Source organism: Bufo gargarizans, chromosome 10 (assembly GCF_014858855.1).
Source record: "Bufo gargarizans isolate SCDJY-AF-19 chromosome 10, ASM1485885v1, whole genome shotgun sequence".
Taxonomy (NCBI): Eukaryota; Metazoa; Chordata; class Amphibia; order Anura; family Bufonidae; genus Bufo; species Bufo gargarizans.
Window position 1 is genome coordinate 36,069,696 of NC_058089.1, and position 69,067 is coordinate 36,138,762.

The 69,067-nt window shown below is 45.5% G+C and overlaps 1 long non-coding RNA gene and 7 other non-coding genes across 8 annotated transcripts; 5 read left to right on the plus strand and 3 right to left on the minus strand.

Moving 5' to 3' along the window:
* Window positions 1-2,202: 2,202 nt before the first annotated feature.
* TRNAA-CGC lies at window positions 2,203-2,274 on the minus strand. Its single transcript has one exon. It is a non-coding gene; the product is annotated as a tRNA-Ala (tRNA).
* Window positions 2,275-16,737: 14,463 nt separating this feature from the next.
* Window positions 16,738-16,811, plus strand: TRNAT-AGU. The gene has a single exon. It is a non-coding gene; the product is annotated as a tRNA-Thr (tRNA).
* A 10,998-nt stretch (window positions 16,812-27,809) lies between these two features.
* On the plus strand, window positions 27,810-28,697 carry LOC122920473. The gene is made up of 3 exons (XR_006386918.1): window positions 27,810-27,873; window positions 28,249-28,363; window positions 28,561-28,697. It is a non-coding gene; the product is annotated as an uncharacterized LOC122920473 (long non-coding RNA).
* Window positions 28,698-48,335: 19,638 nt separating this feature from the next.
* TRNAT-AGU lies at window positions 48,336-48,409 on the plus strand. The gene has a single exon. It is a non-coding gene; the product is annotated as a tRNA-Thr (tRNA).
* Window positions 48,410-48,701: 292 nt separating this feature from the next.
* Window positions 48,702-48,783, minus strand: TRNAS-UGA. Its single transcript has one exon. It is a non-coding gene; the product is annotated as a tRNA-Ser (tRNA).
* Window positions 48,784-48,880: 97 nt separating this feature from the next.
* On the plus strand, window positions 48,881-48,953 carry TRNAT-UGU. Its single transcript has one exon. It is a non-coding gene; the product is annotated as a tRNA-Thr (tRNA).
* Window positions 48,954-54,446: 5,493 nt separating this feature from the next.
* TRNAV-CAC lies at window positions 54,447-54,519 on the minus strand. The gene has a single exon. It is a non-coding gene; the product is annotated as a tRNA-Val (tRNA).
* A 541-nt stretch (window positions 54,520-55,060) lies between these two features.
* Window positions 55,061-55,132, plus strand: TRNAW-CCA. Its single transcript has one exon. It is a non-coding gene; the product is annotated as a tRNA-Trp (tRNA).
* The last annotated feature ends 13,935 nt before the right edge of the window (window positions 55,133-69,067 follow it).

A 69,067-nucleotide genomic window follows, 5' to 3' on the forward strand; every position in this document is an offset into this window, starting at 1 on the left:
CCACAAATGACCCCATTTCGGAAAGTAGACACCCTAAGGTATTCGCTGATGGGCATAGTGAGTTCATAGAACTTTTTATTTTTTGTCACAAGTTAGCGGAAAATGATGATGATTTTTTTTTTTTTTTTTTTCTTACAAAGTCTCATATTCCACTAACTTGCGACAAAAAATAAAAAATTCTAGGAACTCACCATGCCCCTCACAGAATACCTTGGGGTGTCTTCTTTCCAAAATGGGGTCACTTGTGGGGTAGTTATACTGCCCTGGCAATTTAGGGGCCCAAATGTGTGAGAAGAACTTTGCAATCAAAATGTGTAAAAAATGACCGGTGAAATCCGAAAGGTGCACTTTGGAATATGTGCCCCTTAAGGGTGATCACCCCCCTGTCACTGATCACCCCCCCTGTAAGGCTCCATTCAGACGTCTGCATGTGTTTTGTGGATCCGATCCATGTATCCATGTATCCGTAAAAATCATGCGGACGTCTGAATGGAGCCTTACAGGGGGGTGATCAATGACAGGGGGTGATCAGGGAGTGTATATGGGTGATCACCCGCCTGTCATTGATCACCCCCCTGTAAGGCTCCATTCAGACGTCCGCATGATTTTTACGGATCCATGGATCGGATCCACAAAACACATGCGGACGTCTGAATGGAGCCTTACAGGGGGGTGATCAATGACAGGGGGTGATCAGGGAGTGTATATAGGTGATCACCCGCCTGTCATTGATCACCCCCCTGTAAGGCTCCATTCAGACGTCCGTATGCTTTTTGCGGATCCGATCCATGTATCCGTGGATCCGTAAAAATCATACGGACGTCTGAACGGAGCCTGACAGGGGGGGTGATCAATGACAGGGCGGTGATCAATGACAGGGGGGTGATCAGGGAGTTTATATGGGGTGATCATGGGTGATCAGGGGTTTATAAAGGGTTAATAAGTGACGGGGGGGGGGGGGTGTAGTGTAGTGTAGTGTGGTGTTTGGTGCGACTGTACTGACCTACCTGAGGCCTCTGGTGGTCGATCCTAACAAAAGGGACCACCAGAGGACCAGGTAGGAGGTATATTAGACGCTGTTATGAAAACAGCGTCTAATATACCTGTTAGGGGTTAAAAAATTCGGATCTCCAGCCTGCCAGCGAACGATCGCCGCTGGCAGGCTGGAGATGCACTCGCTTACCTTCCGTTCCTGTGCGCGCGCGTTCACAGGAAATCTCGCGTCTCGCGAGAAGACGCGTATATGCGTCCAGGAGGAATAAAGCAACCACCTCCCGGACGCATATATGCGTACAGCGGTCGGGAGGTGGTTAAAGTTCTGTCATCAGATTTGTGTCCTATAAGCTAAACATATGGCCATGTCGGTGCTAATCACATGAATCCTAAACTGCCCTTATTAAACCTGCTTGTGGCTCTATTAGCCCAAAAAACAGGTTTTTATAAGCTGTCACTCAACTACCTAAGGTACCCAAGGGGTTTTGCGTTAATCCAGGATGCCCGCCTGCACCCCTCGCCGTCTGGTGCCCTGCGCCGCCTCCTCAATCCACCCGTCCCTCTGCCAGATCCTGATCCTGCGCTTGCGCACTAGGCTCAGCTGGATGCGCTGCGGACTCCAGTTTAGGATTCATGTGATTAGCACCGACATGGCCATATGTTTAGCTTATAGGGCACAAATCTGATGACAGAATCCCTTTAATGCTGAAGAAAATGTATCATGATTCTGGAAAGTGTCTAAAAAGAGAAGCAAAAAAAACCTTTGTCATTGTGTCCCAGTGCCACGGCTCTCACCCTGCTTCTGGTGTCCCCCCAGACCCGAAATGGTGACATGTCGAATACAGGAACATGTCTGCTACAGCCAAGCAATGGCCTCAGCAGTGATGAAGGAATTAATAGCACATTAGCGCACAGATCATGTGCTTGAATGTATGGCACATCACCACTTCTGGACTGGCGCAGGCCCGGAAAGCGCCATTGCTTTGCGACGCCAACTCATCCATTTCAAACTAGAGTTGCCAGAGCAAAACTCTGAGCGAGTCTGATTGACACAAACTCTCCGAGCAGTTTATCGCAATCTGTAGCACTGTGCGACAAGCATTTTCTACATGACCACATAAAACAGCATCCTTTGTTTCTATAGAACATTATAAAATCTTAATTGTTTACTGATCAATTTAATGTACAAAATACATAAAAAAACAAACATGGAGATGCCGGGGATTGAACCCGGGGCCTCACACATGCGAAGCGTGCGCTCTACCACTGAGCTACATCCCCTCCCTTGGAAACCACCCTTGTTATGAAAAACTGCACAGTATGTGTCTGAATACTTTCTGCAATACTCATGCAATACTCAGTATACACTTTCTGCCACAAGGAAATCCATGCGGAGCAGAAGCAGCAATGCCTGAAATAAGACAACCTAAAACTACACGACATGCACACCAGGTGGCAGCATTGTGCAACCAAATTCATATCTGTCAAGTAGATTTGCAGCCAGACAACAATTCAGTCATTTCTGATAATGCATTCCGCTCCATTTCATTGCGTTCCCATGACGCAAGCAGCGTTTTTGAGTGTGGTGTCCTGGGCTGCAGAGCAAGACTCACAATGGAAGTCAATGGAGATGGATCCGTTTTCATGATGGATCCAGCAAAAACGCTGGTGTGAAAGTAGCCTTAAAGAGTTTTGCTGAATACTCAAAGGGGTTTGTCTGGTTTCGAAGCCCACAACCCGTGGGGTCCTAAACTGTGCCTAAGGGCTCATGCAGACGAACGTAAGGGTTCCATGCCCGTATTGAGAACTGGCTGTGGGGAGTCACAGAACAGAAGTCCACGGAAGGATTGCTAAGCGTTTGTGGGTTTTTGGGTCCATGCCTCTGCACGGCAAAAGATAAGACATGTGCTATCTTTTTCCATAACTTGCGGATCACGGAACCATTCAAGTCAATGGGTCCGCATCCGCACAATGGAGTGCACACAGCCAGTGCCCATGCTTTTGCTGACCACTATTTGCAATCTGCAGCACAGGCACGGAGAGCTTACATTCGTCTGCATGAACCGTAAATGTGTGTTTCTTTGGTTCAACTAGGAACCATCAACAATAGAGAGGCATAAAGGCTGCTGACACACGTTCTGGCTTTCTAATGTAGTATTTGAGGTAAAAAAAAACGGATGCAAAACGGCCATTAAAGATAGATGGCAGGAAAATGGATGCACACCCTGATGGAAAAATAAAAAGGAATTAATTTAATTATTTTACCTTTTTAATCCCAACCCCTATAGCGCCCTCATAGTATACTACATGCACCCCCATAGTGCTCCCTGGACATTAAATGGCTCCCATAGTGCTCCCCAGTATGATTAATGGCCCTTATTAGTGCCCCCAGTATGATTAATGGCCCTTATTAGTGCCCCCAGTATGATTAATAGCCCTCATTAGTGCCCCCAGTATGATTAATAGCCCTCATTAGTGCCCCCAATATGATTAATAGCCCTCATTAGTGCCCCCAATATGATTAATAGCCCTCATTAGTGCCCACGGTATGTTTAATGGCCCCCTTTGTGCTCACCAGCAGGAATATTTCCCCCTCTTAGTGTTCCCCAATGGAATAAATAGGAATAATCCCCCTATTAGTGCTCCCCAGTTGGAATAATGTCCCCCTTGTAGCGATTCCCATTCTGTTTGTGCGGAAAAAAAAAAAAAAAAAAACTCATCAACTTGCACGCGTGAGGACAATCTGTCTTCACTGGAGACAGCAAGACATGATGCTCCCATCGTGGTGAGATAATTACACTGGGAACGCAGGTCCTACTGCATCCCGTGAGGAGCTAATGTTCCCATGTATGCAAATGGATGAGGTATTATGGTCGTTAAAAATGGTCCCATTGATTTCAATGAAAACAACCAAAAATAGGACATGTCCTATTTTTTGGACGGCCACCAATCACTGGTGATGTGAATAGCTCCACAGACTTGGTTCTAATTGGTTATAAAAATGTAGCCCAAGTCATTCTCCAGTGGGGTGGCTTGGACCATATCTGATGGAAACAGATGATCTCTCAACTCCTAAAGGTTGATTTACACGGGCTGATTGTCGGGAACGAAGGTTCATACAGACCCTCGTTCCTGATAATTGGTCCGTGTAAAGGTGTCACCGATCACCTGACGATTGATTGATCACTCGCTCATCGTGTGAATTCATTATTCGTGCAGCACATTAAATCATTGTTTCTGGGCAGTAAATTGTGCTGTGTAAACAGTGATCTGCCACCCAGAAACAATGAATCTGTATGAGGACGAGTGATTGCAGAAACCATCGCTCATCCCCATACAGTGAAGGTGATTGCTGCATGTAGATACTGCTCTTACCTCCACTGCAAGCAGGCAATTATTGGGAAGGAACAGTTTCTTTCCTGGTAAAGGCCTGCTCAGTCAGCACGTGTAAATGTGCCTTAAAAGGGTTTTCCAAAACTTTATAACTGATGACCAATGTTCAGGATAGGCCTTCTCGCAGCTTACCAAGCTCAGCGCCGTACATTCACTTCAATGGGGCTGAGCTGCGCTTAGGCCAAGTGACCAAAGAATGGGTCATCGTTGGCCTAGGAAAAGCTAAAGAAGGCCGCTGCGCTACTACGAGGAAACATGTCAGACCCCCACCGATCAGATACTGATGACCTATCCTTACGACAGGTCATCAGTGTTAAATTCTCAGGATAAACACCTTTAGGACCTGACACTAGATAACCAGCTTTCTTTACCACATCAGGTAAACAACCAATAAGGTCAGACAAAGGAATCCTCTCTCACTCCTCAGGCAAGCTAAACCTAAATAAAGAAAAAAAAAACAACTCCACTCCCCCACACATACCTCAAAGAAGACACTGACACACATGGAGACTGCACCCTCAGATAAGTCTGATAACAAAGCACTTCTGATGCTAGAAGAATCAGTCTCTTGGTTTCCAGGAGCTTCTCACACCTCTTGCTAGAGATCTGACAAACTAATCAAGCGCTCTCGCTCAGAAAAACGTAAGCATAATAGGATTGCAGTCTTAAGGCCCTTTTACACTGCCCAATTGCTGGGCAGATTATCAGAAACAAATGTTCGTACGAATCGCTTGTTCCCGATAATCTGCCCGTGAAAAGGTGCCGCCAATTACTCGATGAACGAGCGAAACACTTGTTTATTGGGTGAAACAATCGTTCATGCAAACACCTAAATCATCATTTTTGTGCTGTCTAAACAGCACTCTGCTGCTTGGAACAATGGGAGTCATTTACTAAACGCACCCTGCTTCTTTGTTGAATATAATCACGTAACCCCTTTTTGCAACTTTTTTATTACGCCCGGTCTATCAATATTTAGTCACACAGGCACTTTTGGAAAGCAGGGAGTAAAAAAAATAAATAAAAAATAAATATGAAAACAGTTTATAACGGGAAGGGGTTAATTTCCATTTTGTCAGCTGTTGTCTCCCCCTTGTGGGCTGCAAAAAAACAGCTGTTGTGAAGTGCAAACGGGAGACTGACAGATACGGTACGGGACAAAAAACCTTTGTATAGAACCCTGAGCGTGTCACCATACAGCTACTCAGCAGCCGAGGGTGATGACCTCATAAAGGGCCCTGTCTGCTGGACGGCCATTACATGGGTAAACTGGTCAGTCAAGCATACAACCCGTACATACAGACGTGGACAAAATTGTTGGTACCCTTTGGTCAATGAAAGAAAAAGTCACAATGGTCACAGAAATAACTTTAATCTGACAAAAGTAATAATAAATTAAAATTCTATAAATGTTAACCAATGAAAGTCAGACATTGTTTTTCAACCATGCTTCAACAGAATTATGTAAAAAAATAAACTCATGAAACAGGCATGGACAAAAATGATGGTACCCCTAACTTAATATTTTGTTGCGCAACCTTTTGAGGCAATCACTGCAATCAAACGCTTCCTGTAACTGTCAATGAGACATCTGCACCTCTCAGCAGGTATTTTGGCCCACTCCTCATGAGCAAACTGCTCCAGTTGTGTCCGGTTTGAAGGGTGCCTTTTCCAGACTGCATGTTTCAGCTCCTTCCAAAGATGCTCAATAGGATTGAGGTCAGGGCTCATAGAAGGCCACTTTAGAATAGTCCAATTTTTTCCTCTTAGCCATTCTTGGGTGTTTTTAGCGGTGTGTTTTGGGTCATTGTCCTGTTGCAAGACCCATGACCTGCGACTGAGACCAAGCTTTCTGACACTGGCTAGTACATTTCTCTCTAGAATTCCTTGATAGTCTTGAGATTTCATTGTACCCTGCACAGATTCAAGACACCCTGTGCCAGACGCAGCAAAGCAGCCCCAGAACATAACAGAGCCTCCTCCATGTTTCACAGTAGGGACAGTGTTCTTTTCTTGATATGCTTCATTTTTTCGTCTGTGAACATACAGCTGATGTGCCTTGGCAAAAACTTCGATTTTTGTCTCATCTGTCCACAGGACATTCTCCCAGAAGCTTTGTGGCTTGTCAACATGTAGTTTGGCATATTCCAGTCTTGCTTTTTTATGATTCGTTTTCAACAATGGTGTCCTCCTTGGTCGTCTCCCATGTAGTCCACTTTGGCTCAAACAACGACGGATGGTGCGATCTGACACTGATGTTCCTTGAGCATGAAGTTCACCTTGAATCTCTTTAGAAGTCTTTCTAGGCTCTTTTGTTACCATTCGGATTATCCGTCTCTTAGATTTGTCATCAATTTTCCTCCTGCGGCCACGTCCAGGGAGGTTGGCTACAGTCCCATGGATCTTAAACTTATGAATAATATGTGCAACTGTACTCACAGGAACATCTAGTTGCTTGGAGATGGTCTTATAGCCTTTACCTTTAACATGCTTGTCTATAATTTTCTTTCTGATCTCTTGAGACAGCTCTTTCCTTTGCTTCCTCTGGTCCATGTCGAGTGTGGTACACACCATATCACCAAACAACACAGTGATTACCTGGAGCCATATATATAGGCCCAATGGCTGATTACAAGGTTGTAGACACCTGTGATGCTAATTAGTGGACACACCTTGAATTAACATGTCCCTTTGGTCACATTATGTTCTGTGTTTTCTAGGGGTACCATCATTTTTGTCCATGCCTGTTTCATGAGTTTATTTTTTTACATAATTCTGTTGAAGCATGGTTGAAAAACAATGTCTGACTTTCATTGGTTAACATTTATAGAATTTTAATTTATTATTACTTTTGTCAGATTAAAGTTATTTCTGTGACCATTGTGACTTTTTCTTTCATTGACCAAAGGGTACCAACAATTTTGTCCACGTCTGTATGTGACCATGCCACACAGAGTAAGGGCTCATGCACATGACAGTTTTTCTCGGCCTCCGTTCCATTTTTTTTTGCGGCTAGGATGGAGACCCATTCATTTCAATGGGTCAGTAAAAAAAAATGCTGATCGTTTATCCGTTTGTGTTCCGCGTCCGTTGTCTGTGTTTCCCTTCAGCAAAAAAAATAGTGCATTTCCTACTTTTTTGACATTTGCGGACAGGGATAGGCATTTATTACAAGGGATCTGTGGGAAAAAACTGATCCTCCAAAAAAAAAAAAAAACGATGCCGCATCCAGACGCGCAAAAAAACAACTGTCGTGTGCATGTAGCCTAAAGAGGAGGTATCTGTGGGGGACCAGGTGTGAGGTATTGTTTCTTTTAAAATTTTCAACCCATTCTGAGCTCTTTTCAAAATTCTTCCTTGCCGGACAATCCTTTAAAAGGAGAATTTTAATCCACGTACTTCAGAAGCCACTACCGATTTTCCACAAGGGTCCTTATCATCTTGTCCTCCTCTTCCACATCTACACAGCCTATGGGGCTTGGATGCTGAGGGGTCCTACATGCCAGAAGACAGACAAGACATAGACAGAATAGCTTAGATTTTACCTAATGGCTTCTCCTGACAGATATGTTGTTCCTGAGAGGAATCAGGCCTGAGAACCGTTCAAGAATGGTCATTCAGGTGATAGGTATCTCATGTCTATGCCACCTTAAAGATAAAAAAAAAAATTGCATTAAACTGGGTGTGTCTACAGAGCTCAACGAAATCAGACCTATGTTTTAGCCGTTTGCTTCTGCTATTGAGTAGTCCTGGAAATATGCACAGCACAACTTTGTGCACGAGAACTGTTTTAATGAAATAAAGAGCAAGTGCCCATCACAATCAATGCATCCAATGGTTTCACTCAAAACTGGTCTAAAAAATGAAAGCTGAACTTAAAGGGGTTGTCCGGGTTCAGAGCTGAGCCTGGACATACGGTATCCCCTTCTTCACCCAGGCAGCCCCTCTGAGGTGAGCATCAGAGCATTTCATACTCTGAGCATTTCATACACTGATGCTCAATTACACAGGGCAAGGGCTTTTTCTGTAGATCCAGTGACTAGTGTTGAGCGAACTTGTGTTTTAAGTTCTGCGTCCAATGCTCGGGTTTGGGTTATCGAAGAATCCTGTCATGGATTCCAAATTACGTTATGGTCCGTGGTAGCGGAATCCATAACGGGATTCTTCGATAACCCGAACTTTGGACTCAGAACTTAAAACACAAGTTCGCTCGACACTACCAGTGACGTATTGGGTCTCTGCTAGACCGAGGCTTCCGCCTAGCAGTTAGCCCAATGAAGTCACCGGCACTAGTGGACAGCTTTAGTACTGCCCTAACCTGTAAAAAGGCTAGAGCAGCTCTAAATCCCGCCAATTAGTGCCGGTGACATCATCGGCAAAACTGCTAGGCGGAGGCTTAAAAGTGTAAACATAAAAGCCCTTGCTTTGCATGAGCATGAAATGCTTCATCTCAGAAAGGCTGACTGGGTGAAGAAGGGGATATTTCCGGGTTCAGCTCTGAACCCAGACAACCCCTTTGAATGTTACTGTGGGCAACGCTTACTAAAATCAACAGGTTCTTGCTGTACCCCTATGTGTCTCCAATTATACAGAGGTAGGCCACATGCACATGATTAGTGTGTCTCCCGGGCCAAGGGTGGCTCCTCTGATCTGAACTAACTGTAGTGATTTATGATACCGTGAGATCCTATCTGTCCGGAGGTCTATTGTGCTGTCCTCACAAAGAGCAGTCAGTTCAGGTCAGATTCGCTAGGAGGTCACCGACATGTACATGGATGCAACACGGCAACTGGGCGCAGCGGTCGTCTGACGTGTCAGGACTATGTTATAGGCAGTGTGAAATCAGCTAGCTAAGGCTACTTTCACACTTGCGGCCGGATGGACCCGACAGGCTGTTCACCCTGTCGCATCCGTCCTTCCGCTATTCGCTGGCCGCCGCTCCGTCCCCATTGACTCACCAGCGGTTAGGGTAGGGAAAAATTACAGGGCCAGTGCGCAGGTGTGGTGATCGGATGGATGTTCTCAGCTGGACACCGGCCGACACTGCACATGCGCTGGGAGCCTCACCAGCGGTTAGAGTAGGGAAAGAGCACTGGCCCATCATTTTTCCCTACCCTAACCACCTGGTGAGGCTCCCGGCGCATGCAGTGTCGGCTAACTCTGCTGTGGAATTTCCCTACCCCGCCGTTGTGCGCCTGCGCGGCACACCTCCTCATGTCAAGTCCGTGGCAGCCAGAAGTGGCGAGGGTAGGGATATCTCACGAGGTAGGGAAATCTAACGGAACACCAGATCCAACAACGCAAGTGTGAAAGTACCCTAACACACAATCATACCTTACACATATACACAACACAGGACAGGACCTCTCTGCATACTCCTCCCCCCTCCTGTCCCTCTGACAGAGCTGCTGCTGGGACACCCATTATGAACCCTTCCCCCCTGATGTGACCACAGGATGGAGAAGGAAGGGGGATGCCACGATCTCCTGCAGCTCCGCTCCGCCTACACAATACAAGCAGGGTCTGCAGTCAGCTCCGACCTCACTACTGTCCGGGTCGCCCGCCTCCACGTGACCGCTTTGGCGCCCGCGCTATTTTCTGTAACGCCTATTGGTCGTCCTGTCAGCAAATACAAAACGGCTGTGAAAAAAAATAAGGCAGTGATTGGCGGATTGGAGGAGCTTCCTGATTGGTCCCTTGCATTCAGCTGAGCTGACCAATGGTCGACGGTGATTTGCGAGACGAAGGGGTAGACAGACGACTTGTCTGTCTATATCTTTTACCATCGATTCAGCTGAGGACGAGTTTGTGCCTTCTTGCCCCTCCCACTTCTCTTCACCTGGCTGAGACCACAGACATGCCATGGATAAGTTGTATGTGAGCGGTATGAGCACAGCGCTCCCATGTGGTCGAGTTGACCCCGGCATCAGAGAGGATAAATGTCTGTGTTATGGCCAATCTCTAGGGACGCCATTTATCTAACTGCCTAAGAGCATCTCTGTCTTAGTTGCCCATAGCAACCAATCAGAGCTCAGCTTTCATTTTCTCAGGGCCCTTTAGAAAATGAAATGTGAGCTCTGATTGGTTGCTATGGGCAACTAAGACAATTTTACTGTTGGAGACAGTTTTGATAAATGAGGCCCTAGGTGTCTGCTGTGTGATACATCACCTCACGAGCAGGCGCCACCTGGATGTACAGTAAATTCCAGATGCGGGAAAGGGTTAAGGTATGAAGCCTTAAGATGCTATTACATATAGTGGTTGTGGGCCGATAGTGTGCCACATGGCACAGCCGCACATGGCTTTATCATAAATTGCTGCAGTTTTCGGGTGCGTATCTCGTTCAGCTGCAGCCTATCGAGTTGCGTGGCTAAATAAATGCATCATAAAACCCTTCCCCATGACCGCAACGTGTAAAAGCACCCTAAGGACATATTCACACAGTGGATACACTGCAGATTTGCATGTGGCAAATCCACACCATTTTACAGTGGGTGCGATTATAAGAAATCAGCATAAGGCTACATGCACACGACCGTATGTGTTTTGCAGTCCGCAAATTGCTGATCTGCAAAAAAAAGGATGCCTTCCGTTGTTTTTTTTTTTTTTTGCAGGTCCATTGTAACAATGCCTAAAACAAACAAGAACAGGACATGTCCAATTTTTTTGCGAGGCTACGTAACGGACATACTGATGCGGACAGCACACGCTGTCCGCATTTTTTGGGGACCCATTGAAATGAATGGGTCCGCATCCTATCCGCAATAAAAAAAAAAACATACACATACGGATCACACACCCATTCACTTAAATAGTTCTATCTTTTTGCGGAACACCACAGAAGCATTCCGTATTGCTTCCATGGGGTTCCGTTCCACACCGCATCTCTGGATTTGCGGACCCATTCAAGTGAATAGGTCCACATCCGTGATGCAGAATGCACACGGATGGTGACCTGTGTATTGCGGAACTGCCGTATGCGGCCCACAGCACGGGCACAGAGCCCTTCCGTTCGTGTGCATGTAAAAAACGGAACAGACTTGAAAACAAGCAACGTTCGTGTGCATGTAGCTTCAACTGACTTTTGGTGTGGACTGTAAAGAATTTTTCTGAAACTTATATATTGATGACCTCTGGATAGGTCATCAGTATCTGATCGGTGGGGGTCCGACACCAAGAACCCCCACCGTCGGCTATTTGAGAAGGCACCGACACTCAGCTCGCCAAGCACAGCGCGGTACATTGTATAGCGGCTGTACTTAGTATCACAGCTCAGCCCCATTCACTTCAATGGGGCTGAGCTGCCTCTAGGCCATGTGATCGATGAACGTGACATTGTCTAGGCCAGCTATGGCTAACCTCCAGCACTCCAGCTGTGGTGACACTACGACTCCCAGCATACTCCTTTCATTTGTGTGGAGTTCTGAAAACAGCCAAGCAAGTGTACATCTTGGGAGCTGTAGTTTTGCCACAGCTGGAGTGCTGGAGGTTAGCCATCACAGGTCCAGGCTAAGGCTACTTTCACACTTGCGGCAGGACGGATCCGACAGGCTGTTCACCATGTCGGATCCGTCCTGCGGCTATTTCGCCGGACCGCCGCTCCGTCCCCATTGACTATAATGGGGACGGGGGCGGAGCTCCGGCGGTGCACGGAGAAAGGCCGCCGGACTAAGGCTACTTTCACACTAGCGTTCGATCGGATCCGTTCTGAACGGATCCGATCATAATAATGCAGACGGAGGCTCCGTTCAGAACGGATCCGTCTGCATTGTTTTTAGCATATAACAGCTAAGTGTGAAAATAGCCTCGTACGGATCCGTCCAGACTTTCAATGTAAAGTCAATGGGGGACGGATCCGCCTGAAGATTGAGCCATATTGTGGCATCTTCAAACGGATCCGTCCCCATTGACTTACATTGTAAGTCTGGGCGGATCCGCACGGCCAGGCGGACACCCGAACGCTGCAAGCAGCGTTTAGCTGTCCGCCTGTCCGTGCGGAGGCGAGCGGAGCGGAGGCTGAACGCCGCCAGACTGATGCAGTCTGAGCGGATCCGCTCCATTCAGACTGCATCAGGGCTGGACGGCTGCGTTCGGGTCCGCTCGTGAGCTCCTTCAAACGGAGCTCACGAGCGGACCGACGAACGCTAGTGTGAAAGTAGCCTAAAATTACTGCATGTCAGGCTTTTTAGTCCGGCGGCTTTCTCCGTGCACCGCCGTGCTGCGCCGGAGCTCCGCCCCGTCCCCATTATAATCAATGGGGACGGAGCGGCGGTCCGCGGGCACGGCGAAATAGCCGCAGGACGGATCCGACATGGTGAACAGCCTGTCGGATCCGTCCTGCCGCAAGTGTGAAACTATCCTTAGCTGCAAAAAGGCTGATCAACAGGGGTCCTGGACGATAGTCATCAGTATAAAAGTTTTGTAAAAACCCCTTTAAATCTGCAGCATGTCAATTTATACTGCAGATTTCACTCTTTGCAAGGGAGAGGATGAAATCTGAAATAAGGAGTCGGACACAGTCGCTATGGATTTGCTGCATCAGATTTGATTTTAACCCCTTAACCCATAGCACCGTATATATATATAGCGGGCCTGCTCCATACATGGCCGGTGCCGGCTGTATCATATAGCCAGCACCCACCCGCACTGACAGGAAGCGGCGATCGCGCTGCCTATGTCATTTAACACCTCAGGTCCTGCGATCAACGCTGATTGTGGCACCTGTAAGTGAAGGCCGAGGGATGCGGCTCCCTCTTAATTCCGATCAGAGCCCCCGCAGTGAGGGCTCCGATCGGTTGCCATGGCAGCCTGGACGCTGCTGAAGCGATCCAGGCCTGTCATGGCTTTCTCCATACTGAGCTATCCACAAGGCACAGTTCAGAATGGAGAGTGTAAAAATCCTATTCACCCTAATAGATCCCTATTAGGGCTCATTCACACCAACGTAAGGGCTCTATGCCCGCACTGTGGACTGAAAATTGCCACACAAAGATTTTTTTTCCTGTTTTCTAATACAATAAATGCATCTTGTACCGCAAAAAATAAGCCCTCATATAACTATGTGAACGGAAAAATAAAAAAGTTATGGCTATTGGAACGTGGGGAGCGGAAATCCAAAATAGAAATAGGCCCAGTCTGCAAGGGGTTAAATCCACAGTATGTCAGTTTATTTTTCGTATTTTTGTGAAAATTCACAACCTTCTGTGACCCTTTGGACTACCATAAAGGTGCATGAGCCCTCTACTTGTACTTCTATATGTCTCCAGTTTTGTGCAGGAACATACTGAGATTTGGATAGATTTTTTACTGATCTGACCAAAAAAAAATGAGGCGCGCTCTTTCAAAATCTCTATGTATGCCAGTGTTTCCACATATATGGCACTCGGCTTAGCCTGTAGAGCCAGGCGTGTGATGGTGCTTATTGTGGCTGGCAGGGCTCTCTTGAAAAAGACCTGCACCTGAGACACTGGTGCAGCAGGGTGAGCAGCGAACACCAGTTTCATTTATATCCAGGTCCTAAGGGCACAGATGTAGTTGAATACAATGGCACAGGCTCAGACCTAGATTAGGCCATGGAGCAGTGAGTACTTCTGCAACAACTAACTGCTCACCTGCCGTCTTCTGTCACAAGTGCCGCTCGCTGCAATGGGTTCTGATGCTCTCCTGACAGTGTCAGGACCCAATGTGTTGCTTGTGGGACCTGGAGCAAAAGAGGGCCATGGAGTGAACAGAGTCTGACCCAGGGTCTGAATATTTTTTTCATTTCTGGTCTAAGATATGAGAATTTAGGTGTCTGAAGTCTGTTCTAAAGCCTTATTCATATTAGGGTCTAACCTTATGTTTAAGGTCTGATTAATTTAGGTGTCTGGCCTGATTAAAGTGGTATCCCCACAATCCCTATTTATCACCTATGTCTCATTGCAGAGACCCCTACCGATCCCTAGAAGGCAGATGCTAAGCTCCCGATTTCTCCTTACGGCTCAACCACAGTGGGGAGGCATTTGAAAGAAGCAATGGTCGAGCATGCATGCTACTGCTCCATTCAAAGTCTATGGGACTGTTGGAGATCGCCATCTTAGTTTGAATTAATTTAGGGTCTGGTCAGGGGTCTGATTCATTTAGGTTTCTGGTCTGGAGTCTGACTATTTTTGGGGTCTGGATTAAGATTAATTAATCTAGGCGTCTGGGAGTCTGAAATAATTTAGAGGTGTGATCTGTGGTCTTAAAGGGGTTTTCTGAGACTTAAATACTGATGACCTATCCTCTGGATAGGTCATCAATACCTGATCGGTGGGTGTCCGACACCCGGGAACCCCACCAATCTGCTGTTCGAGAAGGCCTTCTCGCAGCTTTCCCTAGGCCTGGTGACGACATGTTAATTAGTTACCTGGCCTAAATGTAGCTCAGCCCCATAGAAGTGAATACAAGCACAGCCACTATACAATGTACGGTGCTGTGCTTGCTGAGCACAGAAAAGGCTGCGTTGCTCACAGTGCCAGTGCCTTCTCAAACAGCTGATCAGCGGGGGCCCGGGATGTCGGACCCACACAGATCAGATACGGCAATCTAACTGTGAAGAAAGGAGGAGATGCGGAGGACGCAGGCGGAGATGCGGAGGACAGGTATATTGTGGACATGCTAGCGGCGATCTAGCCGTGCATGTCCGCATCTCTATACCCTAAAACGAGGTGACAGAATCCTTTTAAGGTCTGGTTCAGGGTCTCATCTTTACCTATCATCATTATGCAGTTTCAATAGTGCAGTATTTAGGGGCATTGAACAGCTTGGTAGGTAAATTAACGCGGGGGCACCTGGGACAGAGCAGATATGCGGTATCAGTAGGATGGCAGCATTAAAGGATGGGAGGCTTGTGCTGTGAATTCAGAAGTCAGGAGCTAAAAGATACCAGAGCAGCAAACTCTGCAGTTGTCAGGAGAAGTTGTAATAGTGGTCTGGGTCAAATTCAGTAGAAAAGGGAAAGTGAATTGGATTTTAATGTACAGTATTGACTTGTATGGTCCCTCCAAGAACTAGTAAAACATAGATATGTGGTACCACTGCAATCATAACGATTGCAGTTTTTTCCCCATGAATCAAACATTAAATTATAACTCATCTCTCAAAAAACACTCTCTTCCAACTTTGTGGAAAAATCAAAAAGTTATAGCTCTTGGAATGTATTTGGGCATCATTAGTAGGCCATGCTAAATGGGAATCAAAGGGGACATTCAAATCAACTAAAAGCCCCTTCCAACTTTAGGATTCCATGCTACACATTTCCTGAGGGACTTCAGGTATACAGTCTTCCTTTGCTCAGACTCATTCAAAAATGAGTACATGTACTAACTCCTCTTTAGCAGGCCATCTTAAAGGGAGTCTGTCACCAACCTGATCGGTTTTAAACCGATCACATAGTTCAGTGGGACACAAGGACATGACACAGATGGTACCTTTGTTTCGTTTTTCAGATCATCCAAATCGGCCAAAAAGTAGTTTGTATCATATGCTAATGAGCCGTCGCAAGTGCCCAGGGGCGGAGAGTTTGCTGAAAGTGCCCAAGTTCCTCCGCCTCATTCGCGCCTGACTCCGCCCCTCAGTAAACTCTGGCCAGCCCTGTGGCTCTGTGACATCATATAGCCCCTATAAGCCATTCGGGCACTTTCAGCAAACTCTCCACCCCTGGGCACTTGCGACGGCTCATTAGCATATCATAACTTTTTGGGCGATTTGGATGATCTGAAAAACAAACAACGGTACCATCTGTGTCATGTCTTTGTGTCCCACTGAACTATGTGATTGGTTTAAAACCAGTCAGGTTGGTGACAGACTCCCTCTGATGTTATGTGTTCCGGCAGAGAACAGCCTGCCGGAGCTCTCTGGATCAGGCATTGCTGGATGTTACTGCAATGCCTGCCGGCACCATTGACTATAATGGGGTCCGGCCGAGAGTTGGCCCCTACCTGGAAAATATGCCGGTATTTGGCCAGTGCGTTTTTGTCCAGCTGAATATTTGCCAGGTAGTGGCCTGCTCTTTGTGGTCCATGGGGCCAGCAGGCATTGTGGTACCATCTGGCAATGCTTGATCCAAACAGCTCATGACGGTAGTGTAAAACTAGCCTTCTAGATACCATAAAACATCGGGGACTATCAGCAGACAGATGCTCTTTAAATTTCATGTTTTCAAGTCGTGAGATGGCTGCTGACAGTATGCCCCTTTTTAGGCCCTAATTTTTTTAGCTGTGTACTGGTTCTGCAGACATGTTGATCCAGACATGTGAAGTAAGCGCTATCAGTAGCACTTGAACAAACTCATTAATATCTGCTGATAGTCTAGGTTGTGCCTATGTGGTTGGTGCTGTGGCTTAGTTGGTTAAAGCGCCTGTCTAGTAAACAGGAGATCCTGAGTTCGAATCTCAGCAGTGCCTTCCCTTTTATTATAGGTAAAATCTTTCTAGATTACGGATTCCAACCTACTACAGAATAAAAAAAAACTCTCACACCCCTCCATAACTGAATGGTAACAAAATAAACCAGAGTCAAGTTACAGTCATATATTGTCCCCTTGATAGTCAGGATTAAAAATGCTAGACACACTGTTAATGACAACTCCACCACTCCTGAAGGCCATGTCCTTTAAAGCTAAGTTGCAGCACCTGTTTGGGTTAGTGCCGTAAAAAAATTATTAAAGGGATGAACCCGGACATATCCCCTTCTTTCCCCACTCAGCCCCTCTGATATGAGCATTGGAGCATTTAATGCTCTGATGCTCTCCTTTGCCCTGCGCTGTATCACGCAGGGCAAGGGCTTTTTCTGGAGATCCAGTGACGTACCGGGCTCTGCATGGGTAAGATAGGCGGAGGCTTCCGCCTAGCAGTGAGCCCGGTGATGTCACCACCACTAATGGGCGGGCTTTAGTACTGTCCTAGCCTGTAGAATGGCTAGGTCAGCGCTAAAGCCTGCCCAGCAGTGCCGATGACCTCACCGGGAACACTGCTAGGTGGAAGCCTCCGCCTAGTGGTGTACAAATGTAAACAAAAAGCCCTTGGCCTGCGCGATACAGTGCAGAGAAAGGGAGAGCATCGGAGCATGAAAAACTTCGATACTCATGTCAGGGGGGCTGAGTGAGGAAATAAGAGGATATGTCCGAGTTCAGCTCTGAAACTAGACAACCCCTTTAAGTAATACAGGAAATTATGGGACCCATGGCAGGTGTATATGCAGACTAGCAATAGTGTGGGGTAAGAGTACAGCTGATACTGAAATGGAGGGTTGATGGTGGGGGGGATGCAAGTATTTGGAATATGTATCCGGTTTACATGTCCTTTTGCATATGTTAAGACCTGCTTCTTGATGTAGCCTTATTGTACAATACTTTTCTTTATGACGTGCATAAAAACCATAAAAATTATCAGATAAAAAAATAATAAAAAAGTGAGTTATTACTGGAAGTAGGTAATTGGTGAGAAAGTAGAATCTGGAATATTAAAGGAGTTGTCTTGCCTCAGCTAAGGCATTTATCATGTAGACAGAGTTAATGCAAGCCACTTACTAATGTATTGTGATTGTCCATATTGCCTCCTTTGCTGGCTTCATTTGTTTTTCTATCACATTATAAACTGCTTGTTTCAAGGGGTTACGACCACTTTGCAATCCAGCAGCGGTGGCCGTGCTTGCACATTATAGGAATAAGTCCCATCACCAGAGAGGCCAACATTTTTTCCGATAGTGTGCAAGCACGGCCACCGCTGCTGGATTTCAGGGAGGTCATAACCCCTGAATACGAGCAGTGTATAATGTGATGGAAAAATGAATGAAGCCAGCAAAGGAGACAATATGGACAATCACAATACATTAGTGAGTGCCTTGTATTAACTTTGTCTACATGATCAATGTCACTTGCTGAAGTGAGACAACCCCTTTAATGATCAGTAAAATGTTCACCATACACTTTCCTCTAACTACTGCCATCACTTGGTGACAAACTCCATGACACCAATAATAAAACGCATGAATTCATACAATACTGCACAATGGCACCCAGGAGACAACACTTTAAATAGCGGATTGTCCTGTAACTCTAAATCCAGAGAATATAGGGACCGTCATATAAATATACAGTATGTATAACTGTCCCTATATACCGTAGAACCATTTCTAATCACCTTCCATACTTCAATGATGAGCACTGACTGCCCTTTCTCCCGAATTTCCCATTATTTGGTGAGCGTGGCGGCCATATAGAGCATTCATTTGAGATCAGCACTTACTACTGACAGTGTAGAGGTCATGCAGACAGGGCAGTATATAAGGTCACTTATATCACCATATAGGAGGGCAGCAGCATGGCGGCACTACATGTTTGCAGGGGTCAGCAACCTTCGGCACTCCAGCTGTTGTGAAACTACAATTCCCAGCATGCTCCATTGATTTCTATGGGAGTTAGGAGAAGAGCAGAGCAAGTGTGCATGCTGGGAGTTGTAGTTTCACAACACCTGGAGTGCCAGAGGTTGCCTACCCCTGTGTTAGAGTGAGCCAGGACGATCTTCAGCCTTCAGTACTGCGCTAAAGACAGATTAGGGACTTCAGAGACAGTTTTATTTTACCTTGTAAAAAGGAACAAAAATCACCTAAAATAGTATATTGCATAAATAATAATGACTTCCCCATCACATAACAAAAAAAGTGCAGTAACTCTTTAAATGTACTGGTATGATGCAACTATGAATGTAGCCTTAGCTATCTATGTATGTGTTATCCAGTGCTGTACCGGCTTCATGGAAATTTGAGCTCAGCAGTGAGATAGGACATCCTGTTTCCAGTGATCAAGTGTTTATTTGCAATGTGATGTCACAGTACAGATAACCTCCTTGCTTCAGTAATAGTTGCCTCTAAAGGTAGAATCCTTTTTTGTTTCTTGCGGAGCAAATTGTATATTTTGGTGACACCATTTTGGGGTACATAAAATGTAATTTGTATTACCTCTTTTAGGGTGGTAGTGGGAAAAAATCAGTTCCACCATTGTTTTAGCACCTTATTTTTACAATGTTCACTGAGTGGCATAACTAGCGTCGGTTATTCTATGGGTCAGTACGCTTGTGGTGTTACCAAACTTGTGTAGTTTCTTTTTTTACTACTTTTTCACAATAATAGCACGTCTCGTTGGGTCGCTGCATTCCAAGAACCAGAACTCCATAATTTTTATGTTGTATGAGGGCATGTTTTCTGTGGAACAAGAATGGAGCTTTCATTGGTATCATTTTTGGGGGTACATGGGGACTTGTTGATTAACATGTATTATTGTTGGGGGTTGAATATTTAAAAGAAAAACATAAAAAAAAATTGCGATTATTTTTTAACCTCTTTAGCAGGCACCTGGGGCCAATTAATCCGAGAGTCCTAGCGAGGATGAGGATGACCCCACTTTCCTGTTGTCATCCGCGTCCTCCTCATCATCCAGGCGGAGCAAGGGGACCGCCATGCTATGGACCCTGTGCGAGTAGCTCTGGGGCTTGTACTAGTTTTCCGGCCCACCAGTTAAATCCACCGGAGCCCCCTGCCGGTGAACTTGTCTGGGGTACCCAAGAGCGATTTGTCATCCACATCCTCCTCATCATCAAGCGATGATGAGCCCCCAAAGCGGCGGACACACCGCCAGGCGGATCGAGGGGACCCCCATGCTAGGGACCCTGTGGCCCAGCCTAGTACGAGCAGCTCTGGGGCTCGTACTAGTTTTCCGGCCCACCTGAGCCCCCTGCAGCTGGACTTGTCTGGTGTACCCCAGAGAACTTTGAGCTCGCAATTCCTGATTTTGTAGGCCAACCAGGAATCCAGATTTCCACAGTGGGCTTCACTGAATATGACTTTTTTAGTCTTTTTTTCAGTGACCAACTGGTAAATCTAATGGTGGAGTTTGTTGCTCAACACTCGGGCTCCTTTTTGGCTAGGCCCGATGACTGGACCCTGGTCAGTGCAGCCGAGATGAGGACATTTTGGGGCCTCGTGCTGCACATGGCCCCAGTCAAGAAACCTAGTGTCAGGCATTACTGGAGTGAGGAGTCAGGCACGTACCCGGTTTGAGGCTGTCCGGAAATGCCTGCATTATTCAAGGTGATCCTGCCTATGACCGCCTGTACAAAATCAGGCCGGTCATCGATCACTTTGGGGCCAAATTTGTACAGGCCTATGTACCTGGAAGAGAGGTCGCGGTTGATGAGTCTCTCATTGAGTTCAAAGAGAGACTCATTTTCCGTCAGTATGTTCCCTCTAAGCGGGCGAGGTATGGCGTGAAGCTGTACAAACTTTGTGAGAGTACCTCAGGGTACACTTACAAGTTTTGTGTGTACGAGGGGCGAGATTCCCGTATTCAACCCCCAGAATGTCCCCCCACTCTGGGTGTTAGCGGGAAACTTGTGTGGGACCTTATGCACCCACTGCTAGATAAAGGTTATCACCTGTACCTGGATAACTTTTATACTAGTATCCCCTTGTTCCAGTCCCTCACCGCCAGATCCACGTCCGCTTGTGGGACAGTGCAGAAAAATCAATGCGGCCTCCCTGCCCACCCCCTCCAGGTACCTATCCCCAGGGGTGAAACCCGTGCCCTTACCAGTGAAAACCTGTTGCTGGTCAGATATAAGGACAAGAGGGATGTCCTTGTACTGTCCACAATTCATGGTAATGGCATCACCCCTGTGTCACGGCTGAGGACGGGGAAAATCCTCAGCCGTGCGATGCCACATGATGTTAGGCTGCTCGGCCAGGACGACAGGATTAGGGAGCAGGTCACCTCCTAAAGCGTCCCAACCTGACCCTAACTCCTAGCTGCATGGGCCGACCTTTAAGGTAGGAGGACCTATGCTCAGGAACCTCGGATCCCTAACTCACCCTCCGACCGGTCCCTGGACTAGGAGTCAGGGTAAGACGGCCTGTTCCTTCTGGACACGGAGGAACAGGGGTCTCACTGGCCAAGCTGCAGGGAAAAGGGGAACATTAAAGGGAACCTGTCACCCAAAAATCGCCTATTAAGCTGTTTACAGTACCTTATAGTGCTGTATAGTCGTTTCCTGATGCACTTTTTGTTAGTTTTGCAGCATGTATGCTCAGTCAGAAATCGATGTTATATTCAGCTGCTGCCCCGTGCTTCAAGTCAGGCTTGAAGTCACGGGGGCAGCGGCCTCGGCGTCTTACATGGCCCTCTCCCCGCCCCCTGCCTCTGTGACTGACAGCCGAAATCCGATTCCGGGACCGCGCTCAACGGCCGCATGCGCAGTAAAGGGCGGCAGGAGCGCGGTCCCGGCTGCCGCGCGTACTACGCGCCGTCTTACTTTCGCCGCACTGCGCATGCGCCCGACATCCTGTATCAAACGCGCCCGCGCCCGGCATCTGGGCGCGGGCGCGTTTGATACAGGATGTCGGGCGCATGCGCAGTGCGGCGAAAGTAAGACGGCGCGTAGTACGCGCGGCAGCCGGGACCGCGCTCCTGCCGCCCTTTACTGCGCATGCGGCCGTTGAGCGCGGTCCCGGAATCGGATTTCGGCTGTCAGTCACAGAGGCAGGGGGCGGGGAGAGGGCCATGTAAGACGCCGAGGCCAATGCCCCCGTGACTTCAAGCCTGACTTGAAGCACGGGGCAGCAGCTGAATATAACATCGATTTCTGACTGAGCATACATGCTGCAAAACTAACAAAAAGTGCATCAGGAAACGACTATACAGCACTATAAGGTACTGTAAACAGCTTAATAGGCGATTTTTGGGTGACAGGTTCCCTTTAACAGTCTTACGGATATGGCAGGTGAACTGTACAAGTTCCACCTACCTGCCACAGCCTTGCTGACTGGATCCCTGTGCTGGCAAGCTGATGTCCACACAACCTGAGATGAACCCAGCAACCACACATCCACGCACAGGAACCCAGATCCATAAGCTGCAATAAAGAAGCATAAAGACAAACACATCTTCAAAACACCAAACGACATTATATTTATGACCAGAAGGGTGGCCCCCACTGGCAGTTGGTAAATAACCAGGAGGATGTCTCCAGAAAGCATGGCTGAAGCACCCTCTCTATGTACTGCCTTCCACTGAGGCTTTATAGGGCCAAGAGGCCACACCCAACAGTCAGACACACCCCGTGACTCACACACACAGAAAGGGAGTTAACCCTTCCAAAACCAGAGAAGGGAAAACACAACTTAAAGGGGAAGTGTCCAAACCAAGAACACACTGTGGCTGTTGCCGCAGGCAACGACATGGGTGGCAACCATGTCCTGGGAGTCAGCCCGAAGGCTGGGAGACTGCCACCACATGTACACATACAACCAAATGTTGCCACGGGCAACCACAGTGAAGGAAAGATGTCAGTGCACGCCAAACATAAAACAGAGTGCACACCAGACATACAAAAGTGCATACATACACGCACACAAACTCCAAGGCAACTGCACACATACCTGTTGTCCGCGGCAACCACACCTGAGGCAAACAGCAAAATGCCTCCAGCTGCGGTTGACACAACAACCCAAACCGCGGGCAACTGTATGCGGCTCCCAAGGAGTCACGGCCATAAACATGGTCGTGACACCCTGTCCCTGTGCGAGGTACTGCGGCAACGGTCCTCAAGCCTGATTGTATCGTCGACTACAATCGGTATATGGGAGAAGTTGATCTCTCTGATCAAGTCCTCAAGCCATATAATGCCATGCGCAAAACCCGAGCATGGTACAAAAAAGTTGCGGTCTACTTGGTGCAGGTTGCCTTGTACAACTCTTTTCTGCTGTCCTGGAGCGCTGGCAACACAGGGACATTCCTTCAGTTCTATGAGGCAGTCCTCAAGGCCCTGATCTTTTCGGATCGGGAAAGAGCAGGCCGGAGTACCTCGGGAACTGGAGGCGCCCGGATCGTCCCTGGCCAACACTTCCATACTGGAAAGAAGGGACGGACCCCCAAAAAGTGCAGAGTATGTCGCAGGAGGGGGATATGGAAGGACACCACTACTCAGTGCGACACATGCCCCGATCATCCGGGCCTCTACATTGACGGTTGCTTTAGGTAGTACCACACTTCCATGGAGTACTAAATTTATATCCCAATTTAGCCACTGACAATTGGATAAAAAACTGGTTCTCAGACTTGAGACACTAAAACAAAACAAAAAAAATTCTAAAATATTATTTAGTAAAACTAAAATAAATAAAAAAAAGTAGACTTATTAGGTATTGCCGCGTCCGTAATAATCTGCTCTATAAAAATACCCCCTCCCTAACCCCTCAGATGAACACCGTTAAAAAAAACGTGCAAAAAAAAGTTTTGCTTTGTCACCTTATATCACAAAAATTGTAATAGCAAGTGATCAAAAAGTCATATGCGCCCCAAAATGGTGCCAATATAACCGTCCTCTCATCCCGCAAAAAATGAGCCCCCAAAATAAGCTAATCGGCTAAAAAAAATATATATATGATTCTTAGACTATGGAGATACTAAAATGTATTTGTTTTCTTTATAAAAAGATAATATAGTGTAAAACATTAAATAAATAAAAAGTAGACATATTAGGTATCGCCGCGTCCGTAAGAATCTGCTCAATAAAAATACCCCCCACTAACCCCTCAGATGAACACGGTAAAAAATAAAAATGGTGCCAAAAAAGCAATTTTCTGGCAAATTTTCCATGTTAATCCGTTTTTTTCCACTAACAAAGCAAGGGTTAACAGCTAAACAAAACTTAATATTTGTTACCATCATACCGCAGTTTACAGAAGCACCCCATATGTGGTCGTAAACTGCTGTATGACCAAACGGCAGGGCGCAGAAGGAAAGGAACGCCAATAACTCTTGTGCAACACCTAAACGGTTAACAAAGTTTTTAAAATCAGTTTTGAATACCTTGAGGGGTGTAGTTTCTTAGATGGTGTCACTTTTATGGAGTTTCTACTCTTGGGGTGCATCAGGGGGGCTTCAAATGCAGTCTATATTTGAAGTGAGGGTAATTCTCATTGGTGGAGCAGCGGCCACAGCAGACACCCACTGCTAATGTCTGTGATCAGTATTAATCCCTTCAGTTACCATGGTCAATTGTGACTACGACATTTGAGAGCTGAAAACCCTGGAAGCGTTCGTTCCCAGGGCTAGACCGCCTTCCCTTCTCTAAAATCGGGGAAGGCGTTCCTTAGTAGTAATAGGCCTAAGCCTGTACAAAGCTTCTAAGCCTATCACTGGTATTTCACACCCTGTAGAATTCTCTTTTATGTAATTAAATAAATTACTGAATGCAAATGGAAATCTGATGATTGTATATTGTTAGGCCCTTGGGGGAGTCTAAAAAAAGGCAAAATAAAAATTTTAATCGCCCATTTATGCTCAAAATTCTAAGAAAAATAAACAAGTAAAAAAAAACATCATAGGTGTCGCCATATCTAAAAACGTCAGTACTAATAAAATATAAAAATATTTATCCCATACAGCAAATGGTGTAATGGAAAAAAAAAATAATGTCTGATTCACTGTTGTTTCATCACCCACAAAAAAACGGAGTAAATAGTGATAAAAAATTCATAAACACTCCAAACGGTATGAATAAAAAGTGCAGATCGCCCTTCAAAAAATGTTTTTTTTTTTTTTTTTTTTAAGTGTTAAAACCCAAGAAGAACTATATAAATGTGGAGTCCTTGTAATCAAACTGACCCACAGAATGAAGGTAATAGATCAGTTTTACCTCAAAGTGAATGTCGTAAAAACAAAACCTATAAAACTTTGGGAGAATAGCATTTTTTTTAAATTCCACCACTTTAGAATTTTTTTCCAGCTTCCCACTACATTGTATGGAATATTATATGGTGCCATTGCAAGGTACAACTTATCCAGCTAAAAAATCAAGTACTCATGCAGCTATGTGAACGGAAAAATATAAAAGTTATAGGTCTGGGAAGGCAAGGAGTGGTTAAAGAGACGTCATCCACCAAATAAGTACAGCGCATGTTGTCAATAAAGTTTAGGGAGCCTTCTCACGCTGCAGATTGTGTTGCTGAAATGTTTGCCACTCAAAATCAGTTCCATTTATCTGAATAGGGTAGTTTTGGCGGGAAGCACATGGATTTCGGCAAGTCCCATTTAGGTGAATGGAGCTGTGTATGAAGGTGCCCTAATAGCTTCGGAATCATAGGAGGAGACCCTTGTGGCAAGTAATTGGCTCCAAAGGCAAGAAAATGTTTTATCTTTTTTTCCCCGGATCTATGGGGCCAGATATGGCATCAGAGCCTGGGACCACTGGAGGATCCTCTGGTGGGCCGGCACCACACTGGCAACATACTATTATATAGTTCTATAAAGTTCTACAGAGTTTACTGCAGAACTGCATCCAGGAAAGAAATTGGTGCATTGCATTTCAATAGGGGTCATGTATAATTCCGATTACCGCTGTACGGCGGGCAGTAATCGGAACCCGGTGCCTGCTCAAATCATTGAGCAGGCACCTTGGCTAAATACGCGGGGGAGTCCTGTCAATAGACCTGCAGTTTCCGGCTTTTACCTGCGGTTGCGGCGGTTATCGGAGATGCCATCGGGTCCCCATGCGGCTGTAGGGGGGACCCGATGGCATGGAAGGCAGCACGATGCCTAAGAAAGGCATCGTGCTGCCTTCCGGTGACGAGCCTGTGAGATCCAACCCCCTGGATCTCACAGGCAGGAAGCTGTATGAGTAATACACACAGTATTACTCATACAGCCAATGCATTCCAATACAGAAGTATTGTAATGCATTGTAAAGGTATTAGACAACCACAAGTTGAAGTCCCAACGTGGGACAAAAAATTAAGTGAAAAAAAAAAGTTGAAAAAATAAAGTTTTCCCCCCAAAAAATTAAGTTTCAAGTAAAAATAAACAAAAACGTCATTTTCCCCGGCTCTATAAACATATCACATGACCTAACCCCTCAGATAAACACCAACAACAGCAAGCGATAAAAAAGGCATTTGCCCACCAAAATAGTACCAATCTAACCGTCACCTCATCCTGCAAAAAATGAGCCCCTACCTGAGACAATCGCCCAAAAAATTAAAACAACTATGGCTCAGAATATGGAGACACTAAAACATCATTTTTTTTGTTTTAAAAAAGATGTTATTGTGTAAAACTTACATAAATAAAACTAAAGTATACATATTCATATATATATGACCTAACCCATTTTTTGTCACCTTACATCACAAAAAGTGTAATTATAGCAAGCGATCAAAAAGTCACACACACCCCAAAATATTGCAAATAAAACCCTCATCTTATTCCGCAGAAATCATACCCTACCTAAGGTAATCGCCCAAAAACTGAAAAAAATTATGTCTCTCAGACTATGGAAACACTAAAACATGATTTTTTTCGTTTAAAAAAAGAAATCATTGTTAACTTACATAAATAAATAAAAGGTATACATATTAGGTATCGCCGCATCCGTGACAACCTGGTCTATAAAAATACCACATGATCTAACCTGTCAGATAAATGTTGTAAATAACAAAAAATAAAAACGGTGCCAAAACAGCTATTTCTTGTTACCTTGCCTCACAAAAAGTGTAATATAGAGCAACCAAAAATCATATGTACCCTAAACTAGTACCAACAAAACTTCCACCCTATCCCATAGTTTCTAAAATGGGGTAACTTTTTGGAGTTTCTACTCTAGGGGTGTGTCAAATGGGACATGGTGTAAAAAAAAAAAACAGTCCAGCAAAATCTGCCTTCCAAAAACCGTATGGCATTCCTTTCCTTCTGCGCCCTGCCGTGTGCCCGTACAGCAGTTTACGACCACATATGGGGTGTTTCTGTAAAGTACAGAATCAGGGCCATAGATATAGAGTTTTGTTTGGCTGTTAACCCTTGCTTTGTTACTGGAAAAAAAAAATTCAAATGGAAAATCTGCCCAAAAATGTTCCATTAAATCTTGTGCAACACCTAAAGGGTTAACGACGTTTATAAAATCTGTTTTGAATACCTTGAGGGGTGTAGTTTCTAGAATGGGGTCATTTTGGGGTGGTTTCTATTATGTAAGCCTCGCAAAGTGACTTCAGACCTGAACTGGTCCCTAAAAACTGGGTTTTTGAAAATTTCTTTATAAAAGTAGAGGAATGGAAATTTGAACATTTTCCCAAATTTTTGGTAAATTTTTTATTTTTTTTATAAATAAAAATTATTATTTTTTACTTCATTTTACCAGTGTCATGAAGTACAATATGTGACGAAAAAACAATCTCAGAATGGCCTGGATAAGTAAAAGTGTTTTAAAGTTATCACCACTTAAAGTGACACTGGTTAGATTTGCAAAAAATGGCCTGGTCCTTAAGGTGAAATAAGGCTGTGTCCTTAAAGAGTTAAGTTTTTAGAGAGCATGCATTTTCTCAGAAAACATTTTTATTCTTCTTTTCTTTCCAGAGTACGAGGTCTGGTCTACAGCATGAAGTCACACAGGAATTGCTGAGACTTGGAAAAGTTTCCTTGTGGTAAGAGAATAGCAGTATTGATTCTGTAGACACAGGAGATGAGGGTCTAACTTATCAGAGACTAGTAGAAGAATAAGGAGAAGTGAGCAGCATGTGTGTTCCTCTGATCCCAAACTCATCTATCAATTCAGCAGACTGCATATGGTGCAAATATAGATTTTGTTACTGCATTACAGCTAGATTTATTATACTTTAAATATGAGGCTCTTTGTGTAGATTTAGTCAAAATTGTATAAGGACATTAGCACGAGGCAACCTCAATAATCTGGGTCCACACACTATATCTATATAGTACAATAGAACACTGGGTCTTTGTGCTTCTTGTTGGTGTCCACTTTTTTAACTCAAGTTCCTGATTTACCTTCTCATCCACAGTCATCCATCTTCCTGCCTATGTGCTGTAGAAAAAAGATCATCTATGGACCTCTAATGAAACCAAGATACTCTGAAGGCATGGACAACTACTGGTGATTCTTCCAATGCCAAGCAGGTAAGGAACTACAAGACTTAACTACAATGTCAACTTCTTTACAAGTTCACAGAACTCATTTTACACAGGAATCTTATTCCAAATCTCAAATTTATAGATCAACCACACAATATTTTCCTATCCCGTTCTAGAACATACTGTATACAGGAATAATTTTAATGCACATTTGGATTGACCAAACATGTTTTATTTTACAGGACTATCCTCCAGCCTCAGATGCCGAATTCCTGTCCACCAGCTGTCAGATCCTCCTCCTCTCCAGGAAGCTGATCGTCATCTATCAGCACTTTTTCTCCTCCAAGATGCTGACCAACATCTCAGCACCCGTCTGTCTTTTCCAGTATGCTGACCAACATCTCAGCACCTACATAGTGCTGATCAACATTATTCTTTAAAATAAATAAATAAAAATTATAATTATACTGAATCTTTATTGATCTCACGTCACAAATGAAAGTTTCCTATAAATGTAAAAAATTGTGAGAAAAAATCTCCAGAGAGGGACAAATGATACCAAATATTCTTCTTTTATCATATATATATATATATATATATATATATACGTGTATATATAACTACATCACTATAATGTAAGAGAGGAGGAGAGACGTGCTTATGGGAAGGACCGCTAGTAGGAGGAGTATAGGGGGCATCGTGAAGGTTTATCTCCAGTGTTTTTGCAGGGATCACAACCCTAGTCTCGGAAGGATACAATACTATAGTTACGGACTTGCTGCCCGTCCTGGTAGGTTCCTGGCCGGGCCAACGATAAAGAGACTGTGGAAGATGATTTTTAATACTGGGAAGGGCGGGGGGGTTGGGGGCGAGGGGCGCACTGCCTACCAATGATTTTTAATACTGGGAAGGGCGGGGGCGCACTGCCCACCAATGATTTTTAATACTGGGAAGGGCGGGGGGGTTGGGGTTCGAGGGGCGCACTGCCCACCAATGATTTTTTTTATATTGGGAAGGGCGGGGGGGGGGGGCGCACTGACCACCAATTATTTTAATACCGGGGAGGGGGGAGGGCGCACTGCCCACCAATGGTTTTAATACCAGGGAGGGGGGGAAGGCGCACTGCCCACCAATGATTTTAATACCGGGGAGGGCGCACTGCCCACCAATGATTTTAATACCAGGTAGAGGGGGGAGGGCGCACTGCCCACCAATGATTTTATTACCAGGGAGGGGGTGGGCGCACTGCCCACCAATGATTTTAATACCGGGAGGGCACACTACCCACCAATGATTTTAATACCGGGGAGGGGGGGCGCACTGCCCACCAATGATTTTAATACCGGGGAGGGGGGGCGCACTGCCCACCAATGATTTTAATACCGGGGGGGGGGGCACACTGCCCACCAATGATTTTAATACCAGGAAGGGCGCACTGGGGGCTGATGGAGAGGAACTGGGGGCAGGTGAGAGGCACTGGGGGTATGTGGATATAGTGAGATAAGTAGAAGCCTGGACAGAGAGGTGGCTGTGGATGTAGCAAGGTAAGTAGAAGCCTGGACAGAGGGGCAGCTGTGGATATAGCAAGGTAAGTAGAAGCCTGGACAGAGGGGCAGCTGTTGATATAGCAAGGTAAGTAGAAGCCTGGACAGAGGGGAAGCTGTGGATATCGTGAGGTAAGTAGAAGCCTGGACAGAGAGGCAGCTGTGCGTATAGCAAGGTAAGTAGAAGCCTGGATAGAGGGGTAGCTGTGGATATAGTGAGGTAAGTAGAAGCCTGGACAGAGGGGTTGCTGTGCATATAGCAAGGTAAGTAGAAACCTGGACAGAGAGGTGGCTTTGGATATAGTTAGGTAAGTAGAAGCCTGGACAGAGGGGCGGCTGTGGATATAGTGAGGTAAGTAGAAGCCTGGACAGAGCGGCAACTGTGGATATAGCGAGGTAAGTAGAAGCCTGGACAGAGAGGTGGCTTTGGATATAGTTAGGTAAGTAGAAGCCTGGACAGAGGGGCGGCTGTGGATATAGTGAGGTAAGTAGAAGCCTGGATAGAGGGGTAGCTGTGGATATAGTGAGGTAAGTAGAAGCCTGGACAGAGAGGTGGCTTTGGATATAGTTAGGTAAGTAGAAGCCTGGACAGAGGGGCGGCTGTGGATATAGTGAGGTAAGTAGAAGCCTGGACAGAGCGGCAACTGTGGATATAGCGAGGTAAGTAGCTATTTTAAATTCCACTAGCCTACAGCTGCAATATGGTTCTGCTGTGGCCTTCTTCACAGTGATTTATGTGGCTGTCTGTTGCTCTACCAAAGCTGCGGAGTACATTCAGTATAACTGTAGCCATTCTTTACAGCTCCAGTAGAATCACAACTGTGAACTTGTGTCATAGGTATTAGATTCCAAGTTACCACTGACTAAAGACTGAACACCAAGGTATCTAATTGTCATCTACAATAGTGGAGATGAATCTTCTGCAGCCATGGGTCTAAACCACTGCAGTATTTGGAATCAGTGGCAGCCTTGTCATCAGTACTTTTTTTTTTTTTTTAAGATTCACTAAATGACTTATAATTGTATCTCACTGACAGCAGCTAGTGATTCAGCTACACTGTCAGGAGGGACTGCGGCCGGAGCATCACAGTAGATACCAAGCCACACACTTTGCATTTCACACCCTGCATCTAATTCCCGTTTTGGCAACAAAGCCCTATAGGAATTGTTGATGGCAGTGTGTCTGCAGTATGTACTGCCATTAGTATGTGTACTGAGAGATATGAATGGAAATAAAAAACAGGATAACTCCCCCAACATATTTTGCCATGAAACTGATGTCATCAGGGGTTAGAAGATGGTAGCAATCAGATTACATACAGTACAGACCAAAAGTTTGGACACACCTTCTCATTCAAAGAGTTTTCTTTATTTTCATGACTATGAAAATTGTAGATTCACACTGAAGGCATCAAAACTATGAATTAACACATGTGGAATTATATACATAACAAAAAAGTGTGAAACAACTGAAAATATGTCATATTCTAGGTTCTTCAAAGTAGCACCTTTCTTCAAAGTAGCCACCTTTTGCTTTGATTACTTCTTTGCACACTCTTGGCATTCTCTTGATGAGCTTCAAGAGGTAGTCACCTGAAATGGTTTTCACTTCATAGATGTGCCCTGTCAGGTTTAATAAGTGGGATTTCTTGCCTTATAAATGGGGTTGGGGCCATCAGTTGCGTTGTGGAGAAGTCAGGTGGATACACTGATAGTCCTACTGAATAGACTGTTAGAATTTGTATTATGGCAAGAAAAAATCAGCTAAGTAAAGAAAAACGAGTGGCCATCATTACTTTAAGAAATGAAGGTCAGTCGGTCCGAAAAATTGGGAAAACTTTGAAAGTGTACCCAAGTGCAGTCACAAAAACCATCAAGCGCTACAAAGAAACTGGCTCACATGCAGACCGCCCCAGGAAAGGAAGACCAAGAGTCACCTCTGCTGCGGAGGATAAGTTCATTCGAGTCACCAGCCTCAGAAATCGCAGGTTAACAGCAGCTCCGATTAGAGACCAGGTCAATGCCACACAGAGTTCTAGCAGCAGACACATCTCTAGAACAACTGTTAAGAGGAGACTGTGTGAATCAGGAGGTGTGATGGTGTGGGGGTGCTTTGCTGGTGACACTGTTGGGGATTTATTAAAAATTGAAGGCATACTGAACCAGCATGGCTACCACAGCATCTTGCAGCAGCATGCTATTCCATCCGGTTTACGTTTAGTTGGACCATCATTTATTTTTCAACAGGACAATGACCCCAAACACACCTATTTGACCATGAAAGAGAGTGATGGGGTGCTGCCCCAGATGACCTGGCCTCCACAGTCCCCGGACCTGAACCCGATCGAGATGGTTTGGGGTGAGCTGGACCGCAGAGTGATGGCAAAAGGGCCAACAAGTGCTAAGCATCTCTGGGAACTCCTTCAAGACTTGTTGGAAGTGTGCAAAGCAGTAATCAAAGCAAAAGGTGGCTACTTTGAAGAACCTAGAATATGACATATTTTCAGTTGTTTCACACTTTTTTGTTATGTATATAATTCCACGTGTTAATTCATAGTTTTGATGCCTTGAGTGTGAATCTACAATTTTCATAGTCATGAAAATAAAGACAACTCTTTGAGTGAGAAGGTGTGTCCAAACTTTTGGTCTGTACTGTATATCATAAGCCTTTTATCCTACAAAGGCATTCAACAATGAGAACATGAATCCAATTAGGAGTGAGCGCTTGCTAAACTGTCGGGGAGACTTACCCATCATCCGAGAAGGGCTCTAGGTCCTCCACAGTTAATTATAGACCAATAAGCTTAACTTCTGTTGTGGGAAAAATGTTTGAAGGACTCTTAGGGACTAAGCTATGTAGTACATAGTGAGACAACCTCTTTAATGCCTATAAAAATGTGTAGAAATCTGGGACTCATTCCCCTTTTTCCTAAAATTCCCATCCCCACCTATTCCTTGGCTGAACTTGATGGACTTATGTCTTTTTTCAACCGTATTAACTATCTAATAAAGAAACTGCCTGTACTATCTTTCCTATAGTTTGGAGACAAGATGGTATCCTAATTAAATCCACATTGAGTAATTGTCACGAGGGTATCGAGAACCACGCCTGACTCCGTTATACCCGGGGTCAGGAAGTCGCAGCGGTTGGCTGCACGCTCTATTTAAGATGGGGCTGTTTTCCTTATGGTAGCTTTCTGGGTTTGCTTTGCAAACCCTTTTGGCTCACTCAGGGATCCGTAGCTCCTTCTCCTCAGCTGTTCCTTGTCCAGCACTCCCAAACCTCCTTATATTCCTCTCTCACACTTCTCTGGTTGCCAGAGATAGAGCTTCCTGCCTGGACATCTATCCTGACCCACTGGAGCTGTGTTGCTGCGTTCTCTGACTGTTGATTCAGAACGCTACCCTCCGGATCCCTGTTGGACCTTTGTGGACAGTTGTTGTCGTCCACCTGGGTGTTTGTGTTTGTCTGTGTTTGTCTGTCCTCTCCCTGGTGTTTCCCTCTTAGTGCAGTGGTGAGGACTAGCGATCCCACCGGCCCGTTCACTATCTAGGGCTCATTTCAGGGAAAGCCAGGGTTTAGGCGCGTGATCGCCGCACGGGTGAGGAACCCGTCTAGGGACGTCAGGGCAGTCAGGTGCCAGCCGCAAGGTGAGTTAGGGGTCACCACCTTTCCCTCTCCCTTAGGCAGGGCTTTCCCTGTTTTCCTCCCTGTGCGTGACACCGGTCATTACATTATGTCTGGCCCTTATTTTGTGTAGGTAAAAAAAATAATATATATATATATTTATATATTTTTTTTTTTACCTACTTAGAATCCAGTATGGATCAAATTGCTGCTCTGTCCAAACAATTTCATGGCCTGTCTTTGGAGGTGGTAGGATTGAAGGCGTCGGTCCTCCAGCAACAGCAGCAATTACAACTGACCGCAAGCCCAGCGGTTGCTACTGGTAACCAGGTTGTTGCGGAACCCAAGGTCCCTCTCCCTGACAGATTTTCTGGGGGAAGGGACAAGTTTTGGGCATTCCGTGAGGCCTGTAAGTTATATTTTAAACTGCGCCCTCACTCCTCTGGTAATGAAGATCAGCGGGTGGGGGTTGTTATTTCCCTGCTGCAGGGGGACCCGCAGTCCTGGGCGTTCTCTTTACCTACTGATTCCCAGGCTCTTCGGTCAGTGGATGAGTTTTTCGGGGCCTTGGGTCTCATATATGACGACCCTGACCGAGTAGCACTGGCTGAATCAAGATTACAGAGACTCTTACAAGGAGAACGGCCGGTAGAGGAGTATTGCTCTGAATTCAGTAGGTGGGCTACGGATACCCAATGGAACGACCCGGCTCTCAGGAGTCAGTTCTGCTCTGGGTTATCCGAAAGGGTTAAGGATGCGCTTGCATTATATGAGACCCCCTTTTCCCTTGATGCGGTTATGTCCCTTTCTATCCGTATAGAGAGACGCCTTAGGGACAGGTTGAAAGAACCGGAGAAATTGGTAACTCCTCTCAAGCAGCAGTTAGTCTGTACGGACTTAGACGAGCCTATGCAGCTAGGAGGAACTACTCGTCAGGTCCGTCCTCCTGAGGCTCGCCGTAGGCGTGGGGTTTGTTTTTTTTGTGGGGAGAGGGGTCATTTCATTAATGTCTGTCCTTCTTTCCTCAGAAACAAAAGACCGTCGGAAAAACTACTAACCCCAGGCTGGGTGGAGGATGTCAGCCGGGGGGTATACGTCTCCTCCATACGTACATCGCAATTTGTGTTGCCAGCGGTTATTGTTTTTGGTGATAAGACGGAGACTATTTCTTTCTTTTTAGACAGTGGAGCAGGGGTAAATTTGATAGATGCCCATTTTGCCCGCACTTTGGGTTTGTCTCTCTGTACGTTACAGAGACCCATTCCCATATTCGCTATTGATTCTGCTCCCCTGTCTCAGAGAAACCTCACCCACATTGTTCATAATATACACCTTCGGGTAGGGGACCACCATAACGAGATGCTTTCAGGTTATGTTCTGGAGGGGCTTCCCACTCCGGTGGTGCTGGGTCTTCCCTGGTTGGTAGCGCACAATCCAGTAGTGGATTGGCAGGCCAGGGAGATATTGGAGTGGAGTGAGCAGTGCAGAGAAAATTGCTTAAATAGCAATTGCTTAGTCGCCTCCTTAACTACCCTACCTACATTTATTTCGGATTTTGAGGATGTTTTTTCTGAAAAGGGTTGTCAGAAGTTACCACCTCATCGTCCTTATGATTGCCCGGTTAACCTTATTCCCGGCGCAAAATTACCCAAGACCAGGTTATATAATCTTTCGGGTCCAGAGAGACAAGCCATGAAAGATTATATCTCCGAGAGCTTGGCTAAGGGACACATCAGGCCCTCTTCTTCACCCGTGGCTGCAGGGTTTTTCTTCGTTAAAAAGAAAGATGGGGGCCTGCGCCCTTGCTTAGATTTTCGCGAATTAAATCGGATAACCATCCGAGACCCATACCCTCTTCCTCTCATTCCTGACCTGTTTAATCAGATTGCGGGTGCTAGGTGGTTCTCCAAACTTGATCTTAGGGGGGCCTACAATCTGATTCGTTTTTAAGGAGGGGGATGAGTGGAACACAGCGTTTAACACCCCTGAGGGGCATTATGAAAATCTAGTTATGCCTTTCGGTCTGACCAATGCTCCTGCCGTCTTTCAACATTTCGTTAATGACATTTTTAGTCATCTAATCGGCAGGTTTGTGGTAATATACCTACTGTAGATGATATTTTAATTTATTCGTCTGATCTGAGAACACATGAGGAGCATGTCAGACAAGTACTGCAGGTCCTACGGACGAATGAATTATATGCTAAGATTGAAAAATGTGTCTTCGCCGTTCAGGAAATACAATTCCTGGGTTATTTTTTATCTGCTTCAGGTTTCCGTATGGATCCTAGTAAGGTCCAGGCAATTTTAGATTGGGATCTTCCTGAGAACCTCAAAGCACTACAACGGTTCTTGGGCTTCGCGAATTTCTATAGGAAATTCATTAAAAATTATTCACTTATTGTAAAACCGCTTACTGACATGACTAGGAAGGGGACTGATTTTTCTAAATGGTCTGACGCCGCTAAAGTTGCTTTTTCCTCTCTAAAAGAGAGGTTCACCTCAGCACCTGTACTAGTCCAACCTGATGTCTCTCAGCCTTTTATTGTTGAAGTCGATGCGTCAGAGGTGGGAGTGCTGTCTCAGGGTCCGTCTCCTGGCAAATGGCGTCCTTGTGCTTTCTTTTCGAAAAGACTATCTGCAGCAGAAAAGAACTACGATATTGGCAATAGGGAACTATTAGCTATTAAACTTGCATTTGAGGAGTGGCGCCACTTCTTAGAGGGGGCAGTCCACCCCGTCACTGTGATTACGGACCACAAAAATCTCCTGTACCTCGAATCAGCTAAGCGTCTCACCCCTAGACAGGCTAGGTGGTCGCTATTTTTTACCAGGTTTAACTTTGTTATTACCTATCGTCCTGGGGCAAAGAACACCAAGGCTGATGCACTATCTCGTTGTTTCCCTGGAGGGGGTAATGTGAGTGATCCAATGCCCATTCTACAAAGAGGAGTGGTTGTCTCTGCGGTACACTCTGTTTTGGAGGGGCCGGTCTCTTGCCCCTCAGAGAAATTGTTTGTACCGTTGAACCTACGTTTCGAATTATTAAAGGAACATCATAATTCAGCACTTTCTGGGCACCCGGGTAGTAAAGCAAACTTGGAGCTATTGTCTCGTCGTTTTTGGTGGCCAAGGTTGCGTCAGGATGTATTGGATTTTGTGTCTTCTTGTTCTACCTGTGCGCGCGCAAAAGTTTCACATACACGTCCTGCAGGGTCTCTATTACCACTCGTCATTCCCAATAGACCGTGGACACATCTGTCAATGGATTTTATCACTGACTTACCTTTGTCTGCGGGTAAAACAGTGATTTTGGTAGTAGTGGACAGGTTTAGCAAAATGGTACACTTCATTGCGTTACCCGCACTACCTAATGCTAAGACTCTTGCTCAGGTATTCGTCAGTGAAATCGTGAAGCTTCACGGGGTCCCCTCCGATGTTGTTTCGGATCAGGGTACCCAGTTTATTTCTAAATTTTGGAAAGCTTTTTGTTCCCGTTTGGGGGTACACTTGTCCTTTTCCTCAGCTTTCCATCCTCAGTCGAATGGACAGACTGAGCAAACCAACCAAAACCTTGAGACATATCTAAGATGTTTTGTGTCTGAAAACCAAGAGTTGTGGTCATCATACTCAGTTAGCTGAGTTTGCCATAAATAATCGTCGTCAGGAATCCACTGGCAAGTCACCATTTCTTGGTGCATATGGTTTTCATCCCCAATTCTGTACTTTCAAAGAGGGGGGGTCTTCTGGGGTTCCCGAAGAGGAACGTTTTTCGTCATCTCTTTCATCGGTATGGCAGAAGGTGCAAGCTAACTTGAAAAATATGGGAGGTAAATACAAATGCATGGCTGATAAGAGACGGTCGCCAGGTCCGGACCTAGGAGTGAATGACTATGTGTGGTTGTCTACTAGGAATATTAAATTGAAGGTTCCCTCTTGGAAACTGGGTCCTAGGTTTATTGGCCCTTACAAAATTGTAGCCATCATCAACCCCGTGGCTTTTCGCCTGGAGTTACCTCAGACTTTTAAAATTCATAATGTTTTTCATAAGTCGTTACTCAAAAAATATGTTCCACCTCTAGAACCATCACCGCTGCCACCCCCTCCTGTTGTCGTGGATGGTAATCTAGAATTTCAGATATCCAAAATTGTTAATTCTCGTCGGGTCCGCCGCTCTCTTCAATATCTGGTGCATTGGAGAGGTTACGGTCCCGAGGAAAGAATGTGGGTTCCTGCGTCTGAGGTAAACGCCGACAGGTTAGTTCGGGTTTTTCATGCCTCTCATCCTGAGAGACCTGGTCCTGAGTGTCTGGAGGCCCCTCGTAGAGAGGGGGGTACTGTCACGAGGGTATCGAGAACCACGCCTGACTCTGTTATACCCGGGGTCAGGAAGTCGCAGCGGTTGGCTGCACGCTCTATTTAAGATGGGGCTGTTTTCCTTATGGTAGCTTTCTGGGTTTGCTTTGCAAACCCTTTTGGCTCACTCAGGGATCCGTAGCTCCTTCTCCTCAGCTGTTCCTTGTCCAGCACTCCCAAACCTCCTTATATTCCTCTCTCACACTTCTCTGGTTGCCAGAGATAGAGCTTCCTGCCTGGACATCTATCCTGACCCACTGGAGCTGTGTTGCTGCGTTCTCTGACTGTTGATTCAGAACGCTACCCTCCGGATCCCTGTTGGACCTTTGTGGACAGTTGTTGTCGTCCACCTGGGTGTTTGTGTTTGTCTGTCCTCTCCCTGGTGTTTCCCTCTTAGTGCAGTGGTGAGGACTAGCGATCCCACCGGCCCGTTCACTATCTAGGGCTCATTTCAGGGAAAGCCAGGGTTTAGGCACGTGATCGCCGCACGGGTGAGGAACCTGTCTAGGGACGTCAGGTGCCAGCCGCAAGGTGAGTTAGGGGTCACCACCTTTCCCTCTCCCTTAGGCAGGGCTTTCCCTGTTTTCCTCCCTGTGCGTGACACCGGTCATTACAGTAATTGCACTAAAAACTGTATTCCTTTAGGTAGGGATACTTTCACACTGGCGTTTTGACTGAGCCAAACAGATCCGTTCTTACACACAATGTAAGTAAATGGGGACAGATCCGTTTTCTGTGACACAATAGAAAACGGATCCATCCTCCATTGACTTTCAGTGGTGTTCAAGACAGATCCATCTATTGTGGCAATGTGAACATTGAGGTGTTGTTTCCCCAGGTTCCAGTCCGAGACTTGAGGCATGCTCATGTCCAGGGATCCTATTTAATCCTGCTGCTGGATCTTGGGTGTGTGAAGTAGAGTCCTGGTGAGGCTCTGTGTGAGTGGTCTCAGCCGGGTGGGCTGAGGGGCCACAAGGCTAGGCGATAGCCTGAACTTTGGGGGACGCGGTGACCCCTGTGAAACTAGGATCACAAGGCCAGAGTTGGGAGGACTACTGGGCCACAATCCCCCAAAAGGTATTGAAGTGTCATAGCCTGGAGGTTGCTGGACTGAATGGCCGAGAAAAGCTGCATTTGTGTTCCATGTGTAAACAGGGCTCGCTAGGTGAGTCAGGGTTACACTTATGTGTTTAGTTAGAGCCTAGTCGGGCAAGGGTTTGTTATTTTGTGTGGATGTCCCACGTGATAAGTTGAAGCTGAGACTTCTTAACATGTGCTTTGCTAAAGTGTCTGAAATAAAGCAAGAGTTTGGACATTATAATCGTGTCTGCGAAGATATCTGTGAGTGTGACCCCCTGAAAGGAGATGATCCCCTACACCAGTGATGGCGAACCTATGGCACGGGTGCCAGAGGCGGCACTCAGATCCCTCTCTGTGGGCACCCACACCCTGGAAAAAGTCTATGGTGTACCAATATGTCGTAGACTTTTCCTGCCATTCAGCAGCGCAGGGCGCACTATGCACAGCACAGGCAGCGCACTGAATGTAGGCAGGCTATTGTAGATAAATGATAAAGTACATGGAAGATATTCTATATTAGACTGTAGTATTCAAGGTAAATTGCTGTGTTGGCACTTTGCGATAAATAAGTGGGTTTATGCTGCAGTTTGGGCACTCGGTCTGTAAATGGTTCGCCATCAATGCCCTACACTATGTTAAAGATTCTGTTCTGAACAGATGCAGACGTTTGTATTATCTGAATGGATCCGTCTGTGCAGATCCATGACGGATCCGCACCAAACGCGAGTGTGACAGTAGCCTTACAAGTATAAACAGCTAAAATTAAACCCCCCAATACTTACAGCTACTGTAAAAATGGCAATAAAAGACCAAAAAAAAGCATTTAAAAAATACAAATCTGAGGGGGCAGCTGTAGCGTTTGAAGATTACAAAGGGCTTAATAAAATCTATAAAAAGGATAAAAAATTAGCAAAAATACAAAATGAACAACAGGTGGCAAAAAAGAGCAGAACAAATCCCCCAAAAATTCTTTAAATTTATACAGTGCCTTGCAAAAGTATTCACCCCCCCCCCTTGACTTTTTTCGTATTTTGGTACATTGCAGCCTTAAGTTCAATGTTTTGTTAATCTGAATTTTATATGATGGATCAGAACACAATAGTCTAAGTTGGTGAAGTGAAATGAGAAAAATATATAAATAAAACTATTGTTTTGAAATAGAAAACCAAAAATTGGCATGTGCGTATGTATTCAACCCCTTTGTTAGGAAGCCCATAAAAAGCTCTGGGGCAACCAATTACCTTTAGAAGTCACATAATTAGGGAAATGATGTCCACCTGTGTGCAATCTAAGTGTAACATAATCTGTCATTACATATACACACCTTTTTTGAAAGGCCCCAGAGGCTGCAACACCTAAGCAAGAGGCATCACTAACCAAACACTGCCATGAAGACCAAGGAACTCTCCAAACAAGTAAGGGACAATGTTCAGAAGTACAAGCCAGGGTTAGGTCATAAAAAAATATCCAAATCTTTGATGATCCCCAGAAGCACCATCACATCTATCATAACCAAATGGATAGAACATGACGCAACAGCAAACCTGCCAAGAGACGTCCGCCCACCAAAACTCACGGACCGGGCAAGGATGGCATTAATCAGAGAGGCAGCACAGAGACCTAAGGTAACCCTGGAGGAGCTGCAGAGTTCCACAACAGAGACTGGAGTATCTGTAAATAGGACGACAATAAGCCATACGCTCCATAGAGTTGGGCTTTATGGTAGAGTGGCCAGAAGAAAGTCATTACTTTCAGCTAAAAACAAAAAGGCATGTTGTGAGTTTGCGAAATAGCATGTGGGAGACTCCCAAAATGTATAGAGGAAGATGCTCCGATCTTATTAAACTAAAATTTAACTTTTCGGCCATCAAAGAAAACGCTAGGTCTGACGCAAACCATCACATCACCAAAGAACACAATGTTTTTCAGCAGCTGGGACTGGGAAACTGGTCAGAGTTGAGGGAAAGATGGATGGTGATAAATCCAGGGATATTCTTGAGCAACACCTGTCCCACTCTGTGCGTGATTTGAGGCTAGGACGGAGATTCACCTTCCAGCAGGACAATGACCCCAAACACACTGGTAAAGCAACACTTGAGAGGCTTAAGGGAAAACATGTAAATGTGTTGGAATGGCCTAGTCACAGCCCAGATTTTAATTTCTCCTGACCTTTGACGTACTACTACGTGATGGGAACCACTGAGTTCACGCAATTTGACGTAATAGTACGTCATGGTTATCGCGCGGTCCCTGGTAGCCAGGCCCCTGCTGTATCCGCCGGCATCGCTGTAAAAGCCGATGCCGGCGGATTAACCCCTTCTATGCCGCGGTCCGCGCTGGCCGCGACATAGAAGGGGTTTGTGTTGGGTGGGTGATCCACACTGCTGTGGCGGAGACCCGATGCGTGACAAGGCAGCCCGATGCCGTGCAGAGGCTCCCCAATGCCTTGCACGGCCTCGGGAACTGCCTTCTACGGGTGCCGAGGAGATTCAGCCTCAGTCTGGGTCTCCTAGGCAACCTGTTAGTATGTCTCAATGTCATACACTAACAGGCAATGCAGAGGGGATCAGACCCCTAAAAGTGAACATCAGAAATAAAGTTTTGAAAAAAAGTAATAAAATTAATAAAGTAAAAAAGGAAAAAAAGCCCCTTACCCCTTATTTTATAATAAAAAACTGAAAAAAAAACACACATATTAGGTATCGTCGTGTCTGTAATGACCTGCTCTATAAATATATTACCTGATCCTCCCTGTCAGATAAACAAAAAAAGTGTAAAAAAAAGCAATTTTTGACACCTTACATCACAAAAAGTGCAACACCAAGCGATCAAAAAGGCATATGTCCCACAAAATGGTATCAATAAAACCAGCACGTCATCCCGCAAAAAAAGAGCCCCTACCTAAGACAATCGACCAAAAAAATAAATAAAACTATAGCTCTAGCTAGTTTCAAAACTGCTATTATTGTACTGAAGTAAAATACATTTAAAAAAATCCATATTTGGTATCGCCACGTCCGTAACAACCCTTTCTTTAAAATATCACATGACCTAAGCCCTCAGTTGAACACCGTAAAAAAAAAAAAAATGTGTAAAAAAAAAATCTATTTTTGTCACATTACATCACAAACATTGCAACAGCAAGTGATTAAAAAGGCGTATGCCCCCCAAAATAGTACCAATCAGACCGTCACCTCATCCCACAAAAAATTAGCCCCTACCTAAGACAATCGGTCAAAAAATAAAAAAGCGATCACTCTCAGACAATGGAGACACTAAAATATGTTTTTTTTAATTCAAAACTGCTATTATTGTGCTAAAGTAAAATAAATAAAAAAAAGTATACATATTAGGTATCACTCCGTCCGTAACGAAATACTGATACACTAAAATATCAGTATTTCGGTTTCAAAAATTCTATTGTGTAAAACTTAAATAAATAAGAAAAAGTAGACATATTAGGTATTGCCACGTCCGTAACGATCTGCTCTATAAAAAGTCACATGACCTATTCCCTCAGGTAAATGCTGTAAAAATAAATAAATAAAAAATGCGCCAAAAGAACAAATTTTTGGGTCACCTTGCCGCATAAAGTGTAATAATGAATGATCAAAAAATCATATGTACCCGTGATTAGTTTCAATAAAAAAAAGGTAAACTCTTCCTGCAAAAAACGAGCCCCTGCACAAGACGATCGGCAGAAAAAAAAAAAAAATTGGGTGTTCAGAAAATGGAGATACAAAAACCTAATTTTTGTTTTCAAAAATGCTTTATTATATAAAACTGAAACAAACATAATAGAAAGTAGACATAATTGATATCATTGCATCCGTAACCATCTGCTCTATAAAAATATTACATGATCTAACCCAGGGCTGGCCAACCAGCGGCTCTCCAACTGTTGTAAGACTACAATTCCCACCATGCACTGCTGTAGGCTGAAAGTTGTAGACAGTCTGGGCATGCTGGGAGTTGTAGTTTTGCAACAGCTGGAGAGCCGCAGGTTGGCCATCCCTGATCTAACCTGTCAGATAAATGTTGTTAAAAATAAAAAATAAAATCGGTGCCAAAACATCCATGTTTTGGTTACCTTGCCTCACAAAAAACGTAATATAGAGCAATTAAAAATCATATGTACCAAAAAATAGTACCAACAAAACTGGCACCTTATCCCGTAGTTTCCAAAATGTGGTCACTTTTTTGAGTTTCTACTGTAGGGGCGCATCAGGGGGGGCCTTAAATGGGACATGGCATCTAAAAACCAGTTCAGCTAAATCTGCCTTCCAAAAACCATATGGCGTTCCTTTCCTACTGCACCCTGCCATGTGCCCATACAGCAGTTTACGATCACATGTGGGGTGTTTCTGTAAACCGCAGAATCAGCGTAATAAATATTACGTTTTATTTGGCTGTTAACCCTTGCTTTGCTACGGAAAAAAAAAGGATTAAAATTTAAAATCTGCCCAAAAAGTGAAATTCTGAAATTCCATCTCCATTTTCCATTAATTCTTGTGGAACACCTAAAGGGTAAACAAAGTTTGTAAAATCAGTTTTGTATACCTTGAGGGGTGTAGTTTCTAAAGTGGGGTCATTTTTGGGTGGTTTTTATTATGTAAGCCTCACAAAGTAACTTCAGACCTGAACTGTTCCTTATAAAGTGTGTTTTGGAAATTTTCCTAAAAATGTCAATATTTGCTTCCAAACTTCTAAGCCTTCTAACGTCCCCAAAAAATGTTGCTGAAAAATGGGGGTCCTGGGTGTCAGATCCCCACTATCAGTAAAAAAAACTCTCGGAAAACCCCTTTAAAGCAGCTCTGTCATCCGGATCAACGGGTTGATCATGCTGATTAAAACGATACCTGTGTTATGTCTGTTGGTGGTATCATTGCAGAGAAAAACAATTATGCAAATGAAAACTATTTGAGAACCAGGAGGCAGGCTTAGGCTACTTTCACACTAGCGTTCGGCTGTCCGCTCGTGAGCTCCGTTTGAAGGGGCTCACGAGCGGACCCGAACGCTTCCGTCCAGCCCTGATACAGTCTGAATGGATGCGGATCCGCTCAGACTGCATCAGTCTGGCGGCGTTCAGCCTCCGCTCCGCTCGCCTCCGCACAGACAGGCGGACAGCTGAACGCTGCTTGCAGCGTTCAGGTGTCCGCCTGGCCGTGCGGATCCTGTCCAGACTTACAATGTAAGTCAATGGGGACGGATCCGTTTGAAGATGCCACAATATGGCTCAATCTTCAAGCGGATCCGTCCCCCATTGACTTTACATTGAAAGTCTGGACGGATCCGTCCGAGGCTATTTTCACACTTAGCTTTTATATGCCAATATAATGCAGACGGATCCGTTCTGAACGGAGCCTCCGTCTGCATTATTATGATCGGATCCGTTCAGAACGGATCCGATCAAACGCTAGTGTGAAAGTAGCCTTATGTGGTTCGAGCAGCGCTCCAGCAACGCTCCTGGTGCTCCATAATGCGCCTTTCTGCTTTTCATCACAGCTTCCCTGCCTTCAAATTGACAGCGCAAGACCGCACTCGTGTACAGAATGGCGCTGAACACATCTTCGGCTTCACCCCGATGAGCGAAGATGTTGTGCACCACCGGCAGACATAAGACAGGTATTGTTTTAATCAGTGTCATCAAACCTATCAGGCTATATGCCTAAGGCCCCTTTATGCCTAAAGACCGTTTTTTTTCCCATTTATGGGCCGTTTTTTGCATTCCATATACGGAACCATTCATTTCGATGGTTCCACCAAAAAAACATAATGTAGTCTGTTGAGGTTGAGATATATGCATACATAGATAGGCACATTGTGGGATGATCTGCGCACATCTGTCCTTAATATTCCACAGAGGCTCATTGTGGCCCCTGTGGGGAATACAGGTCCTTCTCAAAAAATTAGCATATTGTGATAAAGTTCATTATTTTCTGTAATGTACTGATAAACATTAGACTTTCATATATTTTAGATTCATTACACACCAACTGAAGTAGTTCAAGCCTTTTATTGTTTTAATATTGATGATTTTGGCATACAGCTCATGAAAACCCAAAATTCCTATCTCAAAAAATTAGCATATCATGAAAAGGTTCTCTAAACGAGCTATTAACCTAATCATCTGAATCAACTAGTTAACTCTAAACACCTGCAAAAGATTCCTGAGGCTTTTAAAAACTCCCAGCCTGGTTCATTACTCAAAACCGCAATCATGGGTAAGACTGCCGACCTGACTGCTGTCCAGAAGGCCATCATTGATACCCTCAAGCAAGAGGGTAAGACACAGAAAGAAATTTCTGAACGAATAGGCTGTTCCCAGAGTGCTGTATCAAGGCACCTCAGTGGGAAGTCTGTGTAAAGGAAAAAGTGTGGCAGAAAACGCTGCACAACAGGAAGAGGTGACCGGGCCCTGAGGAAGATTGTGGAGAAGGACCGATTCCAGACCTTGGGGGACCTGCGGAAGCAGTGGACTGAGTCTGGAGTGGAAACATCCAGAGCCACCGTGTACAGGCGTGTGCAGGAAATGGGCTACAGGTGCCGCATTCCCCAGGTCAAGCCACTTTTGAACCAGAAACAGCGGCAGAAGCGCCTGACCCGGGCTACAGAGAAGGAGCACTGGACTGTTGCATGTCATTCGGAAATCAAGGTGCCAGAGTCTGGAGGAAGACTGGGGAGAGGGAAATGCCCAAATGCCTGAAGTCCAGTGTCAAGTACCCACAGTCAGTGATGATCTGGGGTGCCATGTCAGCTGCTGGTGTTGGTCCACTGTGTTTTATCAAGGGCAGGGTCAATGCAGCTAGCTATCAGGAGATTTTGGAGCACTTCATGCTTCCATCTGCTGAAAAGCTTTATGGAGATGAAGATTTCATTTTTAAGCACGACCTGGCACCTGCTCACAGTGTCAAAACCACTGGTAAATGGTTTACTGACCATGGTATTACTGTGCTCATTTGGCCTGCCAACTCTCCTGACCTGAACCGCATAGAGAATCTGTGGAATATTGGGAAGAGAAAGTTGAGAGACGCGAGACCCAACACTCTGGATGAGCTTAAGGCCGCTATCGAAGCATCCTGGGCCTCCATAACATCTCAGCAGTGCCACAGGCTGATTGCCTCCATGCCACGCCGCATTGAAGCAGTCATTTCTGCAAAAGGATTCCCGACCAAGTATTGAGTGCATAACTGAACATATTTATTTGAAGGTTGACTTTTTTTGTATTAAAAACACTTTTATTTTATTGGTCGGATGAAATATGCTAATTTTTTGAGATAGGAAATTTGGGTTTTCATGAGCTGTATGCCAAAATCATCAATATTAAAACAATAAAAGGCTTGAACTACTTCAGTTGGTGTGTAATGAATCTAAAATATATGAAAGTCTAATGTTTATCAGTACATTACAGAAAATAATGAACTTTATCACAATATGCTAATTTTTTGAGAAGGACCTGTATATATGTGCCCCCTTACATGGCCATTTTATATTTATGTGCCCCCATATGTGCCCCCTTATACATATGCCCCCCCCTTATACATATGCCCCCTTATAAATTAGAGTCCCCTCATAGTCCATAGACCCCATTTGATGTCACCTGAAACCAGAGGTATCAGTGTGAATGTGCCCCAAGCATTCACACTTATGCCATCTGGTTAATTGCATCAGAATGTCCGGACAAGAGTTCAATAGAATCTGAGTCCTTTGTAGTCTGCTGGAGATAATTATGCATGATAGAAGGAAGGGAGAAACCTCCCCTCCTTCTATTATGTGCATTCCGGCAGCGTGATTACTATCGCGCTGCCCGGAATGCAGTGGGCCGGCGGAGTGACGTAATTTCACTGCGCCGGCCCACGTGTCCACAGTGTGGGCGGTGCGGGCCGCTGGACATAAATATACGGCGACCCCTGCTACACCCCTATCCCTGCTGCTATTTACCCCTACCATAACCCCTGCGGTACCCCTGTGTCTGTTCAGCAATTTTGCGGAACGTGTGCGGACCCATTCATTTCAATGAGGCTGCAAAAGATGCGGACAGCACATCACATCTTTTGCGTATTACCTCTGGACTACAGAAGTCCTCTCACCAGTAAGCATTTACAAACTATCATCACCAAGAGCGCTTTACGCTTCAGTGAAGTAACTAAAAACAGTGAAGAAATGTTTTATAGCACCATTTATAAAAAATGTATAAAACATTGTACAATAAAGTTCACGTTTCCTGTGAGTGACCCTATTCAGTTCAATGTGTGCAGTTATAGGCCTCATGCACACGACCGTGTTTTGTTTCTGTGTCCGTTCCGTTTTTTTTTGCGGATAGGATGCGGACCCATTCATTTTAATGGGTCCGCAAAAAATGCGGACAGCACACCGTGTGCTCTCAGCATCAGTATGTCCGTTCCGTTGCCCCGCAAAAAAAATAGTGCATGTCCTATTTTTTTCTAGTTTGCGGACGATATGCATTATTACAATGGATCCGCCAAAAAAACGGATCTGCAGAAAAAACGGAACGTCATCTGTTTTTTTTGAGGATCCGCAATTTGCGGACCGCAAAACACATACGGTCGTACATACAGTGATGGCCGGTCCCGTGATGGGTGTCGCGGCCACGATCGCTCAGTAGCCCCAGCCTAGATGCGATTTTCATGCAGCTTTCCTTGCGGAAATTACCACTGCTGGTGATTATATACAATGCCCTAGAGCTTGACAAAAATTAGAACAGGGAAAACCACGCTGCGCTGCGGTCAAGTACCGTGTGGTCGTACACACCAGAGCGGGTTCTAGTAATTAGGACCCACGATACCATTAACAATGCAGACAGTGCCGTCCTAATTTGTTTATTTGGGTTCCGCACATAGCGACCATAGCCCGACCACGTCACAACCGCCCCGTGTGACCTCACGCACAATGGCAGTAACCATTTTTGTGGACGTCTATAGAACTGTCCAATCCTTGTCCAGAATACGGAGAAGAATAGGACTTGTGGACATACAGATGCGGAAATGAATGGGTCCACATCCGACCCACAAAAAACGCGGATTGGATGCAGACTACGTACACTGTGGTGAGCATGAGCCCTTACCCTGCTCTGCTACCGAGATACAGTAAAATAAACGATCACAATACGCCAGATGGATCGTTGACTGTGTACCTCACCTTCTCAGTGCACAGTCTAATCGTTAATTACAACCTAATTCATATGTGATTAGTGGTCTGTGCCTAGTGACTAGTGAGCTTCTCCCTACGGAAACAAAGAAGGATCAGAGGAGATGTTACACGCCATCCGCCATGTCCTGTGAGAGAACCTGTACACCAGCCGCACACACAGTAATCAGAGGGAAAATGCCAGGTCCATGTGACATGAACCAGGGATACAGACAATTGTGAAGACTCGGGGAGATCAGATGGCGCTGTGGCTTAGTTGGTTAAAGCGCCTGTCTAGTAAACAGGAGATCCTGAGTTCGAATCTCAGCAGTGCCTATTTTTATATTTCTTACTGGATGAGCTCTGCACGACCCCCTTCACAAAAATACCATCTGATGGTCTTATGAAACTTCAGAATCACACATTTATTGCATCCTCCTCTCAAACATGTCATAGCTAAAAGCTAGGCAATCTTGTCATTTCCATTAAGCTATACATACCAATTAATATAAATTGTAATGTTATCATTAATGTTAATAAAATATATATCCCATAATTATTTGAATCAATAATGTGAAATCTAAAGTCATGTTCATTACATGAGAGAGGGGGAAAAAAAAAACATACACGTAGTCGGCAGGATTCGAACCTGCGCGGGGAAACCCCAATGGATTTCAAGTCCATCGCCTTAACCACTCGGCCACGACTACATTGTGCTTTACACAGAGCACAGCCTAATATGATGCCTATGACAGACTCGGTGACTGTGTTAACAAATAGGAAAATATTTCCTCTTCAACACAAGATGGCTCCATAGCTCAGGGGTTAGAGCACTGGTCTTGTAAACCAGGGGTCGCGAGTTCAAATCTCGCTGGGGCCTAGTTAAAACCTTTTTATTTTTTTTCTTCCAATTGTGTTATGAATTTGTTACTACATCAAATGAGGGTTCATCACAGGCATCAATTGCATATTGCTAACATGATCAGTGGTGCTAAAACAAATCTGTCCCTTTATTGAAAGTAATGACCCTCTTTACATTTGTACCAATGTTTGGCCCCTGTAAAAGTGGCACAGATCCCCCAACAGACCTGAAAAACGCCTAACTCATACATGTCAGGTCCATGCCAGTTGCAAATTAAAAGAGGATGTCTTTTTTTTCTCATATTTTCTCTTGAAGAGACTGCAACCATAGGCGTGAGCACTGGGTGTGCCGCACACCCTGAGACCCGGCGGCGGTGAAACACTTTGTAATTTTTTAAAAAAAATAAATCACTTACGTTGTGCCGCCCGGCCGTCCCCGTTCCGTTGACTAGAGTGGATCCCGTCCTCATTCGCCATCTTTACACAGACCGGGAGGAGCTAAGGCTACTTTCACACTCATACTGTTTGGTGCGGATCTGCACAGACGGATCCGTTCAGGTAATACAACCGTCTGCATCCGTTCAGAACGGATCTGTTTGTATTATCTGTTACATAGCCAAGACGGATCAGTCTTGAACATTATTGAAAGTCAATGGAGGACAGATCCGTTTTCTATTGTGCCAGATTGTGTCATAGAAAACGGATCCGTCCCCATTGACTTACATTGTGTGTCAGAACGGATCAGTTTGGCTAAGTTTCGTCAGATGGACATCAAAACGCTGCAAGCATTAGGGCAAAACGGATCCGTTTTGGACCGCTTGTGAGAGCCCTGAACGGATCTCACAAACGAAAAGCCAAAACGCTAGTGTGAAAGTAGCCTAAGCTAGCGGGAGTCACGGGCAGCACCCAGTCTCCACCTTCAGCCCCTGGGGTGAGTGACGCTACAGACAGGGCCGGCAGCATGGGCGCCCAGCAAACTTTCTAGTTGTGGAGTGAGAGAGACCCCGGAGCAGGTGTGTCCCCAGCAGGTAAGTGCGCAACGTACACCCCTCTGACTGCAATTAGTGGGAGCTGAAGCGGAGCTGAGTGGGAGCGGAGTGAGCACTGAAGTTGGGGTTCACCCTGCAGCCAGGCTGTTCTTATAGTCTGGAGGGTAGTCATGTGGAGATGGTGACTTGCTTTGCTGAAGTGGGTGACCCCGACGCTCTGATAAAGTGGCAGTGATAGAGGGGCTTTGTGGGGATCTGCACCCCCTGATAGAGGGGCTTTGTGGGGACCTGCACCCCGTGATAGAGGGGCCTTGTGGGGACCTACACCCCATGATAAAGGGGCATTGTGGGGACCTGCACCCCATGATAAAGGGGCATTGTGGGGACCTGCACCCCATGATAAAGGGGCTTTGTGGGGACCTGAACCCCATAATAGAGGGGAATTGTGTGGACCTGCAACCCATGATAGAGGGGCATTGTGGGGACTCCTACCCCCTGATTGAGGGGCCTTGTGGGGACCTGCACCCCATGATAGAGGGGCATTGTGGGGACCTGCACTCCATGATAGAGGGGCATTGTGGGGACCTGCACCCCATGATAGAGGGGCATTGTGGGGACCTGCACTCCATGATAAAGGGGCATTGTGGGGACTCCTACCCCCTGATTGAGGGGCCTTGTGGGGACCTGCACTCCATGATAGAGGGGCATTGTGGGGACCTGCACTCCATGATAGAGGGGCATTGTGGGGACCTGCACCCCATGATAGAGGGGCATTGTGGGGACCTGCACTCCATGATAAAGGGGCATTGTGGGGACTCCTATCCCCTGATTAAGGGGCCTTGTGGGGACCTGCACCCCATGATAAAGGGGCATTGTGGGGACCTGCACCCCATGATAGAGGGGCATTGTGGGGACCTGCACTCCATGATAGAGGGGCATTGTGGGGACCTGCACTCCATGATAGAGTGGAATTGTGGGGACCTGCACTCCATGATAAGGGGCATTGTGGGGACCTGCACCCCATGATAGAGGGGCATTGTGGGGACCTGCACTCCATGATAGAGGGGCATTGTGGGGACCTGCACCCCATGATAGAGGGGCATTGTGGGGACCTGCACTCCATGATAGAGGGGCATTGTGGGGACCTGCACTCCATGATAGAGGGGCATTGTGGGGACCTGCACTCCATGATAGAGGGGTATTGTGGGGACCTGCACTCCATGATTGAGGGGCCTTGTGGGGACCTGTACTCCATGATAGAGGGGCATTGTGGGGACCTGCACTCCATGATAGAGGGGCCTTGTGGGGACCTGCACTCCATGATAGAGGGGCATTGTGGGGACCTGCACTCCATGATAAAGGGGCATTGTGGGGACTCCTATCCCCTGATTAAGGGGCCTTGTGGGGACCTGCACCCCATGATAAAGGGGCATTGTGGGGACCTGCACCCCATGATAGAGGGGCATTGTGGGGACCTGCACTCCATGATAGAGGGGCATTGTGGGGACCTGCACTCCATGATAGAGTGGAATTGTGGGGACCTGCACTCCATGATAAAGGGGCATTGTGGGGACCTGCACCCCATGATAGAGGGGCATTGTGGGGACCTGCACCCCATGATAGAGGGGCATTGTGGGGACCTGCACCCCATGATAGAGGGGCATTGTGGGGACCTGCACTCCATGATAAAGGGGCATTGTGGGGACCTGCACTCCATGATAGAGGGGCATTGTGGGGACCTGCACTCCATGATAGAGGGGAATTGTGTGCACCGCCATATATATATACACACACACATACATATACACGCGCGCGCGGCGTGTGTGTTTGTGCTTTAGGGTGCACACCCTAATGCAATAGGCTGCGCACGCCTATGACTGCGACACTCATTCTCTTCACTACCTTCTCACAATGCAGTGGTGGAGCAGTGTATTTATAGCTGATAGAGCCGCTGTAATCACACTGCTGGTGGCTACAATGTTGAGAATGGAAAGAAGGTAAACAATGAAGAGAACGCAGTGCGTAGGCCGGGACTCTGACGAAACTCGGAACCTAACAACGCCTTTAGCTTAGCATACCAACCATCCGATCCAGTAGGACAGTCCCGGATTTCGGTAGCTGTCCCACAGTCAGGGCTGAGGTATGTTCTTAGGACACAAAGGCAGTTGATTGCAATGGTGAAGCCGTCGGCTCCCTGCTTTGTGGGGACCTGAACCCCATAATAGAGGGGAATTGTGTGGACCTGCAACCCATGATAGAGGAGTATTGTGGGGACTCATACCCCCGATTGAGGGGCCTTGTGGGGACCTGCACTCCATGATAGAGGGGCATTGTGGGGACCTGCACTCCATGATAGAGGGGCATTGTGGGGACCTGCACCCCATGATAGAGGGGCATTGTGGGGACCTGCACTCCATGATAAAGGGGCATTGTGGGGACTCCTATCCCCTGATTAAGGGGCCTTGTTGGGACCTGCACCCCATGATAAAGGGGCATTGTGGGGACCTGCACCCCATGATAGAGGGGCATTGTGGGGACCTGCACTCCATGATAGAGGGGCATTGTGGGGACCTGCACTCCATGATAGAGTGGAATTGTGGGGACCTGCACTCCATGATAAAGGGGCATTGTGGGGACCTGCACCCCATGATAGAGGGGCATTGTGGGGACCTGCACCCCATGATAGAGGGGCATTGTGGGGACCTGCACTCCATGATAGAGGGGCATTGTGGGGACCTGCACTCCATGATAGAGTGGAATTGTGGGGACCTGCACTCCATGATAAAGGGGCATTGTGGGGACCTGCACCCCATGATAGAGGGGCATTGTGGGGACCTGCACCCCATGATAGAGGGGCATTGTGGGGACCTGCACCCCATGATAGAGGGGCATTGTGGGGACCTGCACTCCATGATAAAGGGGCATTGTGGGGACCTGCACCCCATGATAGAGGGGCATTGTGGGGACCTGCACTCCATGATAAAGGGGCATTGTGGGGACCTGCACCCCATGATAGAGGGGCATTGTGGGGACCTGCACTCCATGATAGAGGGGCATTGTGGGGACCTGCACTCCATGATAGAGTGGAATTGTGGGGACCTGCACTCCATGATTTAGGGGCATTGTGGGGACCTGCACCCCATGATAGAGGGGCATTGTGGGGACCTGCACCCCATGATAGAGGGGCATTGTGGGGACCTGCACCCCATGATAGAGGGGCATTGTGGGGACCTGCACCCCATGATAGAGGGGCATTGTGGGGACCTGCACTCCATGATAAAGGGGCATTGTGGGGACCAGCACTCCATGATAGAGGGGCATTGTGGGGACCTGCACTCCATGATAGAGGGGAATTGTGTGCACCGCCATATATATATATATATATATATATATACACACACACACATCCATATACACGCGCGCGCGGCGTGTGTGTTTGTGCTTTAGGGTGCACACCCTAATGCAATAGGCTGCGCACGCCAATGACTGCGACACTCATTCTCTTCACTACCTTCTCACAATGCAGTGGTGGAGCAGTGTATTTATAGCTGATAGAGCCGCTGTAATCACACTGCTGGTGGCTACAATGTTGAGAATGGAAAGAAGGTAAACAATGAAGAGAACGCAGTGCGTAGGCCGGGACTCTGACGAAACTCGGAACCTAACAACGCCTTTAGCTTAGCATACCAACCATCCGATCCAGTAGGACAGTCCCGGATTTCGGTAGCTGTCCCACAGTCAGGGCTGAGGTATGTTCTTAGGACGCAAAGGCAGTTGATTGCAATGGTGAAGCCGTCGGCTCCCTGCTTTCACCATTGCAATCACCATTCACCTCAGCTGCCGGTCCTCTCCAGCAGGCATGGATGTGGTCACACATATGTCACGCTTACTGGGCTGTGTATGAGGAGTGTGCAGGCAAGAAAACCCTGTGGACCCCATTATACTCATTGGCGGTCCATCGTCACAGGACAGATATGACACTGACATTACTTTTACATTTCTGGTCCAATATCGGAACATAATAGAAACTGCAGCTTAGACGTGAACACAGCTTTATAACATGGCAGATGTCCATCATTAAAGGGACGGTCCCATCTTAGACATTGGGGGCACATCGCTAGGTTTGCCAGCACTCGGCTATTTTCGTCTTTTGCATAGAAATAAATGGAGGGCGGCTGTGCATGCACGATGCATCCTCTGTTATTTTATCTATTTATCTATGCAAGAGCTGAAAATAGCCGAGCACTGGCTAGGTTATTTTCGTCGGTACCCATTGAAATGACCGTGTTTGCGCAGTGCGCTTTTATTCTTTTCAATGCGCTTTTATTCTTTTCAATGGGCTTTAGAAAATAATTTAGAGTGCTCCATTCTAATCTTTACAAGTTCCCACCTCTAGTACCCAAACCTATCAGACATTGGGGGCATACCCCAACAATATGCCCCCAATATCCAAGATGGGACAAATTGTTTAAATCAGTAATTTATAATAATAATAGAAAGAAAAAAGAAAAGGAAAAAAAAAGTGTTTCCGCCCGGTTTCGAACCGGGGACCTTTCGCGTGTGAGGCGAACGTGATAACCACTACACTACGGAAACAGCGATGTGATCGTGTTTGACAAACTGCTAGACATCAGTGCTCACGTCCTTGCCCAGCAGATGCCACGCCTCCTAGTATTATATTTATTTGCATATACAATAGGTCGCCCTGAAACACAATGCTCAGTTGCCCGCTCAGTCTTGATTTCAGTCAGACCCTATGTGCTTCCTGTCTGAACAGGGTTGTGGTAGATCACAACGTCTTACAGATACCACACAACACTCGCAGCTGCCAGATACAGATACCTGTGGCGACATCACCACCCCCCAGATCCTAGAGTAAGACGCTTACACCCACCTGCAGCCCACACATTAAATGATTGAAGCAGCCCACACATTAGGTCATGTGATCGTCTGTCCATGCGGATCTCCTGCTGCAGTGTCAGATAGATCCGTTCTTCCAGTTTTGTGCTCACACAAAGGTTTACCATGAAATATTTATTTATTACGTCACACATCGCTGGCGTCTTCTCTGCGTTATATGCATCCTGCACAGAGGTGTGCTGGCTAAAGGGATTTCTACTGCTGCTACTTTCACTAAGACCTCGTGGCGCAACGGTAGCGCGTCTGACTCCAGATCAGAAGGTTGCGTGTTCAAATCACGTCGGGGTCAGTGTATTTTTTTTTTTTTTTTTTTTAACATTTATTATTTGTCATTTTCCAACGCTAAAGAAATCCTTTTTGGATCCTATATTACTTTTTAGTGATTATTTTAATTTTGGTTTCTTATTTTTTTAGCCTTTGACAGTAATTACGTCATTTACCCATATAAATGAACCCTCTGTCTTGAAACAGTGGTAAATCTTATATTCTGAGGTGTCTTATATAGGAGTCTTTATATTGTCTGAGATACGGGAAATTCAAATTACTAGCTAAATCCCTGCAGGCACAGTCAAAGGAAAATCTGCCAATATCCCGCCGGCTGCCGCGTCCTTTCTGCCTCCCATTCTTTACAATGGGAGGCAACGCTGAAAATCATGGAGTGGCAGTCTGAGGGCTCGTTCACACGAACGTGTGCTGCCCGTTGCCGTATTGCGGACCGCATTTGCGGATCCGCAATACACGGGCACTGTTCCGTTTCTCTTCCACATCACGGATGCGGACCCATTCATTTCAATGGGTCCGCAAATCCAGAGATGCGGAACGGAAGAAAAGAACGGAACACTACGGAAGCACTACGGACTGCTTTCTGGGGTTCCGTTCTGTGCGTCCTGCTCTATCTTTTTGCGGAACGGAAGGATCGCGGACCTATTCAAGTGAATAGGTCAGCGATCCCCATGTGCCTGCCCCACGGACGGTGCCCATGCATTGCGGACCGCTAAAGCTGAGGCCATGCCGAGAAGGGACATGTCCGGGAGACATGAAACGAATGGAAGGCAGAATGGATGCGTCAACCACCGGGATTTCGGTGAGGCTGTCCACACCAAAAATCCACACATAAATACGCTGTGTAAGAGATTTACATTTAAAGGGGTCATTCAGTGGCTTAAAGGGGTTATCCAACCCTATATATGTCTTCGAATCTGAACAAACCAGACTTGGCACAAAAAACTAAGGCTACTTTCACACTAGCGTTTTAGTTTTCCGGTATTGAGATCCGTCATAGTGGCTCAATACTGGAAAAAATGCTTCAGTTTTGTCCCATTCATTGTCAATGGGGACAAAACTGACTGAACAGAACGGAGCGCTCCAAAATGCATTCCGATACGTTTAGTTGCGATCCCAGACCGGAGAGCAAACCGCAACATGTTGTAGTTGGCTTTCAGTCCTGGGACGTGGAGCAAGACGGATCTGGCATTACCCCAATGCAAGTCAATGGGGACGGATCCATTTTTACTGCCACAATAGAAAACGGATCCGTTCCCCATTGACTTTCGAAGGAGTTAATGACGGATGCGCCTTGGCTGTGTTAAAGATAATAAAACCGGATCCATTCATAACGGATGCAGATGGTTGTATTATAAGTAACGGAAGCGTTTTTGCTAAACCCTGCCGGATCCAGTAAAAACGCTGGTGTGAAAGTAGCCTAAGTCAATGATGCCGGATCTGAAAAAGTGGATCCAGCGCCAATTGACTTACAATGTTTTTAGTGCCGGATCCGGTTTGTTCAGTTTTAATTTAATACAACTGCATCCGAACGGAACAGATGCATTTAGATGTATTAAATCAAATTGGGTTATTATCAAACTGGTGTAAAGTAGAACTGGGGTAGTTGCCCATAGCAACCAATCAAATTCCACCTTTTATTTTTTATAGCTCCTTTGGAAAATAAAAAGTTGGTATCTGATTGGTTGCTATGGGCAACTAAGCCAGTTCTACTTTACACCAGTTTACACCCCATTAGTATATGCTCCCTGCACCTAGTTTCCAATATATCTGCATCAATCTCTCCCAGGCAATGCAGAACACGTGCAACGCCTTAGATTTCTGATGAATTAATGTTTTTATTTTTTTAATCAAGTGGAAGAAATTTAATTTAGGGGATGTCGGGTGTCGGACTCCCACTGATCTGATCCAGAGATCTCCTCATTCATTTATCTGCTACATTTAGATCAAGCTGAAAACTCAAGGGGGGGGGGGGGGGGGGGGGGGGGGTTTCTGCTGCTATGGGGGCGTGTCTCAGCTCTCTCCCTATCACAGCTCAGGGGGTGTGTCTCAGCTCTCCCTATCACAACTCAGGAAGCAGTTAAGGGATGAAAATGAGCATGTGCGACCATCTCAGTGAGCCGGTGTAGCGTTACATGCACTGCTAATGACGTGAGGAGGCGTTCCTGAGTTTTGACGATCTGCGCATGCGCAAACCGACAGTTTATGGAAAATCTCAGCGGAGTTCAGCTTCACACCGGGACACTGCGCATGCGCCGGACGGAGTTAGCCGCGCTTGCGCACTGGGCCGTAATATTTCCCTACTGAGGCTCTCCTGCGCATGCGCAGTGTCCCAGTGTAAAGCTTAACTCCGCTGAGATTTTCCATAAACTGTCGGTTTGCGCATGCGCAGATCGTCAAAACTCAGGAACGTCTCCTCACGTCATTAGCAGTGCGACAGGAAGTCAGAATGTAGGGAAATCTCACGAGGTAGGGTAGTATAACGCTACACCGGACAAAGAAATAAGAAAATAAAAAAAAAGTAACGCTATACAGATTCCTTTTATTGAATAACTCATTGGCTATGCAACATTTTTCATTACATGTAATTACAAAAGTATTCAGATCCAGGTGCTGGTTTAAAAACTGTAGAATATTTTTTTGTGGGACAACCTCTTTAAGGCCAAAGTGGGGTTTAGTGCTAAAAGAGTGAGACAAATCGAATAGGAACATTTACCAGAAAATTCCTGTAGCGGTTAGCCTTTAAAGATTGAGCAATTTTTCATTTTTGCATTCTCGTTTTTTACTCTCTGCCTTTCTGGAGCCATAACTTTTCAATTTTTTCATTCACATTGTCACATTATTAGCTCCTTAAGGACCGGGCTAATTTTTTGCAAATCTGACCAGTGTCAATTTATGTGGCGATAACTTTAAAATGCTTTGACTTATCCAGGCCATTCTGAGATAGTTTTTTTGTCACATATTGTACTTCTTAACAGTGGTAAAATGAAGTCAATTTATTTTTTTATTCATAAAAACAAATGTCAAATTTGCCAAATATTTGGAAAAAGTTGCACGTTTCCAAGTTTCAATTTCTCTACTTCTATAATACATAGTAATACCGACAAATATAGTTATTACTTTACATTCCCCATATGTCTGCTTCATGTTTGGATCATTTTGGGAATGACATTTTATTTTTGGGGGATGTTACAAGGCTTAGAGGTTTAGAAGCAAATCTTGAAATTTTTCAGAAATTTTCAAAAACCCACTTTTTGAGGACCAGTTAAGGTCTGAAGTCACTTTGTGAGGCTTACATAATAGAAACCACCCCAAAATGACCCCATTCTAGAAACTACACCCCTCAATGTATTCAAAACTGATTTTACAAACTTTGTTAACCCTTTAGGTGTTCCACAAGAATTAATGGAAAATAGAGATACAATTTCAAAATTTCACTTTTTTGGCAGATTTTCCATTTTAATCATTTTTTTACAATTACAAAGCAAGGGTTAACAGCCAAACAAAACTCAATATTTATGGCTCTGATTCTATAGTTTACAGAAACACCCCATATGTGGTTGAAAAAACCGCTGTACGGGCACACGGCTGGGCGCAGAAGGAAAGGAATGCCATACGGTTTTTGGAAGGCAGATTTTGATAGACTGGTTTTTTGACACCATGTCCCATTTGAAGCCCCCCTGATGCACCCCTAGAGTAGAAACTCCGAAAAGTGACCCCATTTTAGAAACTACACCCCTCAAGGTATTCAAAACTGATTTTACAAACTTTGTTAACCCTTTTTGTGTTCCACAAGAATTAATGGAAAATAGAGATACAATTTCAAAATTTTACTTTTTGGGCAGATTTTCCATTTTAATATTTTTTTTCAGTTTCAAAGCAAGGGTTAACAGCCAAACAAAACTTAATATTTATGGCCCTGATTCTATAGTTTACAGAAACACCCCATATGTGGTCGTAAACTGCTGTACGGGCACACGGTAGGGCGCAGAAGGAAAGGAATGCCATACGGTTTTTGGAAGGCAGATTTTGCTAGACTGGTTTTTTGACACCATGTCCCATTTGAAGCCCCCCTGATGCACCCCTAGAGTAAAAACTCCAAAAAAGTGACCCTATTTTAGAAACTACAGGATAGGGTGGCAGTTTTGTTGGTACTAGTTTAGGGTACTATCAAAAGGTAATCAAAGCAGCTCTCACCTGTCTGGACACTTTGTATAGGCACGGACCGCTTCCTCACCCGGATTGGGAGCAATTTGTATAAGTGGAAAAAAAAGGTTTGTCCAGCCTTTCTGATGCGAAAATCCAGTGACACTTTATTTCATATAAAGTTTAAAAACATCCAGGTACAGCGAATGTTGGTCTACTTTTTACAGACATTGGGGGTGTCGATGGGGGCCAAGTTCTCTCCCTCCATAGCCAATATCTTTATGGCATGGTGGGAGAGAAGCTTTCTCCTCATCGACACCAACCCATTTGTGGAGAATATCAGATGGTATGGCCGCTACATCGATGACCTGATTCTTATCTGGTCTGGTGATGTGGCGGCCATACCACTCTTCTCCCAATATCTCAACACCAATGTGAATGGTGTCCAATTTACTGTTCAGTTCGACACCTCACACATTGTGTTTTTAGATCTCCACCTGAGGAGGGACTCCACGACAGCCTCCATTCACACCAACACATATAGGAAACCTACTTCAGGCAATACATTACTTCATGCTAGGTCTTGTCATCCCCCTTCCAGAGGCAGCTCTTCTATTAGGCCACTTAGGCCGCCGCCTAAGGCCTCGCGCTGGTGGGGGCCTCGCTCTGGCTCCCACCCGACACCGCCGCAAGTACTTGCGGCGGTGTCGGGTGGGAGCGTCCTTAGGTCAAAACATTCCAGGCCCCGAATGCTATTCCCCACCCTCTTCCCCTTGTACTTGTCTGTCCACTAATCTGCTAGGCTGCTGCGCCGCGCGGTCATGAATTCAGTCACTTGAGAGCGCAACCCAGTCGTGCGGTGCATAATCCTGCGAAACCCGCAGGAGGTCACAGGTCTTGCGGGATTACGCGCCACAGGATGGGGTTGCGCTGTCAGGTGATTGAAGTTGAACTCATGCCCGCGCAGCAGCCTAGCAGATAAGCGGACAAGTACAAGGTGGGGGGGAAATTTCATAATATGAAGCAGTGTGTGGGAAAATTTGTGAGGCAGTGTGGGGGGACAAATTACTTAATGGGGCAGTGTGGGGAGACAAATTACTTAATGGGGCAGTGTGGGGGGACAAATTACTTAATGGGGGCAGTGTGGCAGACAAATTACCTAATGGGGTCAGTGTGGGAAGCAAATTACCTAATCGGGGCAGTGTGGGGGGGCAAATTACTTAATGGGGGACAGTGTGGGGGCAAATTAATAGGGGCAGTGTGGCGGACAAATTACTTAATGGGGGCAGTGTGGGAGGCAAATTACTTAATGGGGCAGTGTGGGGGGACAGATTACTTAATGGGGGCAGTGTGGGGGGACAGATTACTTAATGGGGGCAGTGTGGGGGGACAAATTACTTAATGGGGCAGTGTGGGGGGACAAATTACTTAATGGGGGCAGTGTGGGGGGACAAATTATTTAATGGGGGCAGTGTGGCGGACAAATTACTTAATAGGGGCAGTGTGGGGACAAATTACTTAATGGGGGCAGTGTGGTAGGCAAATTGCTTAATGGGGCAGTGTGGGGGGCAAATTACTTAATGGGGGCAGTGTGGGGGGCAATTTACTTAATGGGGGGGCAGTATTACTAATGAGAGCATTCTAGAAGGGAATTACTATTGGTGGGACTATGAGGAGTACTATTACTATGGGGGCACTAATATTTCTTCAGGATAGTATTTGGGGGCACAGTGAGCAGCAGGATAACACTGTGGGGACTCCAGGTTGGAGGATGATGATAGAAATGTGAGGAAGCTAAGATGTCTGTGTGTTAAACTCTGCAGAGACGAGGCGGCTGATTGAAATTGTACGGACCGAATGGAGAAGATGATGATAGAGAAGATCTACATCGGAGGAGACGTCACCTGGAGGCCCTGGATGTGAGAGGTATGTCCTGCTGTATGGCAAATATAGCAAAATGTGGTGTGCGCGGGGAGGGTCGATTTAGAGAACTGGGCCAGGGTCAATGCAAAGTGTTAATATGCACTGTGAATATACTCCCTGTACTGTGTTGTCACTGTGCATATTAACCCTTTACTGTGATGTCACTGCATATTAAAGGGGTACTCCGGGATAGGAAAATAAATCCCCTATCCAAAGGATAGGAGATAAGTGTCTGATCAGGGGGTCTGGCCATTGGGATCCCCCCACGATCTTCTGTATGGTACTCCGGATCTCCTTGTGCCCAGAGTGGTGGTCAACACTCCCCCTCCATGTATCAATGGGAGAGCCGCAGATACAGCACTTGTGTATCTCTGAGTCTTCCATAGAGATACATGGAGGGGGAGTGTTGACCACACCACCGCTCCGTGCGGTGGTTGACACAGCTTATTTCTTGAGGACTGAGCCGGGACGGCGTACAGGAGATCACGAGCATCCCAACAATCTTCGTGGGGGCCTCATGTTCGAGTTTCGCCTAAGGCCTCACAAAGTCTAGAGCCGCCTCTGTCCCCCTCACACAGTGCGTAATATACCTAAAGGGGAATTTATTAGGGCTAGGAGAAATTGCAGTGAGCAAAAAATTTATGAAAAAGAGGCTGAAGATATTATCTGTAGATTGTCCAATAGATCCTACTCGAAAAAATTGATGCTAAAAGATAGCAAAGAAGTTCTGGACATGAGTAGGGATAAACTGATAAATACAGATAAAAAAAAACTCAAAAAACTGCGAGACAGATAACATAAAAAAGAATGTGTTTGTCACGTAGTTTAGCAGTGAATACACACAAATTTGCAATATTATTAAAAAACATTTCCCAGTATTGGCATGCGATAAAAACTGGAGCGAGGTGGCTCTAACAGACATAAAATTCGCAGCACGCAGAGCTCCGACAATTGCAAATACAGTTCGTCCAAGTTTGTTTCAAAAAAGTAAAACAACATCACCTCTCCATAGCACCTGGCTATCCACGAAGGGCAGCTATAAATGTGGGCATTCCATATGTATTTGCTGAAGTTATATGAAAGTATCCAAAGTATTTGAATCCTGTGTCACTGGTAAGAAATTTGTGATAAAATCTTTCCTGAATTGCAACACAACCTATTCCATCTATTTAATTACATGTACTTAATGTTCAATCCAATATATAGGATGTACCAGTAACAGTAACTCGGATAAGAAAACACATATCAGATGTGCCGCACCATGAAAGCAGCAACGTTTCCGCAGCCAGCCTTCACTTTGCGGTTGTTCATGGTGGAGATACATCTGATATGCTTCTACAAGGTATTGAAAGGGTCAATAAGCCAGTAAGAGGCGGCGATAGAAGAAGAAAACTTCTCAATAGAGAATCCGTTTGGATTTTTAGATTAGAAAGCCGCCAACCACTAGGATTAAATAAAAGGCTGGACTTGATCCTTCAGTACTGAATATTCGATCCCATATATTGTTTTCTATTATGTATGAGGTTATTTTAAGTTTGTCTAAAGTTTTAATTGGCTATTCACCTGCCTAGGAGGGAGTGGCTGCATGGCCACTTTGATTGGTCAGGTGCGGCTTTCTCCCCCCCTTGCTATATAAGTGTAGATGTAATGTCTGTTTAATGGTCATGAGTAAGGGCTGTAACTTTTCTGTTGCCTGAAACGCGTAGACCAACATTCGCTGTACCTGGATGTTTTTAAACTTTATATGAAATAAAGTGTCACTGGATTTTCGCATCAGAAAGGCTGGACAAATCTCTTTTTTCCACTAGTTTAGGGTACATATGATTTTTGGTTGCTCTATATTACACTTTGTGTGAGGCAAGGTTAACAAGAAATAGCTGTTTTGGCAGATTAGATCATGTGGTATTTTTATAGACCAGGTTGTCACGGACGCAGCGATACCTAATATGTATACAATTTTTTTATTTATGTAAGTTTTACCACAATTATTTCATTTTTTAAACAAAAAAAATCATGTTTTAGTGTTACCATAGTCTGAAAGCCATAGTTTTTTCAGTTTTTGGGCAATTATCTTGGGTAGGGTATTATTTTTGCGGGATGAGATGACAGTTTGATTGGCACTATTTTGGGGTGCGTATGACTTTTTGATCGCTTGCTATTACACGTTTTGTGATGTAAGGTGACAAAAAATGGCTTTACTTACACCGTTTTTATTTTTTTACGGTATTCACCTGAGGGGTTAGGTCATGTGATATTTTTATAGAGCAAGTTATTACGGATGCGGCGATACCTAATATGTATACTTTTTTTATTTATGTAAGTTTTACACAATGATTTCATTTTTGAAACAAAAAAAATCATGTTTTAGTGTTTCCATAGTCTGAGAGCCATAGTTTTTTTCAGTTTTTGGGTGATTATCTTGGGTAGGGTATGATTTTTGAGGGATGAGATGATGGTTTGATTAGCACTATTTCGGGGTGCGTATGACTTTTTGATCGCTTGCTATTACCCTTTTTGATATGTAAGGTGACAAAAAAAATGGCTTTTTTTACACAGTTTTTATTTTTTTCACCTGAGGGGTTAGGTCATGTGATTTTTTTATAGAGCAGGTTATTACGGATGCAGCGATACCTAATATATATACTTTTTTAATTTACTTAAGTTTTACACAATAACAGCTTTTTTAAAACAAAAAAAAAGATGCTTTAGTGTCTCCATATTCTGAGCCATAGTTTTTTAATTTTTTGGGCAATTTTCTTAGGTAGGGGCTTATTTTCTGCGAGTTGAGATTATCGTTAGATTGGTACTATTTCGTCGGGCATACGCCTTTTTGATCGCTTGCTGTTGTACTTTTTGTGATGTAAGGTGACAAAAAAGGGTTTATTTAGCACAATTTTTATTTTTAATTTTTTACGGTGTTCATCTGAGGGGTTAGGTCATGTGATATGTCTATAGAGCTGGTCGATACGGACGCGGCGATACCTATATCGCCAGGGTTAGGGTCTTAGGTTTTCTCTACTGTATATGTAGTTCCTAAGTCCCTGCTTCACAAGGATACAATGCTCTCTGCCAACACCTACCACTAGGGGGAGCTCACTGCTAAAAGATATGTAAGATATGCAAATGACAGTATTTTTGGTCTGTGTTTAATCTAAATTTTTTGCAGCTCGGATGTGGACCCATTCATTTCTTTAATGCTGACAGAACACGGATATTATCCGTGTTCTGTCTGCATCCATAATAATAATAATATTTATTTACATAGTGCCAACATATGCCGCAGTGCTTTATAATTCAGGGGTTCAAGTACAAATAATTAGAACAAGCGAAATGAGGGCTCTGATCACACGAGCTTACAATCTATGAGGGGAAAGTGGTGACACAAAAGGTAAAAAAGTGTTTGTTTTGTGCAATGATCCAGCCATCTTTTGGGAAAATAGGGGAGCAGATAAGGAGCTGCATGAGCCAGCCACCAGCCGATATCTGTAGTGCTTTTGGGTGCATGGGTGCGGTGGAAAGTTTAGTTGGAGGACCAGGTTCAGGAAATTATGATAAATGGGCTATATATGGAGAGGAGTTAGATCAGGGGATGTGATAGGCCACCCTAAAAAGATGTGTTTATAGGTAGGGCCTAAAAGTGTGCGATGTAACCTAATTTCTTGGGGTAGTTCATTCTATAGAACTAGTGCAGCTCGGAAGAAGTCTTGGAGCCGCGAGTGAGAGGTTTGGATTATGGTGGATGTCAGTTGTAAGTCGGTTGCACAGCGTAGAGCATGGGTGGGGTGGTAGACAAAGATGAGGGAAGGGATGTATTGGGGTGCAGCACTGTGGAGAATTTGTGGGTGAGAACAGGCAGTTTAAATTGGATTCTGTACTGTATGGGCAACCAGTGCAATGATAGTCACAAAGTGGAGGCATCGGAGTAGCGGTTAAACAGATAGGTGACCCTGGCTGCTGCATTAAGGATAGATTAGAGAGGGGAAAGTCTGGTGAGGGGTTAGGCCAATTAATATTGAGTTACAGTTCTCTAGGCGGGAATGGGTTAGGGCAGGGATGGCCAACCTGCGGCTCTCCAGCTGTTGCAAAACTACAACTCCCAGCATGCCCAGACAGCCTACAACTATCAGCCTACAGCCAGGCATTCTGTGAGTTGTAGTTTTACAACAGCTGGAGAGCCGCAGGTTGGCCAGCCCTGGGTTAGGGCAGGAGGTCATTTGTCACATTGGTAAGGGCAGTTTTTGTAGAATGTAGGGTGCGGAAGCCAGATTGTAATTGATCAAGGAGAGAGTGAGCAGAGAGATAGCGAATAAGGTGAGAGTAGACCAGACACTCCAGGAGTTTAGAGATGAAGTGAAGATTGGATACTGGTCTGTAGTTAGTTGTGCATGACGGGTCAAGAGAAAATTTTTTAATAATGGAATAATGATAGAGTGTTTGAAAGAGGAGGGGAAGATACCAGAAGAGAGAGAGATTTTTGTTAGGTGAGTGGTGACAGCTGGAGAGAGAGACTGGAGTAGGTGTAAAGGAATAGGGTCAAAAGTACATGTGGTAGGATGATAAGAAGAGGGGAGCCTGGAGACTTCTTCTTCCATGACTGGGTCAGATGTGGACAGTGAGCCAGAGGAGATGCGGGGAGGGAAGGGGATAAATGAAATTTAGTGGCTGTGAGCTGATTTCATGCCAGATGTTTTCTATTTTCTCTGTGAAATAGGTGGCCACCTCTGTCTGTGATAGACGCCTGCACATTAGGACTAAGGAGGGAGTGAAAGGTGTGAAAGAGTTTTTTTGGGTTGTTGGACAGTGAGGAGATTAGGGTGGTGAAATAGGTCTGTCTGGCTAGATGGAGGGCAGAGTTGGATGTAGGAAATTTTCAGCAGTTTTTCTCCATAGCCGTTTGGCACTCCTGGAGCAACGCTGGAGAAAGCAAGTTAGTGGTGTAAGCCAGGGCTGCTTTGGTGTGTGTTTCTGAGGGTTTCATTATAGTGATTTACAACCAAGTCAAGGCAGGAGAGAGAAGAGATTGGGAAAAATGAGTGTAGAGTGTATGTTAAAGTATGAGGGTCAATGGCCTGTAGATTTCTGTATGTGTAATAAGTAGGGATGGGTGACGATTTGTGAGAGTGAAGGAGAGGATGTTGAGGTCAGAGAGTGGGAGAGGTGAGTTATTAAAGTTGGAGACTGAACAAAGCTGGAAGAAGCCCAAGTCAAGGGTGTTACCATCTTTATGTGTTTGAGAGTTAGAAAGTTGTGAAAGGCCAAGAGAGGAGGTTAGAGAGAGAAGCTGGGAGGCAGACAGAGAGATCGGGCTGTTTGTGGGGATATAGAAGTTTCCAAGATACAGATTGGTATTTCTGAGGACAGGAAGTGTGGCAGCCAGACACCAAATTGATCCAGGAACTGGGTTGGTGAGACAAGGGGAACAGTATACAACGACTACTCTGATGTAGAGGGGAGGGAAGAGCCCGAGGGTGTGGACCTCAAAAGAAGAGAATAAGAGTGATGGAACTGGGGGATGACCTGGAAATGGAATTTTGGGAACAGGAGTATGCCAACTCCACCTCCATGTCTGTTTTCAGGTCTGGGTGTATAGGAGAAGTGTAGGCCACCATAGTAAAGAGCAGCAGGGGAAGCCATGGCAGATTCCTGAATCCAGATTTCAATGAGGGCCAGCAGGTTAAGCAGCATGTGGGCCAATTCTTGTTGACAGGCATTTCTATTATTTGGACCGTGAAAAATGCAGCACAGACACAGCCAGTATCTGTATTTTGTGTGGACCACAAAATATATACGGGCATGTGCATATAACCTTATCCAATTGAAAACATTGGGAGTGATATTTTATTCTGTACGCAGTGAGGGGGGATTAAAATGATGACTGAAACATCTAAACAGCCACTATACAATGTACGGCACTGTGCTTGGTGAGCTGAGAGATGGCCATGGCCCCCACAGGAGCACCAGTGCCTCTTAAAAAGCTGATCGGCGGGGGTCCCAGGTGTCATACCCCCAATGATCAGTATAAAACTTCTGGAAAAACCTTTTAACCAACTCCGTCCACTACACAATGGGTGTAGATTTGTTGTTCCATTGCCTGTTTCCGGAACTGGAGCTACTGCGATCAGATATTGATGGCCTATTCTAAGGATAGGCCATGCACATAAAAGGAGTGGATAACCACTTCAAATCCATTTTTTTAGCCTGTATGCATGACAGGAGCAGAACTCATCAATAAAGCTCCTGATGTTGCTTCTGTTTCGGAACAGGTGCACACATTATTATGGGATTATTGGAAATATTTTCCCACATAAATAGTTCCATCTTTAACAAACTCACTGAAACAAAACTTAACTAGAAAGGCTTCAATTTTTGGGATACAGTCTGAAATAGCAGTCCTAAAAAATGAATGAATGTGTGTGTGTGAAGTAAGCCTAAGAATGGCATATTCAGTTGCACCTACTGTGACCATTCAGTTGCACCTAGTTTTGACCATGCTAAACTGCTGATAGCACTACAATGGTCCTTCAAAGTTTCTGAAGCCTACAGAACTTTCTATATTTCTGAAAGTCCTAAAAGTAGATAAAAATAATCATATCAAATAAATAAGTCAAACCACATGTTTTTGAGTGGCAAAAGTATGTGAACCTTTGGGATTGGCAGATAGTTTGTAGGTGAAATAGAGTCAGATGTTTTCAGTCAATGGGATTACAATCAGGTGTGAGTGAGGGACCTGTTTTATTTCAAGAACAGAATCTGTCAAAATCTAATCTTCACAACACGTTTGTGGAAGTGTATCATGGCATGAACAAAGGATATTTCTGAGGACCATAAAATCCTTGATAAATGACCCCCATTATGTACAAATTAAGGAAATTCAAGAACATTATTACCCTCCCCAGGAGTGGTTGACCAACAAAGAACATGTCAGGAGCAAGGTGAGTAATAAGGAACCCAAGTTAACTTCTAAACAACTAAAAGCCTCTCTCACACTCGGGGCTAAATTTACAATTAGGTACCTGAGGGCACGCGCTGAGCAGGGGGTTGGGTGGGGGAGTGGCGCCACTGCTAGAGAGAGTTTTTATTTATTTTTATTACTAGCAGAAGGACCCGGCTTTCCTGGGTATATTTCATCTATTTAATTTAATGTTTGTGTGTGCCGTTAAAAGATATCGACAGTATCCACTATAACAGTGACATCTACAGTTCCCCACCCCTTTAACAGTGACCTCCACAGCGGCCTGCCCCCTCAACAGTAACATCCATCGCCCTCCCCTTTAACAGTGACCTCTACAGTACCCCATCTCTTCAAAAGTGATTTCCACAATAACCTGCCGCCTTAACAGTGACCTACACAGAGCTCTGTTCCCTTTAAATGTGACCTCCACAACACCCTGCCCCCTTAACACTGACCTCCATAGCGGACTGTCCCCTTAACTGTGACCTCCACTGTTCCCTGCCCCCTTAACAGAGACCTCCACAGCATCCCACTCCTTTAACAGTGACCTCCACAGCAGCCCACCCCTTTGACAGTGACCTACACAGCATCCCGTCCGCTTAACAGTGACCTCCACAGCAGCCCGCCCCTTTAACAGTGACCTCCACAGCAGCCCACCCCTTTGACAGTGACCTACACAGCATCCCGTCCGCTTAACAGTGACCTCCACAGCAGCCCGCCCCTTTAACAGTGACCTCCACAGCGGCCGCCCCTTTATTAGTGACCTCCACAGTACCCCATCTCCTTAACAGTGATTTCCACAACACCCCATCCCCTTATCAGTGGCCTCTACAACAATCTGCCCCTTAACACTGACCTCCATAGCGGACGTCCCCTGAACTGTGACCTCCACAGCTGCCTGTCAGAGGTCCGCTTTTAGGC